Here is a 72,089-nt window from a genome sequence, read left to right as displayed (position 1 = left end):
AGCAGGTAGCTGTGCTCACACCTTCTGAAGTATGAGGGACACGTTTGCATAATTGACTGAAGGTGCTTTTCATGTGACTGACAGGTTGACAGCTATTAATTATCTTAATATTTGCTTGGGGTTCTGAGCCTGCACCAAGCGATTAAAGATACTTTTGGAAATTAGTGGTTTTGTTTGCACTCCTTCCTCTAATTGTTTGCTAAATAATTTACTATCATTGTGTTTCAAATCTCTGAGTGCTGCAAATAGTACATAAATAGTATGGTTTAATCAGAGGGAAGTCAATACAAATGTGTAAAGAATGCGTGGAAGAAGGGAGCAAGGGTAGATCTTAACAGGAACATGAGAGTCTTCCTCACCTAAATTTGACATGATCATTTAAAGGTGACTGGGGCCAAAGTGCTGTAATGTTTCAGGCAGACACACAGGGTCTATTTTTATTATGTGGATGTTAAGTGGACTGTTAGGAACTTGAGGACTGTAGCAAATTTTCCAACAGTTTGCTTTTCTGAGTGTCAAGTAGAATGCCAAATTAGGTCCCTCCAGAAACCAAACTCTCTACCCCTCCCTGCCTGAAACCTCTTTTGCTGCACCCATTGGTTCTCAGCATCCCTCACCTGAAACTCATTGTGCAACTTTCTATGTCCTCCTCTGTTTCTTTCAGGTCATAGTGGTGCCTGTGGTGTTCAGGCTGTTCTGTAAATTTGGTAGATATCCTTTCGGTATAAATTTCACCTCATCATGCCCTACCAAATGCATGGCTACAGTTTGTAAGCATCTCATGCATTGCTGCTGTATTTTGTATTGAGATGAAATGAAACAAATGATGCAGTAATGTTTTCAAGAAGAAATTGAAATTCTGGGAAAGAGGTAATGAAAAGCTCTGTCTTTTGTAATTTCTGATCTGAATTCAGAGTGATCTGAATTTGTAAGCAACAGGGAAGCTATGAGTCTTTTCCTTTTTGAATCTCATTATCTTGCTTAGATCACTCAAAATTCCACAACTTAGCAATCACAATGCAATCCAGAAGTCAATTAATGAATAATTACCAGAAGGTATTGGTCAGTCTTCGATGGTTTTCATTGTCACTGCTATGCCTCATCAACAACAGAAACTTTTAGTGTTAGGAAAGAATTCTGGCCAGCTCAGACAAGGTGTCCCATGTCAGTCTTGAGGCAACTACTTCCCTTGTGTGCGAGCCAGGATAAGCTGACATAAACTGATAAAATTGATTATGCTGATATGTGGTAAAACAATGGCTGAAAACATAGATTTCTGCAAAATATTGGCAAGCTTCTCTCCTTCTCTGTGACAATGCAGACCTTCAAATCATTAATATCCTTAGATTATCCCACTGCTACAGTCAGCTAAGGTCAGCCTTTACAGCAGCCCGGCATCAGTGGATGCTGAAAGGTTGTAATAGAAGGTTTTTGTTAGATTTAATTTAGGCAATGGTCATAATTTCTCCATTTCCATTATAAACATTGGAAGAAAAGATCAAGCAAAGTATTATGAAAGAAATGATGGGAATTCTATTTTATATTTATGAAAAAATGATATGCTTCTACCCTTTGGCATGTCTGGACTGTCCATACGATGTGCTAAACCATTGGTAGACTTAGCTTTATTCTGCAGAAATTTCTAGAAAAACAAAAAAAAAAGTATAAATATAAGTATAAAATATAATATAAAGTATAGAAAACTTCCATTGGGAAAAAGTAGAAAAATGCCATTTCCAGACCTCAGAGCAATCCTGAATAACTACATTAGTCATTCTTTGCTAGAAAAATAAATAAAAGGTAACAAGTGTGGACTGCATTGTGACTCATTTTCCCTCATGCCCCTGTTATGGAGATAGTCCTTCCCATTCCCAGTGGGTGTATTGGTATTGGTATTGTTAACCCAGCCAACCCACTGACTCTCTACAGTGGCTAATTCTGTACCTGTAGGTGTAGCTGTATTTGGTCTGTTCCTGTAGACCTCTGGCAGTGTATCAACCTGTGAAAGATTTTGATGTCCATATGAAAACATATGGACATCAAAGCATGGTATAAACCATGATATTCGAACTTGTTAAACAACCAAAACCATCACTGCTTTGTGCCAGATTAATTCAGGCAGATCCTTCCAGTTGTTACTTGGCTGTTCTGAGTGCTTGGCTATCATCTCTTCCCCTCTGCTGTTTGTAGCAGGGCTGACAGCTGGGGACAGGACTCACAGCTTCACTTACCCAAATTTGGAAGAAGACAGCAATCAGGTTCCAACCCCCAAAGGCTTTTTATTTCCTGGCTGTTAAAACAGAAAAAGCATTCACATATAGATAGCAGGGACAACCTTTGGAGAAAGAAAGGCAGGGCAAACTCTCCAACCTGGTTGAAAATCCAATAACTAACTATCATTCTGCCACACAAACACACAGAGCTCCTGCTGTGCTCTGCACAGACTGATGATTGCCAGCCATGCTCTTACCCCTGCTCTGGGCAGAGTACTCACACCCTTGCATGCAGCCTGATAATTGCCTCCCTTATGCACTGTATGTGTTCCTCTTGGCTCTGTATAGATTCATAATGGTCAGAATATTTTTGACAGACCTGAGGCACAATTCATTCTTTTCATGCACAGAATATAATTAAGTCCTATTTGGAAGAAAAAAAATGAGGTTTTTTTCTTTCATGGATATTTGTTTGTATACTAAATGCAATATTATGAGTTTGTTGAACTGAATTTGCTCGAGGAACTGCACTTATTTGCTTGCTTTCTTTGCTTTGCCTCTAGCTGTCTGTTCCAGAACAGGGACTCCCATTCTTCTCTGTCCACCTATTACAAAAGCACAGTCTACAGGAGAGTATTTATGCAGCAAATGGTACTGCTGCCATCTACTTGTTGAAGCAAGCATTACCATTTCCTTATTAATCAAGACCACAACTCAGTTTATGTCCCAAATCACCTTTGTTTTCCCTGAGTGTGTAAATATTTAATCAGAATTTTTATCTCACTTGCGCTATGCATCCACCAGACAATCCACCCACGTGTTTTCTTTTCCCTTAGCCACAGCAACACAAAACAAGCAGCTGCATGGACATTACAGTTTCCTATTTCTTGATGGGACTAGGAGTAACTAAAAAGATGCCAGCTTGGTCAGAAATGTTTCCTGCAGCTGTGCATTAACAATGCATCTCTCTCACATAGATTCTCTTGGCTTCTGTTGCTGCTGAGCTCTTACTACAGTGGAGATCTTCATTTGGCAGATGGTCCTTGCAAAATTTTTCTATATGATTTAATAATATATAATAATAATGATAATGATAATAATAATAATAGTAATAATAATAATAATAATATATTGTAAACCTAGCTCCTAATTAATTTTTGCATTTGTCTTTCATAGATCTCTGAGTTTCACTGAGATCCCTAACTGTGATTAAGAGAAAGTTTTGTTCCCATATGTCCAAATCACTGTGACTCAAAATTTAACTAAAATTGAAAGACTACATACAGGGCTATTGCTTGCTCAGCAGGACTCTCCAACATCTGTGCTCCCTTTGACATGAGCAGAGGGCTTTTTCTGCTGTCTGATGTGTCTTCATGGTTCTTCTGTGATTAACCTGCAATTATTAGCATTTTGCTATCTGTGTACTTGACAGAGGAATTCCAGAATGAAAAAGAATTACTTCAATTAAAAACACTCTTGATTTTCCAATTTTCTTTTTGCAATGATTTTTTATTTTGCTTCCTGTCTGATTCCTTTATGAAGTGAGTATTGAGGATGTGCCTAAAACATTTAAGGGGTGTTGTTTCCAAGTATCTCCTTACTAAGCCTTTCTCCGTCTGGGGATTTGCTACATATAAAAAATAATACTAAACTGCAATGGTATCTTGGAATTAGCCTGTGTGCAGACACTTTGGTTATGTCAATGCTTGTGCAATACATCAATAAAGATGACATTTTCTTATTTACAGATGTACTCCTCTTTAGAAAAATGCCTTGATTTCTCCTATTATACTCTTTTCAAATGGCATAGAATCTGGTCTGTGTTTTAAAACACTCTTGCTGAAAGTTTTATACATTGGTGCTTCCTGCTGGCCTCCAGAAATGCCATTACAGCACCCAAAGGAATATTGTGGTCTGGAAGCCCTTCTAAAAGCCTAACACCAGAAGGAATACGTTAAATCCTAAAGAAGTAGGAATTAATGAAAGCGTCCTACATTTTCTTTTTTCTCTGTCTTGTGTGTGAGCCCTTTACCACTGGGACACGAGTTCCAGCTGGTTTTTAAACCTGCTTGACTCATTCTTCCCTTGGGACAGTGTAAAGGGCTGCAAACAGAGCAACTCTGGCTTAGTCCATGGAAGCAATGTTGTGCTTTCCATGAGGCATCTAATTCTCTCAGGGGATTATCATCTGATTAAGCACTGGAGGGGATGGATGGTAGGAATTTAGATGGTCATGTTTCAGTAAATGCACCAATAGGCTGTATCTATTTGCTTATTAACTTGTTTGTCAAAGAAAAGAAACTGTGTAACACCAAGTGATGCTTCCAGTTGGCACTGGTCAGAGTCTCCACAGAACTACAGCTACCCTTTACTGTGAAATTCCCAGGCAGGAAAGGATAAAGAAACCCAAATTATCATTTCAGAGAAGACAACTTTTTATAATGGTTTGTTTCTAAATAACTCTGCCTCACTCGTGTAGTATTAAGTTAAAAACTTGCTTTCCTTTTAACCACTCACATGAGTAAATTTATGTTTAATTGGCAGATTTAGACATTTAATGCAACTTTCACATCTAAATTTACTGATTCAGGGTCCATTAATAGCAACTCTGGACCAGGTTTTTTTAACTGTAAATACTTTGGTATATACATTGCAGAAAGCTCCTATAATAAGATAATGATTTCATAACAGTAAGATTTATATTTGCCATATTTATATTTTTATATTTTATGTTTTATGATGCGCTATATTATTTGTAAATTCTAAAATTGAACTCAGTTGATTTGTAGGATGTGTGTTAGCAGTTAGTTTTGTCAATGCTTTTGAAAGAAAGAGTTGGAGATAGGCATATATAACCAAATTAATATGGAAATCAGGAATACAGAAGTGAACAGTTGAAAGAACTGGCACAATATTCCATGCTTCAGCCATCTTAGTGATTCAGGAGTCTTTTCTTCATGATGGAAAAGGCTGGTGTTTCTGCCCCGTTAACTGGCATGTGGCTGTTTTAACTGTGAGCCCCAGAGTTCCAGCAGGAAGAGGGAGGTGAGCAGGTGGGGTCTGGGCTGGGAGGAAAAACCCACCTCAGCCAGAGAGCTGCTGCTCGATGCAGCAGCTGCCCCAGCTGAGGAAACTCTTGGCTGATTCTGATGTTTTATTTTCATCATTGTCTTGAGGTTTTTGAATGACCTGTATGCATACCTCTGTCCAACCACAGGGAAGAGAAAAGAGGAACAGAGCTGAGAACAGGAAAGTTAATAGATCCAGTCAGTACTGAATACAGGTTATTTCATTAAATCCATTGGTGCCTATGGTGTGGCACTGTACAGGTCAGTCAAAGATAGCAGTTTCAAATATTTGTTTTGTAATATAAAAACATAAGGCAGAAAGGGCATTTCTGAAGGCATGGGAAGGACTTTTCTGAGAATTGAAGTTGGGAGGGCAGAAAGGACAAAAGATTCTTTTGTATTTCTCTGTTATTATATTTTATCTTCCTCAGACATTTGCTACTGGAGCCTCTGAGACAGACCACAAGGCTGGAAGGACCTCTGCAGTGACCCCACATGTCTGGGTTTGAATGCTCATTCCCAGGGTCAAGGACCAAAGAAGATGTGCAGGAACCATGGGAATTTCCAGCAGAGTAGCTACACACACTCAGAGCCACCGCTGAAGGTGGGCAGATGAGTACCAGGCTGCTTTTCTTTGCAAAATGTCTCCCAGTCATGTCAGATACATTCTCATATTCATTTCTGTTCCCAGACACGTGGCAAGAGCAGAGGCAGAGGGTGTACTACAGTGCTGCTGGAAAGCTGTGAAGCCTGTAGCCACATGCATTGTATTTGCAGGGTGCCCCGTGGCAGGAAGGAATGATGAATCTGACTCCATGTTCCCAGAAGGCTAATTTATTATTTATGATACTATATTATATTAAAGAGTACTAAACTATACTAAAGAATACAGAAAGGATACTAACAGAAGGCTAAAAAGACACTAATGAAAACTCGTGACTCTCTCCAGAGCCCCAACACAGCTTGACCCTGATTGGCCAATCAGTCAAATCAATTCACATGAAACCAATGAAACAATCACCTGTTGGACAAACAATCTCCAACCACATTCCAAAGAAGCAAAACGCAGGAGAAGCAAATGAAAATTATTTTCCATTTTCTCTGAGGCTTCTCAGCTTCCCAGGAGAAAAATCCTGGGTGAAGGGATTTTTCCAGAAAATATGACTGTGACACTCATTACAAAAGTCATCTTGGTTCTGTGCTTGGGGATGGAGGGAGAGAGCAAGGGAGGCAGGGAGGATGGATGCTGCTCGTATTTTTGCCCATTCTGGAAACACTGCTCCTGATGATTAAAAAAAAAAAGAAAGAAAAAAGGTTTTGGCTACTAAGTTAGGCTTTGGATGGTGATTTCTTAAATGGCAGGGACACCTGGTGGTGCTGAAGGAATTCTGCAGAGCATCCAGCTGATCTCAGGGTGCCCTCTGGGTGCAGTGGAGGGCAGGTGAGAGCCCGTGATGCAGGGCAGGAGGGAAGGGGCCAGAATGGCCAGAAGCAGTCATCAGCTCCTCAGGTACTCTTTGTTTGCAAAGAGGCATGATAACAATTTGTTATGGGAATTAATTTAAAATGTTAATTTCTATAATTTTTAATCATTAAGAAACTCATTATGTTTCCATAACTCAACTTAAGGCATGGACAAAATATAGACCTTAATCTTCCCCAGCTGCAGTGAGTGGTGCTATATGAAAAACACAATTAGTAGACAATTCTTCTGTGACCAGTCAGGAGAATAATGCTGGTGTTTCAATGTCAAATCAACATTCTTCATATTGTTTGTAATGATTTCACACATGAGGGGAAAACATGGAACAAGGTTGCTCAAGTAGCTGCAGACATTTCAAGAGGATGACTGCTGGCCACACGTTTAACCCTGAGTTTGCATCCCAGTGCTTCCATGCCCCATTACTTAATGCTCTTTACACAGCCTTCAGCAGTCCTTTAAATCTCCATCTTTCCAGAGGACTGGGGGTGATAAGGGATGCAATGTATGCACTCAATACCACGTTGCCCAAGAGTTTATAAGGTTATTTCTAAAATCAGCCCTCTTGTCTGAATTGATTGTCTCTTGGGTACCATGTCAGCACAAGATGTGTCTCTCGAGGCCTGAGCTGGTGTCTGGAGCAGTGGCAAGAGCTTACAGCCAGCCCATGCCTCTGCCGTGGTGGCTGGGTAGCTCTGGCAGTGTATCATGACACACTCTGTAGGAGACTTCCCTTGTCCCCCTCATACAGAAATCAAAACAACATAGAATAACCTTTCAACCATCACAATCCCATCCTAAACCTAGTAGCCAATCTCTTTATTCTCAGATGAATAGGCAGCCAAGTAGTAGAATGCCCATTCATTATCATCAGACAATCTGCCTCCCTCACTTCATAATCCTCTTAATCCTATGTCTGTTGTTGGAGCTTTAGAAAACAAATTACTTATATATTTATGTATAACTTATACCTATAAAACTATTCTAATGGTTCATAAAAACTTTGGTCTTGTAAACCAAACTCTTCTTGGAGTTCTTTCCCTTCAGAAAGAAAACCTTTATCTAAAACTTCCAAAGCTGCTATTTTAAATTAAACTACTTTTCGACTCCTCTCTACCCTAAACTGCACAAATCACTCCCCAAGATAGCCCCCATAAAAGTTGTAAGATGACATAAAATGTTAGCAACAACTCCAAGCCTGCAACCAAAAGCCACCCTGGTGCCCATGGGTGGAACACAGCTACCCCACTAAAACCCAATCCCACAGACAGGACACCCCACTATCAACAGTGTCTGCACCCAACCAACACCCAGTGCTACTCCCACAAACTTACAAAGCTTGCCACTTGCCACACCCAACAACTCTCCCATCCCCCCATATTTCTGGAAAGGGGTCCACTGCCAGAGACAGAGTAAACAAAGCCCACTAATATTCTGCCCAAGTACACTATAAACAGCACCAGCAACAAAAAGGAGGTATCTGGACTCATCAGCCACCCACACCCAGCAACAGATGCCAGTACTAAACCTACCACCCCATAATAATAAAAAGGATTGGACACAACTGCTAATTCTCCTAAAATAAAGCATGCACCCAAAAATATAACAAAATTTCCCATAATAATTTCTACTTGACGTTTCTCCAAGACTTACATTAAGTTAACAATTATCTTAATTTTTATAATGCAAAATCTCCATTTTGCAGCTGGAGAAAAACAAATGTATCAGAAACTTTTTTATGTGGTGTATTGGGGGTTTTCTTGGTTTGGTCCCCTCTCTTCCCTCTGTAAGTAAAATTACAGGGCCAAAGAGTTCTGCTTTCCCCTGGGCAGGGAGGCCAGGCACGGAGGTGGATCTCACCTGCTGGCACAGTGAGAGCGCTTTGAGAAGGGTCGAGGGTGAACAAGAATAAATGTGACGTATGACGCAGTAAAGAGCTACAGAAAGCATCTCCCAATAGTCACAAGAGGGCAGAAGCATCCCAAGATTAGGTCTGCAGCTCCTAGGTAGCTTTCCCTTCCCTGAATTTCTTTTACATTCAAATTCATAAAATCCTCTGAAAAAAAATGTAAGCACATGACTTAAATCAATTATGACCAGCTCTATTATTAGCTCAGTCCGAAAAAAAAAACCAACCAAACAAACAAACAAACAAAAAAAACCCAACAACTCTGAGATTATATTTGTTTATGGTCTGATGGAAAGATCAGTTTTCTTGGGATTGAGGGGCTTCAGGGATACCAGGGTCTTAATATCGTCCTTGCTTCCTCTCTCACATTTCTCTTAATATCCAGTTGCAAGTCAAGTTCTGTCACTTGAAAAAAGAGAAATTCAAGAAAATGAATGAAATATGCTAATTGTTTCAGGTACATTAGTCTTTAAAACACTATCTCCCCTTGCCACTCTTTGTTTATTCATCTTTTGGATCTGATACCAAGAGAATGTTTTTATGTATTCAACTTTAGTTATGCAAGCATCTTTGTTAATACCACCAGAATAGTAAAGCAAAGATACAAGAATTTTTGGGGATTATAGCTCTATGGCATAATCTTTTAATGCACTGATAACATCAGTCCTGCAAATCTATCTATGCACAGAAATTAGCTCCAAAATTGTTTCTAATTACTTCAAAGAAGCATGACAAAATTGTTCTCTTTCCATCAAATTATATAAATCTCTGATTTCAAAGCTTAAATCCAAATCTGAGTCTGCTCCTTCCTGCCAACAGCTCTGGATCTGACAGGCACACAACACAACCCCCTGTGCACTGACATGTTCTCAAGAGCCCTGCTCTGCTGGCAGATGGGTTCCAGCAGTGCACGAGCCCACGTGGGTAAGCAGAAACCCTGCAGGACTGGGCACAGAATCTGAGCCACTCCAAATGGTTCCAGAACATCTCAGGGAAAAAATAGGCCTTTATTTTAGAGGTTTGAATAGTGACTGATTTTTTTCCATAATACTCAATAACTAAGCTGAAATATATATTACAAACAAAACTTGTAATAACCATTTTTAGAAACAATTTCATTTGTCATGTAATGAAAAGTACAGACAGAAATCCCAAAGAACTTACCTGAATTCCTTCTTTAATGTAATGCATACCTACTGAATCAAATCTATCTTTTAATAGTAAAATTAATTTATTGGTGAATTGAATAATAGCAATACTAGTAATGTAGTAACATAATAATGTTAAAAAAGCCCCATAGACAATAACATGAAAAGTGAACAAAATCAGGAATAAACCCTTCTGTTTTGATGCCATTTGCATGTTCCCCTGGTGTTAAGAGGTAGACCTTTGTACAGGCTAGACCCCTGGGTAGCCTGAGACACCAGAAAATCTGGAGATAAGTAAATAACAAACTCTTTCATCAGTCTAAAGTGACTTTGAGTTCACATCTGTGTGACCTCTATTACAATTTAGAGGTGGCATGACATGAAATCTTAATTCTTTTCAAGGATTTCAAACTGGTTCATCTTGCAATGCACTAATGATGATGGTTTCTAGTAATTAATTCTTAAATTAAAATTGCAAATGCCACTAAAGCCAGAAATTCTTTTGATGACAAAAATAGAGTTCAAAAATGTTCCTGGCAAATTTGAACATGGAATTAAAAATAAGATTAAATTAAAAGGAAGCTAGAATTAAAATTATCCAAAGACATGCTATATGAGTGGGATGAATCATCCCTATTGGTACAGGATAGGGAGCAACTTTCTTGAGCAGTTTTGAAGAAAAAGCTCCGGACAAGTATGGACATTGGCCAACCATGTTATATTACAAAAATGAGAAATGTCATCCTAGGTTGCATTGCCAAGGGTAAAACTTGTAAAACATGTGAAATGATTTCTTCCAGTGTACTTCTCATTGGCAAAGATTCAGCTCAGGTACATTATTTACTTTTGAGAGTGGCCATGCAAGAAATAGACCAACGGGACCTACTTGGTTTAAAGAACTGAGGATAAAAAAGGACATTGACTCCTTGCTATGATGTGAGAAGGAGGAGAATTCAAGGAGACCCACCCTCAAAGCTGGGTTTTTATGCCTGTGAAATATAAAAAAACCCAGCAACCTTAAGATTCTGATAAGAAACTCCAACATAAAAGGGAAGAACAGTATGATACAATAAATAATAAAAAGAAGTGTATACATTAAGGTTATAGGAAGTAATTAAAAGAAAGGAGTGCATCTGTATTTTAAAAATCACAAAATTATGGTTAGTACTTTGGAGATTAAAATTTCACTAGCTTCCCTGATGCTCAAAACCTAAAGCTTCTGAGAAAACTCAATAATTTCTGTGGCCAGCCATCTGATTGTGAACTCAGCCCCAAAGGAGTGCTGTTTCAGAGAGAAGTTCTTCCTGCTTACCACACCAGTCACATAAAACAGTTCAAGCTTATGTAGGATAAGTGGGTCTAATAACATTGTTATTTGCAATTAAGCTCATTTTATGAGCTATGCTTCTAGAAAATTCCAGATCATATCTTATTTCTGAAGAGTTTTATCCTGCTCTTCTCTGACAAGCTTTACTAATGCTAAATAAGGCCAAGGAAAGGCTTAGGTGATCTATAATTCTCATTGCTCTTTGTTTTCTATATTCCTAAAGCTACCTTTAGTTAAAATTTAAGATTGAAGAGGATTGATACTGTACATGTGCTCTATAAAATGACATAATAATGTTCTCTAAGTGCTGAAGAGATGGCTGCTAGGAGGTGGTGGTTTGACCTTGCCTGGCTGCCAGATGCCACCAAGCACTCTCAGTGTCAGTGAGATGGAGGAGAAGCTGTATGATGAAAGGGCTGAGATAAAGACAGAGAGATTGCTTAGCAATAGCTGGCATGGGCAAAAGAGTCTTGATTGAGGGGGATTATATCAATTTACAGCCAATTAAAAGTAGGTTAAGATAGTGAGAAGAAAAGACAAAACTAAAGTCCCCTTCCTGTGCCCCCTCCCACTTGTTCTTCCCAGGCTCAAGCTCAGTGCTGGCTCTGCTGGCTCTCCCCTGAGCTGCGCAGGGGACAGGAATTGGGAAGTGATCAGTTCATAACCTCTCATCTCAGCTGCCCTGCAATCCTCAATTTGTTTCCCTGCTCCATTTCAGGGTTCTTCCCACAGGTACAGTCCTGGCTGGGTCCCTCCCAGTTCTTCAGGAACAGCCTGCTCCAGTGTGGGCTTTGGACAGCATGAGGAACATGAGATTAAACTGTCAGAAGGAAGCATTAGCCATCCATGCGGTGAGGCCAGTGAAACAGAAGGATTTCATGAGAAGGATACAGAATTTTAATTACAGAACAGGTTTAAAACAGTGAAAACCTCCTATAAAAATGATTGTATTGCAGAGTAGGGGTAGAAGAGAGAGTCTTTTGAAATCCCTCCTAATTCTGTGATCTTGTCAGGCTGAAAGAATTAGTTAATTGATGCCACATTAGGTAAATTTGCTCTAGGAGCAAACCCATGATCCTTGACTTTAGTTGACTGATATTTGCATATTTAGTATTTTGTTCTAATTTCTTTGGTTTTTGGGGGTGGTTTTTTTTTTTTTTTGCCCCTTCTTTCTTACTTTAAGCTAGGCTTTTGCCCTCGTGTAGTCTTTTACTTGTAAGCTATTACCTACTTCTCTCTCTGGAAGTTTGGAAGTTTTATAAAGCTGTCCATGTCTATTACCATTCCAGTTTAGTTTTTACTGCATGAAATTGATAGCAGTAGCTGTTTCCATCAGACTTCATAAAGTGTTTGGCTTTCTTTTGCTTTCTGGCTAAAAAAATCTGCTTTGGGGTCTGCCCTTTAAAATGCAGAACATATTCATTTATGTTCAGTTTGTGCCATCAGCATGGCTCTTTTTAACAAGCAGACTGCTTCTGAAAGTGGATATTTTCTGGCTATTGCATTTTTCCTCAGGTGCAGACATCATACAGTCAAATATTGGGTTCTGACCTCTTTCTTTAGTCTGTCTTCACAGGCAGTTAATGAGCTTGAATATTGCATTAAAGGCTTGATGACAACTCCCCAGAGAAGAGTAATCTGTGGATGGTGTAATGGCAAGTAAATATTTCACTCTGCTCCCAAGACACTCAGGCTGTCAGCTCTGTGAAGCAGGGAAGGCATTTTGCTCTCAGTGCAGAGCTGTGGTGTCAGCAGGGGATTGTTACTGCTGCCCATGTTCTGGGGTGCCTCTGTGGATCCCACACAAACCTCCAAGAGGGCACATACCCCACACCACTAGCCACTACCTCTTTCCTTACCCTAGCACCTCTGGGTGCACAGGAAAAAAAGTGGGAGAGAGAGCACAGCAGAGAGCCAGGAGTGCTGAATGTGATGTGGAAGTGCCAGCCTGGCAGCCCATGCACAGCCTGTGTGAGCCTTGGAGGGTGCAGCAGAGCCCCAGCCCATCCTAGGGTCTACAGGCACTCTGGTTATACAAGTGAACCAAATATTACAAGGTCTCTCCATAGCTATATTTATCTGAGCATTACATTCACATTAAAAAGAATATCCAAGGCAATTAATTCTGCTGCAGTGCTGAATTAGAGTCACTAAATTCCTCAAGGCCAGGAAATTTAGATAAACTATAAACTTTTCTGAAACACAGACAATTTTACCTCTCATTTCCTGCCCTTTTCATAAACACTCATAAAGGTTTCCCAATATGTGATGATGTAACCAAGATGATAATTTACTTTGGAAAAGGGTTTTAGAGAGCAAATATTATCATGCTGAAGTTGCACAGGGTAAAACCACAGCTGCTGTACTGGGGTAGAAGGTTAATTTGGAACATTTGTAATAAACTAATGACCCCCCTCAAGCCATGAAGAGAAGGTAGAGCACTTTCTATTTGTGTTAGTATTAGGGAATGAAACTACATTACTGGAGGGGAGGGAGGAAGATATTCTGGAAAACTGTCCTGGCTCTCTGGCTTTAGGCAGATTGACAACATCTTTCCTGTCTCAGTTTTAATAATGACCAAACTTTTGGTGCTTGAAAATCAAAAGGCATCTGCCACTTGCTTTTTTTGTTTTAGGGGAAGCAGAATGTAACAGAATTTGGCCTATAAAAGATGAGGTATTGCTAGTCTTTAGGCACACCTGCTAGTCCCAACCCCAAGCTTGCTAGGACTGGTGTGCAGAAGTACAAGAAAATCAGCATTAAAAATTTTTAGCATATTGCCAGTACCCAACACTGACTTTTGAAATACTGCCTAAGACACAAGAATCTGTAGCCATCTGAGAAACAGAGACAGCTGCTTTAAATCCTGCTACTAATAACCTGCTAGGGCATACTGAGCAGCCCCAAGCTGGATTAAAACCACTGGAGGAAGAAGAAGAGTTGAGTTTACGTGTTACTGGGCTGTTGTGGCTTCACTGGGAGCACTCAGAGCAAACACCAGCAATGAGGGCAAGAATGGTGCACGGTGTTGTGAGGCTGAGCTTCTGATGGTGCAGAAAACAACACTTTCTGTACAATTCTCATGCAAAAATAAGAAATTTAATCTGATCGCATACTGACTACACAGTGAATATTTAGTCATGCTATTATGACAAAAATATACACTCATGCCAATTTTCTTATGTTCACTGCTTTTTTTCTGGATGAAGTGATTCCACTTGGGATTCAGTAATGACAGTAACCACCATTTAAAATTGCAGTTTGTAGGATACTTGAGGGAATAGAGCATAAGATATACTGTCATCTGACACAGCATAAAAGTATTTTATTTGGATGCATAAATGCCTTTAATACTCAGACTTACAATGTTAGAAGATGTGACTATAGTCCCTTAATGAGCACTTTGAAGAAAGACAGCAAATGGAACAGGTTCTGACAACCAGTGTACACCTACACAGCTGCTCTACCACATGACATTTCTAAATGGGCTTCCCTACAACAGTATGTGACAAGTGATAAAAGCTGGTTTGTTAAATCTGACAGTATCTCAAGTCTGTATCTCCAGGACACTTTTCTTTAAAAGGCTCCCAGCTTTGGGTCTTCTTGAAAAGAACTACTTTAAAAATTGCACTGGCACATTGAAGTCCCCTTGTTTATCATGCTCTATTTTCTAAAAGAAATCAAGGATGTAAAGATATCTGCCTGAGGCACCCAAAACCAGACCTGAATTCTTCAAAGGTGGATGCACAAAATCATTTATCACCTTCCCAAGAAGCACATAAGCCAATAAATATATATATATATATGTGTAGCATATCATAGAAGAAGCACATAAGCCAATAAATATTATATATATATATATATATATGTGTGTGTAGCATATCATAATAATGTTTATTTTATATAATATACTATCTATGCGTACATATTCTTATTCTTACATTTTGAAAACCACGCATTTAATTTAATTTGATTTTTCCAGTGTAGCTGATTTGGGGGTCTGTATTTCAAAACTGTAATTTTTACATGTGTGACTTTACATGAAGTGCATATAATATCCATTGAATGAATGACTGCTCCCTCTACCTTTCAAAATAGCAACACACCAGTCACTTAAAAAAAAAATATTGGTGATAATCTGTTCTTCAAAGACTCTAAGAACAATAATATCCCAATTTCTGCCTGGAATAGGTGTCTGTGTGACCATCTACAGTAATACTTGGTCAAGCCATTTAAGGAATGCCTGAGACCCACTGCCCTGAGGCCCTGGTGTCTTGCTCTGAGAGGCTGTCCCATAAAATGTAGCAGCATTCAGTATGACAACAGAAATCGTGGCCTGCAAGGCTGTGTTCCTGCCATCTGAACATGGTCAAAGCACCCCATTGTGCTCTCCATCTCTCTGTGTTGAGTTCTTTTTACACAGAATTATGGCATGGTTTGGGTTGGAAGGGGTCTTAAAGTTTATCTATCTCCAACCCCCCTTCCATGGACAGGACACTTTCACTAGAATAGATTGCTCAAAGTCCCAGCTAACCTGGCCTTGAACACTCCCAGGGATGGGGCATCCACAACTTCTCTTGGCAACCTGTTCCAGTGCCTCACCACCTTCACAGTAAAGAATTTTTCATAGCAAACCTATATCTACACAATTTCATATATCATGTTCAAAAGGAAGAGCAGAGAATAACTATACGAAATAATCTAGCTTAGTATTTAGGAGACACTTTAAAAAGACAGGAAGGGATAGACTTGGATAAAGAATTATCTGATGCTATCCTATGTCCAACATTTACACCTTTAAAACCTGCATAATTTATACAAATGCTTCAATGTCTGCCTTTGCCGTGGGCAGATTTCCTGAATCTCTCATTCGGGAAGGTGAAGACCCACCTTCATTTTGACAGCACGTGCATGTCTGCCCAGTTGCTGTAGAAGCTCACAAGCCAGACATTTCTGTGGCCATCTCTTTCAGTGACAGAGCTTGAACTCATAATTTTCTCAGCCCATGCTGCCAGATAAAATACTGCATGAAACAGCAGTAAGCCTTTTCTTCCCTGAAAGCCACCTAAAATACTCATCCTTCCTCTGCTGTCCAAGTAGGCACGTATTATGCCTCTCCTCAGAGATCTTCCTGATCATCATGACTGGTTTACTGGGGATCTGACTGTTCCTTCTAGTTCTCATGCAGTTCCTGCACTGCCCTTTAGAGACCAAGTGATGAAGAGTGCATTCAGTATTTAGTAGCTATAACACCAGCTAAGGGGGGCAGAGATATATTTCCTAGTTTCTACATGAGTAAATAGTTAAATTTAGGTGCTTGACTATTCAGCATCACAGCCCCAAAATGTCACAATAAATACCTGCCAGACGCTGGGAAATGTGTCCAAAGTTACAGCAAGAAGAAGAATTGATCTACATCTTTTCTTTTCAATAAATAATCTGCAAACACTCTCTGAATTCTGCAAAAAATGTTTCCTGTATTTAAGGAAAATTACATGGGTAGTATGAATGAAGAGGCTGTGTCAAACCCTTGGATATAAATGAACATGCCTAAATATGTAAAATCTAAACAATTGTTGCAAAATGGTTTGTGAAAATAGGACAGGCTCACAGTTAAAACCCACCCTAGAAGAGGGTAATCCAGGTTCTTAATAGATGCATTGGGGTGGATTAGAGTGAAATAACACTCAATGACCATGTTTGTAAATATACATGTGTAGGGTTTATTGTAGTGGAGTACTGCACCCAGACTGGGGCTCCCCAGTGCAAGACAGATGTGAACACAATGGCACAGAGCAAGATCACTAGAGGGTTTGTAGGATAGCTGAGGGAATGGAGCACAAGATATATGAAAATAGACTGTGAGACCTGGAGTTGCTCAGCCTGGAGAAGGTGAAGGGATCTTACTGCTGTCTACAACTCCTCATGGAAAAACACTGTCTTTCTATTATAAACCACACCATCTTTCTATTATAAACCACACCATCTTATGGAAGACTTTTTCAAAAGGAATGAAAAGCATTTTTCATTGCACAAGAGATAAAAAATGGATTTTTTTTCACCAACTTGATCCTAACCTTGCTAACTTTTCAATAAAGCAAGGGAAGCTTTCCTTGATATTAGAACAAATAATAAACCTTGGAGTAAGACACTTGCCACAGCAAAATAATTTCTGTCCCTCTTGAAGGTATCTCTATGCTCATTCAGATTCTGACTTCCTTCATAGGTGATTTCTTTCATTATATAGTCATTGTATCTGGTTTGATTAGATCATAGTTTATTTGACTTGATCGGTATTACGTATGGGTCTACAAAAGATGGATCAGTTTGGACAGGTGACATGGCTTGGAGCTCATCCAAAACCATTGATACTTCTGTGAGATGTTCACTTTGAACAGGGATGTGCCATTCCCCTTACCAAGGGGCTGCATGCATTAATACATACAGGGTGTATTGCCAGTATGTAACCAAACATGCTTTTTCTCAAATTCTGAACTATGAAGGCTCAAAGTGTCTTCCTTTGGTTTAGGTTTACTGACAAGTAGAGTATGTAACATCTATTATCAATTATAGTACTGTGTTTCTCTTTTTGGTTATTAATTTTTTTTAATGTTGTTTCTTACCCATGTCACTGTGCCATGTTTGTTTGTGAGCTCTTTGGAGAAGCTTTCACTTACTTGATGCTGTATAAGGCTCAGAAAATCTGCTCTCATTTTCAATACAAACTTTTTTTCCATTATTTAGAAAGCTAAAGCAAAAAAGTTTTAGGGTGTCACTTGTAAGTCCATCCTTGATTTATAATATGCCATTCTAGACTTTGTTTTTAAGAGTGCAGGAAAATGAAAAGAGGTGAAGAAAAGCCTGTGAGGTCTAGAGAGTGTAAACTGTGTAGAGATACTGAAACATTTGTTGAGCTACAGGAAAGAGGAAAAATAAAGGAAAAATGATAGCAGTCTTTATATCTCTAAATATTTGCTATGAACAAAGGCAATAAATTATGCTTCATTTCAGTTGAGGATGAGAGCAAACCAATCACTTTAAAGAGAGAAAAGAAAAACTTAAATTTAGGTATTAGGAAAGGCTTTCTACCAATTAAAGTAGTTAGCACTGAAATATGTTCCTGGGGAGTTTGCAGATCTCCACCACGTCTTCATCACAGGACGTTTTAAAAATCCATCTCAGGAGAACATTGAATTCTGTCCAAGTGTGAGAAAATTAACAGAATGGTCTCTTCATGTCCTATTTAATCTTCTGTGTCTCTAACAGCTCCATCAGTACAGCTACAGGTACAACCTTTGTTCCCCACAAAATATGCTTCTGGGACAATTTGTGCACTGCAGTTTTTGCAGCCATCACAGATGGAGCAGGCTCAAATGCTTGCTAGGAGCTATAGCTGCTTTTCTTGTGAAGTGTAAAAACCTATTTAGTGATACCTGTGAATGTTTTGCATCTCAAACAAGGGAAGGATTTTAAGGCCAGTCTTTTCAAGTAGTCTCTTTAAATTGTATAACTAATAGACCAAGAGACCAAGCTGAATGTAGATTGTCAAAAATAAGATGGGAAATCAGACAAAAGCCTGAGGGAAAACTGCATCCTGCAGGCCAGCCCTCTATCTGTTAGGTCTGTGTTTTGTTTCTTCTTCATTATATGCTTGTTTGGGTCCAAGCTGTGTAATTCTAAGATAGAGCCTCTCCTTCTCCCAGAAAGCAGAAGAACCTGGGATACCTTAGGACTATCAAAGAGCAGTTCCCTTCTGAATACAAGAGCTCTGAGATGGGAGCATGTGAATGACATTGGATCACAGTCTCTCGAGCTGACTCCTCGCTCAGTGAACTCACTTTCCCTGTATACCTCAAATGTTACCTGCTGTAACAATGATTGACATTAATCTTGGTGGCAGCTCTGTGTTATTCCTGTTGCAACTAGAGCAGACAGCATTGTTTGTAGATATTTATCTAGACTGGGTTTATCACTGGACTTCTTAACTACTGGTGGGTACATACTCTTGACAGCAGCATGTGAACTAGGAAGAGCCAAGGCCTTTTCTGCTTTCTGTACTGCCACGCTGGCAAGGAAGTTGGGGTAGGATGTGAAGCAGGGAGGAGACAGAGCTGGGGTGAGTGACCCAAACTGACCAAAGGGATATTGCAGACCATGAAGCATCATGCACAGAATATAAAGTGGGGGGAGGAAGGAGAAAGGGGAAGACATTTAGGGTGATGGATTTCATCTTCACAAGTAACCATTACCTGAGATGAGGCTCTGCTCTCCTGGAGATGGCTGAACACCTGCCTGCCTGTGGGAAGCAGGGAAATAATTACCTGTTTTGCTTTTGCTTGTGTGTGTGGCTTTTGTTTTCCCTATTAAACTGTCTTTATCTCAGCCCACAACATTTCCAGCTTTTACCCTTCTGATTCTCTTCCTGGTCCTGCTGGTGGGGGAGTGAGCAAGCAGCTGCCTGGGGCTTAACCACCTCTAACAAAATATTTGCAATTAATCTGCTTCTGCCAAAACCAATCAAATAGTCAATTGGGACTTCTGCCAAAACCAGTCCAAGTCTAATTGTTTATGGCAAATTTGGTATATTAATAATGTAAAACACAATGACAACCAAGAAAAGCGAATAAAATAAGTTAATATTGTTACAAAGCAAAAAGCTGTGACATATGCCACCAGAAGAGTTTGCATCTCTTGAAGATGTTGCTCTCTATAGGATCATAGAACAGTTTGGGCTGGGTTGGAAGAGACCTTGAAGATCATTTACTTCCAACCCCTCTGCCGGCAGGGATGCCTTCCACTAGACCAGGTTGCTCAAAGCTCCATCCAACCTGGCCTTGAGCATTTTCTGGGATGGAACCTCTTAAACTTCTATGGGAACCTGTTCCAGTGCCTCAGCAGCTTATTTGTGAAGAATTTCTGTCTCACAAGATCTAATAATGACTGATGCATCACAGGGACTTCAAAGGTGCAAGAGTGCCATAGCTCTGGCAAGCGGAAGAAGGAAAAAGGAACCTATTTAAGGACCTTTGCTTTAGTGTTCCCAATGATACATCAATATATAATCTCAATATCTATACTTCCTCTGGCATTTGTGTTGCCTTTCTTCATCTGTCATTAATACAGTTGCAATGAATTCTTATTGGAATGACAAAAACATTACCTCAGAATCTATCTGAAAGAAGACAGAGCCTTTTCTACCAATTTTGCAATGCCAGCTTCTGAAGAAGGTGCAAACCAGGGAGGGTGAGCAGCAGTGTCTCTTTGTACCGACCAGATGGAGAGAGAAGGGATGTGCAACATTCACATGGATTCTGCAACTGGCAGCAACTGGAAAAGTGTGAACTTGGTCAGTTGTCTTTGGTCAGTGGCTTCATAAAAATTTGGCTTTTCCAGATTCATCCCTGTCCTATTTTAAGGAGGATTCTTTTTGCTCCACTCCAGGAAAGCATTATTTGTTTTGCTGTCTCTTCAGCATTCATTACTTTACTTCCAAGAGAAGGGAGGAAACAGCAAACCAATTTCTTCCATTCATTTTCCACTGATTTTAGCCCCAGGGTCAGCTTTGGCATTCAGGGAGCAATATGCTTTGTGACCTAAAATACTGGGGACAGCAAACAAAGTGTAATCCATGCTGATCATATTAGTAGTTTTCTTTTTCAACAAGGAAAAGACTATTAGCTTTGCTTGCATTATTGTGAATTCCATCATGGAATCCTGCACTTCTCTATCATCTCCCTTTAATGACTGCATGGTCTTTTAATTAAAGTGAATGAAGCTGGGCATGACAAGCATTGGCAAGAGGGAGGAAGGAAAAAAACCTGATGTCTTCTCTTGTAAGCAAGTTATTTTGTATTATTTACATGCAACACCACTGAAGTATCTCACTTGTAAAAAGCAGTGGGAGGCATTGATGTGTCAGGAACAGCAATAGGTTCTCCAATAAACTGAGGCATTTGTCACAGTGATATTTGCACATGAGATTGGCTCACTTCTGTTTGTATAATTTCATTTTTAAACAAAGACAGAAAAAGTTTCTGGTTGCTCCTGAAATTATTACAAAGCACAGACCATGGCACCCTCTCCACAGATGCATCACTAGCAGTGACAGAGAAAATTTCTCTTCCTGCCTCTCACTGGTGCCAAGCACCTTTTGTCTGCCAATGGAAGCCTCTGCACAGGGGTGCCTGGTTGTTATTTTCCTTTGTGTGGAATGTCTGAGGAAGGAAGGCTGAACAATACCTTAATCATGGCAAGTCAGAAGAGGATCAGCATCTGAAAATAGCTGCCACCCAACCCAGAACAATTATTGCTCCTAAATCAGACAGATTTTGCCTTCAGATGGGAAGAGCATACCAACCTATCTCTATCTGCAGATGTTAATCAGAGATGGATCTTTCTACTTCATTTGCCACTCAGTACCAGATGCACTGATGTTCTCTGTGATGTGGGAAATTCCCTGATGAGGACTGGACTGGGATCCCTACATTTGTCTCATAAAGCTCTAAAGTTTTCTGCTTTATCAAGGGTATATGGGGCTGCCTTACATTTTGTAAGGGGGAAAACTACTGGACAAGGTAGAGAAAAGGTAGATAATGCACAGGGGAAAAATATTCTTATGTATTTTCACAGACTCAAATTCAAGAAAAGCTTCTTGAAAATTATTAGCTTAAGGAATATTGTCTCAAATAAGTGTGATATACATAATAGCATGCTGGACATTGTCCTGCAGAGTGATTAGTGAGATGATCCTGTCTTCTAGCTTTCAGTGTTACTGCCTTTGTGAAATATTTCAAGATATGTAGAAGAAAAAACCTATGTAGATGCTCTAGAAGTGAAAATAATGTTTCACAATATTTAAAAGAAAAGTTATTTTAAGACACTTCATGAAAGACATCAGGAGTTAATTTGGCTCCCTAGGTATCTTCTTCTCACCATATTTTTAATTCTTGTTTGTATTATGCCATCTAAAGCTGAATCTTTGATGTAACATTTTTGTCCTTCAGTGTTTGAAGAACTGAAATCTCATTATTTTTTCCCAGTTGTATTTTCTAATGTGGAAGTCCCAGAACCTGTAAATAATTTACACTCCGTTTGAAGTTTCTTTAACAGCTTCACTTCAGCAATATTCAAACAGAGATCAGAAGCAAGATGAATCTTGTGATACCCTATGACTGTAAGGTAACATGCTGGAATGTTTGAAATGTGTTACAAATGTTTCAATGGCTCCAAACAAAGTTCAATGTCACAATATTCACATTTCATTCATTATGTTACCTCCTCGCATTTAAAAGCTCCTTGCATCTTTTAAAGAAGTGAACTCAATTTCACAAGTGCTGACACATTAAACACATATTACATTGCTCTGAAAGATGTCTTCATTAGCTTTTCATCACTGGTGAGCAAAATTAAATGCTGATGATGACCCAAATACAGCTCAGTTTGAATACCATGGAAAAACCCCACACCGTATCAGAAAACTGCCAGGTGACAGAAACATTGAAATTCAATTTGAGAGTTTCATGAGCATAGTGTTCCAGGAAAAGAGGGGGGGAAACTGCAGATCTTTATGCAATGAGCACAGAGCTTTTCCCTATCCTCTCACCCTTATTAAATTCTTATTGAAAAAAAAAAAAAAAAGAAAAAAAAAACCCACAACTAAACAACCAAACAAATAAACTGTCAGAAGGCAATCACACCTAATTTGGTAATTTTTAAGATTTCACTTCCTGATGCAATTACAACTCTGTACTATACCTTCTACCATTTATGATTGAAAGTGTCTGTTTGTATTTTTTTTTTTTTTTTGGAGGGGAGGTGAGGTACCAGGGATTTGAATGGCAACCCAGCTGTTCCAGGAGATACGCTTGAAGATTAAGGCCTCTTTAGCAAGAAGAAGGAACTGGCCAGGGCTGGTAAATAACAATCCAATCAAGGCAGAGGACTGATGTAAATAATTTCTTAAAGTTCTGTGCAGTGCTGTCTTCTTCTGGATATTTGATTATCCTAAAAAAGTCTACACATGTTTACAGTTTTGTAGGGGCATCCATTTTGCAAATTGTCTTGAGAACTCCAATGGGGACCATAAAATTCTCCTTCTAAAGGCCATATGTCCTTTTTCCTTAATTAGCATCTTGGTAATTATGTAATGGAATATGATTCTTAAATGTTTGTTGACATTTCTTACTCAGAACGGAATTCACATTATGGTTGATGAATATATTGTTTCAATGAGTCCAGAGTGTGTCAATGTCAAGAAATCAAATGTGCTGTGACAGGAAACACACTGCAGAGCTCATTGCTTGCCTTGAACAGACTGGATGATCTAAGGACAGGTGAAAACCTCTTTGAATAGAGAAAATAAGTAGTGTTTATTTTCACTAGGAATGTTTTACACTGTTAAAAGCTTTTTTATAGACATTTAACTCAATGTCAAACAAAACTGGTAGAGACAGATTTTCCGTCAGGGTTAGAGGAGGCTACTGCAGGCGAAATCTGCCCTGAACTGGGAATTCTAGCCTTGCTGGCAGCAATCTTTTATTCATTCCTTTGTACCATATTGTAAATTTGGGGTAGGAATGAATGTTTTCAAAAGCCAAGACATTTCTCAAGTTTTTAATAATGTATAAGTATGAAGCATTTTCTGTTTTGCCTTCATCTCAAAACAGTCACTCTTAAATTAGTGCCAATTTCCAGATCCATTATGAATCTTTCTGTCGTGTAACATGAAATAAACTGATTTGAAGCCATTACCTGAACATGCAATCTCTAAGACAAATGGTTCTGCAGCAAAATACCTAGAAGACTGTAATTGAGAAGGAAGGCTATAAAATACATCCCTTAGTCTTATCGACCCAAGACGCCATGAGGGGTCAGCCCCAGGGCTGCAAGAGATGCTTTGGTATCTGTCTGTAATAAATGTGAGTCTCCACTGAGGGGAGGTAACTTCCTACTGGTTACTCTCCCACCTCTCTGACACCTTTTCTCTCCCAACTTCTTTCTAGCTGGGAGTGCCTGGTGCAGGCCAGGCTGCAAACACACAGCAGCCCCAGCCTTCCCATGGAAGAGTCACCCCATGGGTGGGCTCAGGGCTGGGCCAGGAAGATTAATCTAGATTGAGGAGCCAGACCTTGCTTTTGCTGCCCCTTCTGTTGCATTTTCAGCTCTCATAAATGAGAAAAAACAATGACAATTTTTTCAAGACTTGGAGCAGCCAAGGAGCTGGCTGGGGCTCTCTGGATAGTGCTGACCCCCAACAGGGAGGAGTGCCCATCCTGCCCTTGGTGGAGACTGGGAGTGAAGTAGAAGGCAACGCTGTTCCCTGTATCTGGACTCAAGTATTTCTCTGTTTGTCCCCTGTACCACAGCAATTTGGATTGTCTGCTGTTAAAGCTGCAGTGCCAGCAGTACAATAAGTTTCTTGAACTTCAGAAGTTTTCTTGCCTGTTAGAATTAAATCCTACACGAAGTTAAAGGCCTGAGGTTTTAGGAATTTGAGCACTATTATGACTCATCTATGTGCTACTGCTTTTAGAAGAGTTTTAAGTCTAAATGTCTTTTGTGAGGAATATTTTGCCCATAAGTCTTTTGAAAGTAGTACCTGACTATTTCTATTGTTGTGCAAGCAGCTGTGGGGATTCAGGAGTCCCACAGAAAGTTACAAACTTAATTTGTCTCTGAATTCCTTGGCACTAACTAGTTTTACTATGTTATGTGTGAGTGAGCCCTCCAGTATGTAACAGCTTCTGATAGTGGAATTTTATAGCAATCAAAAGAGACGTAACCCACACCAAATTTGCAGGCAGTGCTCCCTCTTGTGATTACTGTGATATATCAGAAGGTCAGCAGGGATGTTGCAACCTTGACTTACAAAGATATTTTTGTTTGTCAAGCTGTAGAAATTGGTAGGTATAGATCTGACCTCCAGGCTCCCAGTGCTGATACAGCCAGACCCATTTCCAACCATGGAGTAAGAAAAATTAAAAGAAAAACCCAAGTCTCATCCTGACCATTTTGTGATGACTTAAATATGTTGACATGGAAGTTAACAAAGATTACAGTGTAAAAAATGAAACTTTGATATTGTAATCTCATTTACCACCATAAAGGAGGAGAAAGTATGAGCTCACATGCACTAGGGTGTGGATATCTGGATGGACAGATAGTATTGTAGTGCCTGTCATCTCCTGCAGCCATTTCTGTACTTCTTTGCCCAGCACTACCTAACATAAAAGCCAACTGTCCTGTCAATTCTTTATCAGACTGCTTTGCTTGCACTGAGGTGCCTGGGACACTGGGCACAGGCAGAGTTCTCCAAGTTCTTTTGCTCTTCTGCAGTGACTTACATGTCCTTCTACAGAGACACCTGCCTCCAGTGTGGTCTGAGGAGCAGATCTGCTTCCCAATGCCAGACTTTTGTAGAGGATATGCACTCAGGGAACCAGGACCTGCTTGGTTCATCTTGGCAGGTCATGGAACCAAAGTTTCTCTCTTCTGGGTTTATCCCTTTAAACAGCGAGCCCCTTCCAATACATTCTAAAGAGGAATCATACTTGTCCACCTCTGTGGAAGAAAAGCTGTGGCCATGCTCACGCAGGAGGGGATGCTGGACCTGGAGCTAGAGGAGGCATTAGTTTGCAATACACACTCAAGCACTTGTGCTTTGTAAAGGAGTGTGTAAGCACACATCTGATTTTACTTGTTATTAATAAGCAGTTGAAACCACCTCCATTCCCAGTTTAACAGTGACTCCCTGAGTAAATGTCCCAGTACTGCCCAGGGGACCCAGGAGGCAAGATGGAGCATTTGCATTCCATTAAGTGAAATTGGCTGCTTGAAATTTAAGGGCTGGACTGTGTTAATATACTGGTGTCAATGTTTTCTGTTGAAAGACCAAATACAAACAAAAATCAATGGGAAGGAAGGAAGGAAGGAAGGAAGGAAGGAAGGAAGGAAGGAAGGCTCTGAGTGAATTCCCTTTTTGTGATTCAGTCCAGCCAGACTTCATGTGCAAAATTCAGCATCCTTTGCCTCCTTTGTGATACACTGAGCAGCAAGAGTCCATCAGAGAGAATGAACTCTGTCTTAAGAATGGATACCACATGTCACTGTGGCTGATTCTTCATTAAGGGAATTAATTACCTTGTGTGATTGCAACCTGCTGCAATGAGGCAACAGTAGGTTTAAAATGGGACTCAGGAAATAGCTTAAAAGTATATTAAAATGCAGCAAGAAACCAATATTACCTTCTTTCCTTAAAATGGAAACTTAGTCTCCCTTTGCATAGATGAAAGATTTAAATGTGATATCAGGATGCAAAGCTAAAAATTGGTACTGCATTGCCTAGGGTATCTAAATACAACATATGGTAAGTGGGGCTGTAGAGATACAAACCCATTTAAAATGCTTTTTGGCAGCAAGACTCAATTGTCATATTTTGTTAGGTCTGTTTTGTGAAGCAAAGGCAGAGCTTCTGTGCACATGCAGTGCAAGAAAGGATTTCCTACTATGCCCCAGGAAAACTGACAAACCAAACTATTCTCTAATTGAGTTGTGTTCCACTGTACTGAAAAATGTGGTCTTTTTAGCAAACAGCTTTAAAGCTAATTAAAGAGCATCTTTGCTTGTTTTTAAGAATAATGTTATACAATCATGTCTGCATTTTTAGCTGGGTGCTACAATGTTTGTCCACAGAAATAGCAAATTGTGACATAATCTTTTTAAGTGGTCTAGATATTTTGATGATAAAACTGGACACAAGGTGGGCAGGACAGCTGGCAGATCTCATTCAAGCTCTGCTTATCATTACTGAAAGACAGAAGCACATCCAAAATATTTGTTTTACAGAAGAACTTACAGAGCTATGATAAAGCAATTTATATCCAAAATTTATATTAAAAAATTTATATCCACACAAATTTATATCCCCCAAAAATATATTTTGGGGGAAAATGAAGAAACAGACCTTTGTATTTTGTAGTATCATAGTTAAAGACTTGAAGAGTGGTGGCAAATGGAGTTACATCCAGCTGGTGGCTGGTCACCAGTGATGTTCCCCAGGGCTCAGTGTTGGGGCCAGTCCTGTTAACAATCTTTACTGATGATCTGATGAGGGGGTTGATGGTACCCTCAGACAGTTTTCAGATGACAACAAGCCGGCTGGGATCTACTGGAGGGTTGTTAAATTCTTCAGATGGGTCTGGGCAGGCTGGATTGATGGGCTGAGGCCAATTGTATGAGGTTCAGTACGACCAAGTGCTGGGTCCTGCCCCTGGGTCATAAACAACCTCCTACTACTCCTAAACATAAACAACTCCTGCTAGGCTGGGGACAGAGTGTCTGCGAAATGCACTGTGGAAAAAGGACCTGGGGGTGCTGGTCAAGCAGCTCAACACGAACCAGTGTGTATCCAGGTGGCCAAGAAGGCCAATGGCATCCTGGCCTGTGTCAGCAACGGTGTGGCCAGCAGGACCAGGGCAGGGATTGCCCCCTGTACCCAGCACTGGTGAGGACACCTCTCAAATCCTGTGTTCAGTGGAGGGAGTCTGGAAAATGGCAACAGAGCTGGAGAAGGGTCTGGAGCTCCTAATGAGGAGCAGCTGAAGGAGCTGGGCTTGTTTTCTTGAAGAAAAGGACGCTCAGGGAGGACCTCATTGTACTCTACAACTGCCTGAAAGGAGGTTTTAATGGGCTGGGGATCAGTCTCTTCTCCCAGGTAACAAGTAACAGGACAAGAGGAAACAGCCTCATGCTGCAACACAGAGGTTTTGATTGCATATTACGACATTTTTTTTCACTGGAAGGGTGAAAAAAAATTTGGTCAGGCAGTGGAACAGTCTGCCCAGGGAATTGGTGAAATCACCATCCCTGGAATCAAAAGGAATCTGGATGTGGCACCAGGAGATATGATTTAGTGGTGAACAGGGCAATGTCAGGTTAACAATTGGACTTGATGTTCTTAGAGGTCTGTTGAACCTTAATGGTTTATGATTCTACAAACACAAATAATTTGGTGTTCCTCAGAAATTATTTGCATCTTAAACAGTACAAACCATGCTATTTCACAAACAGGACAGTAAACCAGAGGAAAATCAAAAGTGAAAACTGAACAGTGAATTTTTTTTTCTTTTGTCAAGCTTAAGAACTATGAATTAGTGTTAATTTCTTAAACTTGCTGACTATCACAGTAAAATATTTGGAAACCTGACTGGCAAATCTTGGTACCATTAGAAATCCTCCTTGAGCACTTTGAGGGAAAGGCCAAAATACCATAAGATGGGTAAAAGAAAAAGACAAAGAGCAGTTCTCAAAAGACAAGTTGTTGTTCCAAAGAAAATAATTTCTTCTTCATGTCCCTGTCTGACACAGCCTTAGAGAATGCTCAGTGTAATAAACCTGTGCACTGCTTGGTAGGGAATAGAACGTTCCTCATTAGACATTTTAAAGAAGAGATTGGGTAAAGAGAAACACCCTGTTTGGAGGGTCACTGGTTGCATTTTAAGCAGATGCATCCACTAGATGATCTCCTGAAGTTCTTTACAGCTCTGTTGTTCTACAGTTCTCATCCTCTATAAAATTAAATAAGTGCAGAAGTCACTGTGATCGTGAAACTTTTACTGTGTTTTTATTCTCATGAACTATTTTATTATTCTCTGTTGCTGCAGATGCTGTGACTGACCAGGCCACGTTTGCTATGAGGAGATGTTTACCCAGCACATTTAAAATTTATCTGGATGATGAAAGATTAACACTGTTTTGAAGTTAATTTATGGCTTCTGACACACACATCAATATCCTTTCAAAACTTTGGAGAGACTCTACAAAGAGACAATTCCATTATTTACACAACTGAATTAAAAAATCTTAAAATTACATTGCCTCTTTGGGATTTTACTTGTTTACTTAATGGGCCTCTTGACATAAAAGCATTTTTGGCAGACACATTAATAGTCACTGAAGTAAAGGACTGATTTAAAACAGCTGATTTTCTTTCCATCACCTCCTGCTGCAGCAGTGCAGCAGTAGGCAAAATAGCACAGAGCTCACAGCACACATGGTGAAGCACGGTCTATTTTTTCCTCTAGACTTTAAAATCCCAGTGCAAAGCTGAATTTCCGTGGACTTCTGCTGGTGGCGTACTTTCGTATTCTCATCGGTCCTGATTCAGACCCTGGCAACAGGCTGAAGTTGTAAAAACATGGTCAAAGACTTGAGCCTAGGAGATGAAACTAACGTGTAAAGAGTAAAAAAAACCACACACAAAAAAGCTTTTAATGCATTAGGATGCACATTTTAATTATCCTACTTTTTATATTGGTGTCAAAGGTTTTTCAGAACCAACCTGTGAAGCAAAACACTAAACTTTTCATGCTAAAAGTGATTACAGTATCTGTGAGGAATGGGGAAAAACATAAGAAAAGGGACAAAATGTGTTTATTGTGTATGGCTGAACAGTAAATTCTGGGAACAAGGAGGAGAGAAGCTGAAAATAAAGTTCCAACAGCTCAGCCGTGAAAAGCTGTAACATTGAGCCGTCGGGAGCTCTTTTCAGCCATGGTGAGAGAAGGAACCGAGTATTTTAAAGCCAGGCTGATGGATCAGCACACTGGGCAGGATTAGCTGGATGGATTAGCAGTGCGGCCGCCAGGTGTGCATCTCCAGAGGCGCCGCGTGTGATGCAGAGGATCCGCACACGCCGCGGGAGCCGAGCCGAGCCGAGCCACATCTGCTTACAGCCGCTGCTTTAACCACCCATCGCTTCTCTTCGCAGCACTCGCCCGCCATCGGCTCCGACCTCAAGACCCAGCCCGAGGGCTCCGCGGTTCCCCCGCCGCGGCGCCCCGGCCGCGGAGCTGTTCGTGTGGGCAAGCAGCCCCCGAGGGCCGAGGGGCTCCTGCCGGCCCGGCTGGCCCCGCCGCGGGCGTCCCGGGCCGCCGTGCCCGCCGCAGGGGCTGCCGGCCGTGAGGGGGAGCGGTGCCGTGAGGGGGAGCGGCGCTGCTGGGGGAGGCGGTGCCCGCGCCGCGCCCCCGCGCCCCGCCCGCCCCCGGCAGCAGCAGCAGCGGCAGCGGCAGCCTCAGCACCTCCGCCAGCTCCGCCAGCAGCTCCAGCGGCAGCACCATGGACCTCTCCTTCATGGCCGCGCAGGTGGTGCGCGACGGTGGGACGGGACGGGACGGGACGGGACGGGAGCCCGGGCGGGGGCGGCGGGGCGCGCATCCCCTCCTCTGCTCTCCGCTCCGGTCCTCTACTCCAAAGTTGCGTCGGCGCGGGTGTAAACCTGAGCGGCCCCGCGCCTTGGGGAAGGGGCGAGGAGGAGGAAAAAAAAGGGAAAAAATGAGGCGGCTTGGCGCTGCTGAGGAGAAGTTGGCGGCGCAGCTCGGGGCGCAGCACCTGTTAGCGCCCGGAGCGGGCCCTGCGCTGCCAGCGGCCTCGGGCTGCGCCGGGCGAAGAATCATCTCCCCATCCTCCGAGACCGGCTGTAAATGGAAAGCGAAAATGCGATTTTTCGGTTCTTTTTCCCCCTTCCGTGCTGCGATTGTATGTGCAGCTCTAATTTTGGGGTTTTTTTAAGTTGTTGTCTACTCATACAGAATCCAGCTTGGCGTGTATAGAAATACTCCTCTGTTCACGTGAACAGTTTTTTTAATTGCAGCTTAGTTTTGATTCCAGCTCGAGGCATGGCTATGGGTGTTGGTGTTCAGTGTACTAATGCTTAATATACTGAGAAGTATGTTCTGGCTATAAGCCACCCAAAGCCACCCATCATCATGGTGAATCCAGGTGAATTGGATTTTTAACAGACAGAAAGTGCTGTGCGTGAGAAAAAGCCACACTCACCATCCATTACCTTTTCCAGGATATATTCTTCTATTCATGTGGGTACCTAAGTGTAATTGGACTTTTTCAAGGATAATTTGGATCCAAGTTTGTGATTTTGCCAAAAAACATCGCCCACCATTTAGAGATGGAGTAGGGGCCAGGAAAGCCTTTCTGTACTGTTGCTGCCTGAGTGCTGACTTCAGCTGAAGGTGTTTGTTGGAAGCCAAATCTGATCCCTGAGCTGTTTTTCTGTTTCATTAATTCAATGGCTGTTTTGTCTTGTTCTCTTCCTAAAGTCCACTTCTGAGGGGGTGTCAGGCTCTGCCTTTCTGAAGGTAGCAGTTGGCTGTCCAAGCATCTCTTCCCTTTGGATGTATTTCTAAGATTTTTTTTAAGGAAAACCACAGTGGGGAGGAAAGCATAATTTCTACTGATATGAGATCTTCCTGGTAACTGGAGCGTTTAAAAGAAACTTTGCAGGTGTCAGATAATTTTCCTATGGTCCCTCTCAGCACAATCAGTGAGCTCCCTGTGTCCATCTTTTGTTCCCTAAGCACTGAGCCCCCACAGCACAGAAGCAGAGTGTGCCGAAGCTGGGACTAGTACTGCCCATTTTCTTTTTGTACTCTCCCTCATTCTTGTTGTCTCATGTTCTACATAACTTCTTCGCCAATTCTGTGTGTTGGAAGAGTCACAAAGCACTGTTGCTTTGCTTTCTCAACAGTTCCCAGTGCAAATGTGTCTTACACTTAATAAGGTTATTAATGCAACAGTTTACAGTGAAAAGTGCTTTTCTCCCTGATCCTTTGGGGTTAATTTGTTGTTTTCCTTTGTCACAAGAAGTGTCAATTGAAAGTTTTTGTTTCAGTGTGAGGTGAAGGCAAGGCAATACACCTCAGGAAGAAAGGCTGGAATTCCTTGGAGCTGTGTGCCTCAAAGCCCTTGGGATGGTGAGGATGGTGGGAAGCAGTCTGGGCTGTCAGATCTCTCCCAGTGGGGCCACAGGGCTCACTGGGTCTGCACAGCACAGGGCATGTGGGGGATTCCTCCAGGGAGTATTTGTGTAATTAACCTTTGATGAGCTGTAGGAGAGGATTTCCTGGGCTCTTTTTCTACTGAAGGAAGTGAATCCAGGTCTTAGGTTCCTGTGTACAGCGGAGGCTGCACTTACCTCTCTTACTCGCCATCACGGGCCTGTTGCACCTTTCTGAACTGTCAGCCCTTTCCATTCCTGCCACCATAGTGACTCCTTTAATTTAGGCACTGCTTTTCTTCAGCTTTCTTTTTCACTGCTATATCTTTTTGGCTTTTTTGTTTGAATCATTTCTGTAGCATCTCTGGTGGTGTGGTCCAGTGAGATACCTTCAGAAACAAATGAGTGAGAACACAAGAGAATTATTGGCTTGTGCTTCCTGCTCATAATAATTTTTAAATATATTCTGCTATCACTCTCATTATCATCCACCTGCAGCAGGTATTACATTTTACCTGATGTATTTTACCAGACACGTTAATATTTTGTAGAAAAGTAGGGAATACCTAAACTGAGATGCTTAAAGGCATACAAGCAATGATTACCTCTCAAGTTAGTTTATTTTTACAGGATACTGAAGACTATTTATATTCCTGTAAGTTGCTTTTGTGTGTCTTCACACTTTGTACTGCTCACTGTGGACCCAAGCTGGCTTTGCTAGATGTCTTGTGAGACAGCATTACATGCCTTGTGTGTTAGAGCCCCTCTGATGTAAACACAGAAGCAGAGTGTGAGTTTGGTCACCACTTGCAGCCTTGGTGATTCTACAGTGTGCTATGCACAGTTAAAATCTGGCCTCCTCCTAAGTGCAGCTTGAGCAAGCACCTGAACACCTCAGCTGTCTTGTATTTATTAGCTGTGCCATGAAGAACAGCTTTTGACTGTAACTATTAAATCTTGTTAAAATGAGCCCTTTTGCATCAGTGTGTTCATCTCCACTCAGCAGCTGATTGAGCAGGCTTGGGTGTCCTCTGTTCTGCTGGTGCTCTAATTGGCTTTGGTTTAAGGTCCCTTGTGCTAATGAGCAGGACTCATATTAGCAGCTGGTCACTAGGTTTCCATTTTAAATCCCTGTTTGAGTTAAAGTAATGCTGTACATCTCAAGATGCTGTGGCAAAGATGTTCAGCCACTGCTAAGCTGTATGACAGCCTCATTTCTGTGTGTTGTTCAGTGATTTGAGAGTGCTCTTGTAGTCTAGGTAACCTCAGAAATAGCCACTTCTCATAGGTAGAGACTTTTGCTTGCAGCATAAAAGCCTGCTTTGGGGAGGTGCTGAGTGCTGCATCCAGGCTAAGAGCACTCCTTGCTTTTGTCAGGGGTTAGGAGGTTGCTTCCAGATGCCCAGGGGTGAGCTGCTCCCCTCCCTGCTTCTGACAGACTAAAATTAATACTGATTTAACAGCCAGCTGAGGAAAAAATGTTAATGGGAGCAGGGTTGAAATGCCTTCAACCTGAAAAAAATAGAAGCTTTTAGTGGGAAAAAAATGGAGACAGAGAAATAAAAAAAAATGATGTCATGGTCTTCAGTATGATCCAAATTGATATGAGCTGGGCAGCACCTGCAGTCATAATGTTACTGATACGGTTTTCAAGATTTATGTTTGCAATTTAATTTTCCTGAAGTGTTTCCTGTATTGTCTATTTCATATTGAAAATGAAGACTGGATTTCCTTAATTTGCAGTGTTTTTATGGTTGGGTATGTCTCCCTACAGTAAAAATAAAAATTTAATTGTCAGATAAATGGTCTTTTGTTCTTTTACGTTTAGAACAGGGAAAAGGTAACAAGAGCCTTGAGAATACGGCTATTTCTGTGGGTTTTTTTAATGAGTCATATATAGCTGATGATTCTCCATGTTCAAAACCTCTTTGTAAACAGGTTCTGAGGATTTGAAGTACAAGAAGTTGAATTCTTTGTGTATAGTTTAATAATTAAAAGTTGTATTTTTATAATTATTAATTTCAATTGGAGTAATAGGGGTTTGTTTTAAACATGAAAAGTGATACCATGCTTCAGGAGCTAGAGAAACAAATGAGCAAGTTTGATACAGAAAACAAAACCATTATAAAATAAAGATGATTTCATTGCCTTTTGTTCTTTATTCCTCTTCTAGGATTTCAGGTCTGGTCAGTGATCATTCAAGTGACTTGAAGCCTTTCATTGCATTGGCAGTAATCCAGGTCACCTTCCCCACAACAGGGAGGTGGTCATTGTTGCATCTTGAAGACACCATATAGTTCCCTATTACCATGTCAGAATAACAATCCCTGCTTCCACATGAAACATACATTATTAAGAGCTATATAACTTCTGAAAAGCCCTGGAATACACAGGATGAACTGAGTTCATTTAGGGTCAGTAATGTCATGCAAGGTATTTATGAGAAAATACTATAATAGCAGATTCCGCAAACTTTGATTTTAAATATCCTTTCATTTTGACTTGTGGAATCATAACATCATTGTCATTATGTCACTTAAAGATTGGAAAACACTTTTAAGATCTATTTCAGCCATTAATGTAGCACTGCTAAGTCCACCACTAAACCGTGTCCTTAACTGCCACATCTACACATGTATTAACTACCTTCAGGGGTGGTGACTCAACCACTTCCCTGTGTTCCAACATGTGGCAACACTATGCATGAAGAAATGTTTCATTCAATCTAAACCTCTCCTGGCCCAGCCTGAGGCTGTTTTAAATTTGCCATGTCACTTGTTGCTTGGAGGAAGAGACCAACCTTCACCTGGCTATAATCTTCGAGGTGGATGTAGAGACCAGTGAGGTTCCCCTGAGCCTCCTTTTTCTTGAGGCTCACCATCCCCAGCTCTCTCAGCCAGACTTGTGCTCCAGACCCTTCACCAGCTCACATTTTCCAATATACTCACATTTTCCAGCTGACATGGACAGCCCATGTGCGTGCTGCAAGGCCGGTGTGTGCACAGAGGGTGTGCTCAGCATTCTTGGACACCCAGCCACTGGAACAGAGCTGCTGCATTTCCAGAAATCCCAGACATAGGTCCAGTATCCTTTAATTCCTTTCTAATGAGATTTCTGGATGTTAGAGGATGCACAATTAGGATCTGCTGTACTCTGCTGTATCAGCACAGAGGAACCAGAGTGCAGGATAATAATTGCATTAGTTTTCCCACTATTTCTTTATCTATTCTCCCTTTCAGGGGTCAAGAGGGATTCAAAGCCTTTATTAGCTGTGTGCTCTTTCTTACAGCAAGGTAATTTGAAGGTATTAAAAAAGAGAGAGTTTAGATTTGTGGTTTGGGTAGGTTATTCCCACCAGCTCAAAACAGAATCCAGGCTGCTTGCTCAATGTGATCTGCATGTGTCTGTGTGTCCATTCTCTGCTGCCAAGAAAGATCCAGAGAAAGACAGACAGACCTTTCAGTCATGCTTGCACTTGGGGATTCTGTCTTTGACAATGCTAAATGGTGGCCATTTGGAAGCTTTGACATTACTGGTTTGGGACATTTGCCTAGAACTATTTTCTTCTGTAAAAAGTGGGATCACCAAAAAGCAAGCTCTTTGCCAAACAAACGGAGAGTTGGGATTAAAAGATGCATGAACAACTCCTTGTCAAAAGCTGCCCTGATTATAATCTAAGACCTCAAACAAAACCTCTTTGATCTATATCATTAAACATTAATAATGTTAGCTAGGAGCTTGTAGTCATTCTTTTATATAACCAGTTCAGTGCTCACTTATCTGCATAATAGGGCACTGACCGTTACTCTACCAGCTCCACTTTCTTCCAAAAGTTAAAGTCATTTTCTCTGGCATTCTTTGATTCCTCCAGAATGTCTTGACTATAAATAAATAGAATCAAAGCAGCAGATGTGAGTTTAACTAAGGAGTTCTCAGATGCTTTGGTTCAATCTTAAGTCCCGATGTCTTGTTGTGGTATAGCACAGCCAGAGGGTCCAGCTGTATGATCCAGATGTTGCCGAAATCCTGTTTTGTGTGCAGAAATCAGTGCCCTCATCCAGGGTGTTGCCAACAGTTGAAGTGAGAATCATTTTCCTTCTCCTGGCTGCTTGGCACAATTACATTAGATTTTTATTAGTGTGGGGAACAAGAGGGATCCCTTCACTTTTCTTATCACTGCAGTAACACTGCAGACTACATTTCCAAGTCTTGTATAGTAGAAATTTCTGTTCCAGCAAAGCTTTTGAAAATTCATTGGAGATTTGGGCGTACTGTTTTTATAAAGTGTTGATACTGCACTTTGGAGGAGGTTGTTGTTCCAGGATTGTGCTTGTAATTGCTGTCAAAAGATGTTAAAAGCAGTGATTCCAATCCAGCAAAACACTTAAGCATTTACTGCACTTGGAACACGTGTATATTGTTCCAGTAACATCAGCAGGACTGTCCACTTGCTTAAAATGAAGTATTTCAAAGCCTGGCACTGATGGAGAGAGAATGCTTTGCAATTCATAGAAAAATGTCCTAGGAGAGCAAGAGAAAACCTACTGTAGGTCATGTTATTAATTCGGGGAAGCCTAAGACTAAGTATTTTGGGAGTGACTGTGCTTTCATCAATTAATAGCATGATGAATTTCTCACAGGAGCTCTTACATGTTGGAAGAGGAGGATGTGGTAGGAGGTGGGTGGTGGGGAAGGGAAAGGAGGATGCGGCTCATGTGGCACACGTGTTTGTGCACCTTTGCACAACAAGAATTGTAAGAAACTGGAAATAATTTATTTATGTTTCATGTGCCCATTAACTGTGAGACTAATTCTGTGACACATTTAATATGTTTTGAAATAATTTACATGGTTTTCATCAGTTACATGCTGAAAACTTCACAAACAGAGCAGATGTCGCATATTTCCGTCTTTGTTGAGTGTGGAAAGGAGGGTTGTAATATAATAGCAAATAGACATTCACGTGTTTTACAGACATAAAGCATTTCACAACACAGTTGATTGCAGCAGTAGCTGGGGTCCTGTTGTACACAAAGAATAGCTAGAAATGGCAGGTAAGAGGAATGAAGACTGAAGCAGCACTATGTTCATCCAATTGCTTGTTGAGGTGCCTGTTTTTCCTTGAACAGTAAGAGCCCAACCCTGTTCTACACTGAGCAATGATTCTCTTGGCAGACTCAATGAGAATGGAGCTTCTTGGTAGCAGCTGAATAGCCCAGTTGGGTCCTCAGAATCCATAGACTGGAAAATCTTAACTGGTTATAGATTGGGGTGGTGGTGTTATCTTGATTTTGGCTAATTTCGAATTAATTTCTCAATTCATTGATGAGCTGCAAACACGAGGGTGGAGATCCTGGTTTAAATTTTGTTGAAAATAGAATGGATGCTGGCCATTAGAAGCTAGTTTCACCATCTTCCTAACTTCATTCCCATAACAAACAAAAGCAAAAATCTCCAAATGATTCAAAGGCTTATGTAGGATTAAGTAAAGCAATGTGATCCTTTGGTGACCATACACCGTCAAATTAAATCATTGATAAAAGATTAGACCATTAAACTGGAGTGCAGTGATATGGAAAGCAGAAAATTACATCAGAAACTCAAAAATTCAAAGTAAATAGCAATGTAAATTCAGCAGTTACCAGCTCTTTTAGTTTGCTGTGTCTCTCTGCTGAACTTTAGTTTCTTAGGAAGTGTTTTTGGTCATGAATTGCATTTTCTCCCTGAGCCAGTGAGGTGTTGTAGTCCTCTGTCTGTTGTTTCAGCAGACATCTGGTTTGATGAGTATGGTATCCTATACAGAATTACTGTTAACCCCATCCTCTGCTCAAAGGGATGATGATTTTTAAAGGTATCTTTTGAAAAACTGATGGTTCTCTGTGATTGTTATAAACAATTTTTTTCCACCAGATACATGCTGAAGTACGAAAGGAAGGTCCTTGAAAATTGGTTGTAAGCTGCTGATAGTTGTGTGGCTTGATCAGTGGCTTGATCTTGTGCTGGTTAACATGTTGGGATTGTTCCATTTCCATGGAACGGAAGCCTTTGCCAAACAGGATCCTGACATTTCATATGCAAGTTATGAGCGCTTTGGAACAAAAAAGGGTCAGAATGAAGTGTGTGAACTCCTTGACATCTTTTTTGAAGGTGCTGCATGGTCAGGGTGTGCAGTCCTGTCGGCTCTGGTGCTGCAGTGAGGAATGCCTGTCCTTACACTGGGCACTGAATAGGCACAGAAGACATGGCCAGCTGTGACACAAAGACCAGGAGCACTGAGCACTTACTGACTGTGTGCTCTGCAGTGCTGGCAGGAGTACAGGGAGCAGAGGCAGTACAGGCTGGAAATCTCTCCCTGGGAGTACAACCATGAGCACACAGCAGCCAGGACTGGAGCTGTGAGCAGTGCTCGCTGCCACCCGTTCCCCCGCTGGCTCACACACCCACACAGTGCTCTCAGTCTGTCTCACAGCACCAGCCTTTTGAAATGACACCTACTCTGACACTGAATCTTTAGTTAGACACTGAATTCCACACTCCTGGTAGCTGCCAGAGCCCAAACCTGCCAAGCAGCAGCTAATTAGAAATCATTACTATTACCGTCACTTCAGAAAAGCTCAGCACCTCTATGAAGCAAGATGCTGGATGCAGGGCCATTTCCTTTTGTTTTACAAAGTGACTGTCTCTAGTGTGGAAATATTTTTAAAAAAATAATATTGAAAGCTGTTAACCTCAGCTGGTTCTGTTTGTTGTAATTTTGTTTGTAAGCCTTTCAAATGTTACAAAAGGCGAAACACCCTAGGAATGAGCCTGCATAACTAAAACAAAACCAAACTTCCACTGTGTTGTTGGATTTTTGAGATATCAGCTGAACCTAAGGACATGGAGCAGCTGATCTCCTTTAAATATGTACACCCTAATTAAGTGTATGCCTGAAGTATGTAATTCTCTGAACTTCCCTTCTGCTTAAATGAAGTGTATAATTAAATTTCTTGATAATCTGCAATAAGTGCCAAAGCATTTTGAGGTGTTATAATAGATATTCTTTAAAAGTGAGCTCCACTTGAAAAATGTTGACTTTCTCCTTTTGTCTTTCTACCTCACCCTCCTTGATGTACCACATAAGATTTTATGGGTCTTTCTCAGGGGTTTCCTCACAACTTTTCTCTTGTTGGCCTGTGTAGAATGTCTTCCTTTGAACTCAGGCATGCTCTCCTCTTTGGATACCTTCTTTCTTCATCTCTCATATCTTCAATCCTTACCTTCTATAAATTATTTCAGATGCTACAGTTGCACCATGTCCAGTCCAAGTCCTACAGAAATCTGAGTTTAGTTCTGGAAGATGGGGATGAAAGAGTAAACAATTTTCCTACTCAGGGACAAGAGATCCAAATGCATCAGAAGAGCAAACTAAAGTGCTGCAATCAATGAAACTGTAAGCAACAGGGCAGAAACTTTCCCAGTTGACTTACTAAAGACAATCTGTTAGTATGTCTTTACTGGAGTGCAGGTTAGTCAGAATTGATGGTACTTGATATAGAATCTAAATATCAGGAATGGAAATGTCACCTCCTTTGCTCTGTTTTATATTTTGGTTGTTCTTCAGCTAGAGCAGAGTAGCTTACAATCTCAGTCTGAAAAGTTCTGAATTCTCCTCTACAGGCCGAGCCCAGCAGTCACTTGTGAGAAAGATACTGAAAATTCATTCACAAACACTCTTTTTTCTTTACCTATTATATCTTTCCCCTCACAGACCTAGGGGTCACCTTCATTAAATATGTGGTTATTAACATATTTTATTAATATCAAGGCATGCCAAATGGTTATTCTGTGATAGGATCCAGGCTGTGAAATGGTTCATTCTGTGTTGGTCTCTGAGACGTTGGCTTGAGCATGTGGTGAAACCATGCAGATGAGCAAGACGATGAAATTTGTTGTCAGGGTGGCAGATGTTTTATTCTCCTGGTGTGTTCTCTGGCATTTCTCAAGGACGTGAAACAGAAGCAGAAGAAATTGAATTGCTGTGCTTGCTCTCTCCCTTGTTCTCCAAGGTAGTTTTGCAACTCATTTCTCCTGTAATCTTATCAAGTGTGAGAAGAGACATGCACCTCCTTGACTTCTCTTACAACCATCCTCTACACTTTCACAGGTAACCTTCTTTACCCAGCCAGCTGTAGTTTTCAGCATGGGTGGTTTTCATGGTACATATCTTGCTGATCACTTTAGTGTACATAATACCCTTAACAGCACTTTAAAGATGGGTATTTGGATGACTAAATAAACATTGCTGCCTCTAAAACATTTTTCTCCCAACCTCTGCTCTGCACGGTGCATGTCTGGAGAAGGGCAGAAGACAATGTGCTGATGTAAGCTGCAGTCTGGGCTGTCATGATAATGATCCCTTGCCTTGCCTTAAAGCCCTCAGGTGCCAGTGTGTGCCATGGGTCATGCTGACAGGTGAGGGGAAATGGGAAGAGGAAGCAAAGGTAGGTTTGGCTAAACTCTGCTGTCTTCCTTGAGGACACAACATGGTCTGATTTGAACTGGTACAGAATGCTGGACAGCTCCCAGGAGCCACCTCATTATTTTTCTGTAACTGTTGCCTTTAGAAATGGCAAAGTCAACTGTTACTAAAGATCTTAAAACTCAGTTCTAGAGAACAATAAATAGGAGAGTCTCTTCTGTAATGATGGTTGGTCTTGTTTTGCCACCTGATCTTTGCTATTAGAAAACTAATCACATAGCTTTACACTCTAGCCTTGCCTAATCAAGGGTATAAGTTCATTAATACAAACAGATTCAATAATTTCTTAGTGTTAGATTTTTTAATTATTAAAAGTCAATACCTTGTATTGCCCATAGATTATGATGGTAATTCAACTGGACTCACATCCATGATATCTTTTTTACAGAAATATGTAACATTTAGGGTATGGATGCATCTCCACACTTACTCTAGAGATCTCAGGGGCACTATAATGTAAGCAGCCATCAGGCATATACTGTAAATTTGTGTGAGACATGATTGGGACCTTGCACCCCAACACTCTGATGATCTGTGGTGCCTCTGCTCTGTCCCACAGGAACGTGGCATGACCAGAGAGATGAGGGACCGTAGGCTGAGCCAGCATTGGCAAGCACACATAAGGTGGCAACCAGAGACAGACAATACAGCTGAGTCTATTGCTCAGTGTATTTCAGGGTTGTTGTCCAACTGCTGCATTCAGCAGTGACCTACAACTTAGGGAGTTCAACCTCTAATGTGATTTTCATTCTCATAAACATCAAAACTTTTCATGACGAGTGTAAAGTTTCACCTGAAACTAAAGGACACAGAGAGGAAGGCTGGACTGTCCCACGAGGCCACAGAGGAGATAACGATCTCAGTGAGCACTTATTCCCAGTTTGGTGCTCTTTAGTGTGGAAACTTAAACTGGCCATTGGCTGCAGAGGCAAAGCAGCAAATCCTTACTCCACATGTGCAGTCAGGTGGCCCAGCAGGTAATGTTGTTAATGAAGTTATGGCTAGAAGCCTATCGCCCTGTCTTTTGGTACTGGATTAATGACTATCAAGCTCTGATTTTTATGTTGTTTTGTCGTTTGGTTTTTTTAAACTATGGTGTCATTTCCTTTAAAATGAATTTGGCAGGTGATCCTTACAGAAGTTTAGAAAACTGGGACTTTCAGACTCTGCACCATTTTCTGCTTGGCCAACAAGCAGAACAGGGTGTGCTCTTCCCCAAAAATAAGCAGCATCTTTCTGCGTGCTGATTTTGACAGAAATCTGACATCAGTTTAGGAGTAATAGAGCTCATGTACAACTCTTTGCCTCAGGATCATACTATGCTCCTGTCAGTCCTCGTAGTCATCCTGTTCGCTGCCTGTCTCACAGGAGCAGCAGAGTGGTGACAACCGAGGAGATGCAGCAGCTGTCACACCTATTTACAGTTTCTCAGTCACTGATGTGAGAATAAACAAACATGATATTCCTGCAGTTGCATTGTTAGCAATTTATTTTTTAAATCAGTCACTTGAAAAATATTGAGACACAGGTAAAATAGCTCTGTGAGCACTTTCTGTGTGGTTTGCAACCTACTGCTTGACCTGAGAATTTCACTCTGTTTCTGTTATCTTAAAAGAAGAGCTAAGGTCAAGGCCACATACTTACCTGGTGAAAGCACACATTTCTCTTCTGAGTGAAGTTGTATCAAGAAGGGATGTGGCTCAACAAATGCAGGAACATGCTGATTCCTGGCTGCCGTTGCCATTGTATTCCCTGATTTTATTACCTGCTCAGCAGTGATGAGTAATTCTCACATGTAAGCAAGTGATATTTACTGTAAGAAAGGCCAAGTAAATTCATACTTGAGCAAACATTTAAAGAAATAACAATTAGAGATTGCTTTCCTATTTTGTTTGAGAATGTGGAGGGGGAAAGAATTTGAAAATATAAACATTTTCCTTTGTATATCCAAGAAACAAATGCAGAAGTTCATATTTTCCATCATTGCATCTCCAGAAATGTGGGCATGAAACTTGTTGTATTTGGTCAGTAAATCTTTATTAAAGTCAAACAGTGACTGACAATAAATATATAAAAAAGTTGATAGGATTAAAATCTGTGATCTGTTTTGGGGGCTGAAGTGGAACAATCGCAGATAAACAGAAGGAGGGTGAGTCCATAATATCCCATGAAGACACAGCATTTAGGCTCTGTTTTTCCTTTTGTCTCTGCTTTCCTCCTCCTCAAAGCTGTGGAGGGGACCACACAGAAAAAGCATCTCATGGCAGGATGTATGTTTACAGTGTGGCTGTGTGTGCTTAAAAGCTCAACATGGATGGTGCTTTCAGGGGAGTGACTTCAGAGCTGTGATGAAACATTTTACCCTTTGTTCCTTGTTCATGTCTCTTGCTGCCACCCTGCTTTAATGGGCTACTGCAGCCTTGCACCTAAGTCCTGAGTCACAGCAACACATGGCAGAGTTTGAGTATCTCTGCTGCCATCTGACCCTCCTTTGCCATGGTTCTGTGTGATGCTACTGCTCCTTTTCTGCCTAGTATAAAATAATTATCTCTGAGAACCACTAAGGGTGTATTTATTGTGTATTTATAACTTACATTCTCTGTAGGATCTCATACCTGGATATGTATGTCTGTGATGTTGGTCTCACTGCTTCATCATTAGGAGAACTCTGCCCTTCCCTGGAGGCACCTGATTGTAGCTTCCAAAGCGTAACAGTCAGCAGTCAGCATATTTGGCCTTTTTTTTTCCTCACACTTAATTTTTTTCCTTCTGTTTTTCTAATTAATCAGAAAGTAGACTTGCTTTTGTGATCCCTGGAATTACTGGAACCAGTGCTTCAAGCAGCACAATTCCGAGTCATCTTTCAAATGTGATGTGAACTGTTTTTGCTATAGGATTATTTATTTCATATACAGTCTGGGCTACATTTATTTTTGTAGGTCACATTTAACTGTGGCCTGTGCTGCCCAAACCAGGCACTGGATTTATGTTGTGGGAACCATCAGCAAAAACCTGAATCCTCCTGAACTGGATTTTTTTTCCTTTATTCTATTTTCTATTATTCTATTTTCTATTTATTCTATTTTTATTCTATTTATTCTAGAAGCCACTAGGTAGCATCCACATGTATTTTTTGAAAAATCTGATACATTCTCAAAGAGAGAGGCTGATGGGAACAATTGCTGTTAAAAAGCAGGAAGCAAAGCAGCAGTGAGGACATATGTGCATTCACGTCATAGAAACCTGATGCTGACCAGAGCGAGCCAGCCCTCACCTTCCTCCCTGCCCAGGAAAGCCTCACAGGGACAGGACACCACCTGACCCTGTTGCCACGTAAGGACAGGGTGAGCCCTGGCCATGTTTCCAGCATGCAGGAGCAGGTGGCCCCTGTTTGTGAGCCTTGGCAGAGCGGTGGTCCCTGCATCCCGAGGGGCACGTGGGCAAGCAGGAGTGGGGGGCTGGCACTGCTCTTCTGCTGCCCATCTGCCACTGCCCACCAGCGTGAATGCCCCTGTCTGCCAGAGCAGAAGTGCCTTTCACTGAAGAGCAAAAGGGGAATCCAGGAGAAGGGTGTTTGTGACACATTTGCTCCCAGGTCCATGACTCTGCACACTGAGTGCTCCATGCTGAGAGCAGCCATAAATCATCGGTGAGAATAAGCACAGGCTTTGCCTGCATGATGCAGGCATGATCCAGAGAAAGCAATGCTGAAAACATTGACTTAAAACTGTCACATGTAGGACACGTAGAGCAGAACTGAAAAAAACCACACCAGAGTCACAAGCAGATGTAAATCTGCTCACTAATATGTCTTGCAGGCAGTGTCGGGGTGTTTTGGTGATAGCTGCTTCTGCAGCAGAGCAGGCAGCGTGAATGCAGTGCCCACAAACTGCTCAGAATCCATAAGTAAAAGGCAAATTAGCTTTGCCAGACCTGTGGAAAGAAAAATATAAGTTGAGGAAATAACAAGTGAGTGATGTGCACTCTGCACTTCACTGAATGCAGAGTAAACTGGAAGTGCTCTGAAGATTTGGAAACTTGAAATTGTTAACCAAAAAAACCAAGCAATTGTTTTGTCAGGTTATGTTTGGCCTTTTCTTCATCTATCTCAAATGAGGAGCATTTATATAATAAATGAACACTTGTGTCAACCATCTCATCCATTCTTCTGTATTTCCCTTCAAAATCTCATCTAATTCAAGCTGCCATAATCTCATCCATTAATCACTTTTTATATTTCAGGGCTGCCTTTTCCCATATATGTCCTCAACCTTGTATTTAATTTCATGCAAATGGTAAAGCTGCTTTATGGTTTCTTTCCACAATATCTGCTGAAAAAACTGTCCTTTTTTAAAGTTGGTAAAATACTGGGCCATGGCTGGACTGCTGATGTGTGTAACCTTCCAGCTGGACTTCTGTCTCATTGCCGTCTTTGCCATTCCTTTATTCTTGGGTTTTTATCTAGACCTTTTTCTTTATTTTCACAGGTCCTATGAGATCCTTATATTTAACTAGAATTGTTACTACCTAGATAGAGTAAAAAATTTAATTTCAAATCACAGGTATTTGAATATTCAGCCCACTGAACACCATTTTGAAGGATTTTTGTCTTTTTCTCCACATCTGTGGAGAAAACAAGCATAATTATATTCCCATGCATGAATCCATATATGTCTGAAGGTGTCAGTCTGACAGTGATCCTCTCAGGAAATGCTCCATATCACTGGCTGTTTATCATCCAGCTACTGTATTCCAGGTAGCAGTGCCCTTTTCTTCCAAGCAATATACTGGGTTACAGAGGAGCCTAACAGCAGCCTGTGTGTATCTCATTTTGGCCAGCCTTCTTCAATGTCTTTCATATCAGGGGTTTAGCCAAACAAATAAAAGAACAATCAATTAAAATGGCAATCAGTAAAGAGACTGTCATTAGTTTATTAATTCATTTAAATAATGGAGATAACTAGAGAACAATTCTAAAAGCTGCTTACAGTGGTGGTAAATCCTGTTAGCCTTTCAGTTTTAATGCTCTCACCTGAGCAGCAATGCAATGAAGCTGACAGAAAGGAATCATTGCTTTGTGGATATCCTTATTTGTGCAAATTTCCTTTCTCTGAAGCAGTCTGAGTTCCCCTGCTTCTTCATTTGCTGGTGTCGGGCTGTCCTCCTGAGCACCCTGTGAGTGGGAAAGGGCAGCTTGTTCACATCTGTTTGCAGCTGTCTGCCACCATGCCCCTCCTCTTCCCTCAGTGCAGCATTTTTAGTAATTGAGGTAAAAACATTCTTGTGCCATCACATGTGCATCTGCTTTCAGATCTGGATTTCCAAAGCATGTGTTCAGATCCGGTTTTCATGCATCACTGCATTACAAGGACTCCATTTGCATAGTCCATTTCAGGTTAATCTGGTTAGATTTTTCACCCTGTCACTGAAATGATGTCTTTATAAGCATACGTCAAGGTGGACTAAAAATGTATTTTCCCCTTTCCAGGCCTTCCATGATCAAATGATAATTGGTTGTAGCTTTTCTGTGCCCCCTCACTCCATCTTTTTAACCAAGTCCTTTGAGCAACAAGTTCGAGTTACCCAGAAGGAGTTTGTAGCTGGCTGTGTAAAAGATGAGGTTGTCTTGTATTATTTCAAGAAATGCATGAGTCCTGAAGACAAGAATTTCATTCTATGCTGCCTCCATGTCTTTGGAGAGGGTAGAAGCAGCTCGTGTGTGGGGTATGAATGAGGATGTCTAGAAAGAGGGGGATATCACCTTGAACTGAAGGCAGCATCTCTGTGTTTTATGTCAGTAGGCTTGGAGTGGTTTAGCAGTTAGCAGTTGTCTGTTTTAGAATAATTTCTTTTCACTTTCAGTATATTTATGGGAAAATGAGGCAGATTCATCATGATTCAACCATTCATCATTTTGTGTCATGATATAATCATCTGAAATCATGATGTAAAACAGCAGTTCATTTTTTATTAAAAAATACATTTAGTCTCCCTGGTAGCTCCTTTTCCTTCATATCTTTTTCACTTGAAAGAACAAGATAGCCAGCAGATGTAAAGGCTATCACCTGGAAAAAGCTTTCTTACATGTGTCTTTTAATGCTTGATTTCTGAACTGTGAAGAATAGTGCATCAGTGTTGCTTAAATCAAGCATTTACATTTCTACTGTAATGCAAAGCAAAATCATTAAGGTTCCAGACTTTGTTCTTTGACATGAGAATTAACCTTTCCTTATGTTATCCAGCACTTTGTTTAAAAATATTTGATGTGTCACTGGGAGATGTTGTTAATAGCAACTGAAGTATTTATCTTAGTGACATCATGTCTCTTAATCAACAAAAGATCACAGTAACCTTTTGAGAAATCAGACTGCATCAATATCCTTCTAATTCACTCTGCTGATGTCAAACTTTTCATGTGCAAAATATCTAATGTCAAACTTACCACGTCAAACTTTTCATGTTTGCGTTTCTGCAAAGGAAAGAAACATGTCATCATCTAAATTTCCGGTTTAAACGAAGGCCTAAGATGAAAATAATATGGATCATATACATATTTTAAGGCTGTCAACTCATATTGGTTCATCTTGATCTGTCTGTGGATGGCCAAGTACAGTTGGCAGATGCCAATGCTGCATGTTTTGCTTTTCTGCTGTCATAACAGGAGATCAGCAGGGGTCAGCTGTGCACTTTTCAGCCCCAGAATGCCAAGCAGCCTTTGACCAAAGCCACTGTGTTTTCTGAAAAGAAGAATGAGCATGCCCCTGTATTTTAGCCTCTTGGTAAAAAGTGTTCTAACTCAGCCTTTGGCTTTACTTTTATTTTTCCAGCCGGAGAATTGCATGCTGTATTTTGAGTTTGTTCAGTGTTGTGAAGCCATTGGTTCATTAGGATTAGTGAAACAAGCTGTAGATGAGAATGATTAAAAATTCACATCAGACTATCACTAGTCCATTAAGGATTAGGGCAGTTTTGAAACTGGAAGTGAGATGAACCCTGGTAATGTTTTAAAGACTCATTAGCTGATCCTGTGGTGGACACTGCAAATGTGCAAAAAGCCCTGAAGAGCTTATAATCAAAGCAGACAAGATAAGGCAAGAAGGAACTTTAGATATGAATAAAAGGGGAAAATTAAAGTCCATAAAGAAAATTAGTTCCACTTTTCCTTTTTCTTTCTCCTTCATTGTGCAAATAATCAGATTTGTAACACAGATTTTGTTGTGACACAAATCCTGACTGGCTGTTTTTGCTGATGTTTCTCTGCTGTGAACAGATTCTGGCTCATAGCCCATCTTGTTTGGAGCCTTCATAGGCCACAATCAATTGGCAGCCAGGGCTTGGTTCCAAGTAATAGATAAGGGTTTTCTCAACACAATATGGGCTATACTTTTTACTGAAAGGGAATGGTTTATCAGAGTGACCCAATATATTTCCTCAGTAATGAGTTGTGTGCTCTAAAGCTTTCTAGAAATTTTATTTCTTCTTTTTCTCCATAGGATCACCAAGAATTGGATGAATTGTTAATTTTCCTTCTTGTTTTCTTTTCTTATGGTACAACTGTAAGAAGCTTGAAATAGAAAGGATGGGTATTGGTGAGATTTACAGGGAGTATAACTACATGGACAATGGGTACTTGTGGTGTTCTCAAAAGCTGTTTTTCTACATTCCTCAAAGAGCAAGCATCTTCCCTTTGGAGAAGCAGATGGTGCCTGCACTACAGGATTACAGAAGGAAATGGGTTATGATGGAAGTTAAGAGGTGGAAACTTACTCTTCTGCAAAATCCAGGCTCTGCTTTCACTTTGGAGATGGTGTCACTGGTTCTGTTAAATCAGTGCTGGAGTAATTTAGTACCTTGTGGGGGGAAAAGTGCTGCTGTGGGCAGAGCTGGGATACACAGGTGGAATCTGATCTCTACCTGGTATTTGAAGAGCGTGTTTAAACTCAATGGTGACCCTAATGTGTATGTAGGAATTGGTGTGTAGTCACATTAGGGCTCTGTCCACCCCCAGAACTGAAGGAGTGGGACAGAAATGTTTGTTTCTGTTTCCTCTTACTTCACTGTTTTAAGCTACAAGAAAAAGAAGATGATTTTAATAAAAATGAATTAAATCAGCTTCATGACAGCAGTGCTGCATAGCACCAGACTCAAACTCCACACTCAAACTCCACTTCAATGGGCTCTCATCTGAGCTGGTAACCCAAGCATGAGAGACACAGCCTCAGACTGGGAATGAGTGCTTCCATTTCCCATCACATTCTTTGTAGATCTTGCAACAAAAAGCTGAAGTTGACCAAGGCCTACTCTAAATCTTATGGGGGTCATATCTGAAGTAATCGGAAAAACAGATTTCTTGGGAGGGGTTTGCTCTGGGACAATGGGAAATACCCAAGGCATATATGACTTTGCAACAGCTTGCCTTCCCCTGTACATATTTGTGATGCACCTCTTCCTTCTGACCCCCTGCCTTTGTTTTTTCATGTCACTACTGTGTTATCCTTTCGCCAGTATGTGATGATCCAGGAGCCCAGACCAGAGGGTGAGCAGGAGCAGCACACTGCTGCCTCCCAAGCACAGTCAGGAGGGCCACTGCTCTTACAGGCAGAGGTTCTAAGAGACAACCCTTCCTGAAAAAGCATGGCACAGTCTGGTTCTCTTACCTCTGTTGTAGTGGCTGAATATCCCTGTTGGATGAAGCAGGGTGTTGGATTCTGTGGATATTCTTTCGCTGTGTCTTGTCGGTTTTGCCTGCAAGCGTGCAAACCCTGCAGCCCTCTGAAATCAGTGACATGATTGTGTATGACAGTCATTAGTGGGTGAAACAGAAATCTGTCTGGGAGCATCTGTTTTGAGGGAGCCAAATATAATTAAAGTTTAACCATGCTGCATTTGCTCTTTTATTTACTGGGACCCAGTCCTTCTTAGGGATCACAGGGACATTTCTTGAGGTCCTTCTGAGGGCTTTGACTTTGCTGCATTTTTTCATTGTGTGTGTGTTTCATATAAGTGTGTTTTGCGTTGCAGGCTGGATCAAACAGGTTTGTTCAGAGATTCCCTTCAGGATAATGAAACTCTACCTTCTTGAATATGTTCAAGTTCTTTCCAAGGCGAATACTTTCTGGTTTCAGGTTGTTCTGAATCTGGACATCTTGCACTGACGTATTGCATTTTATCAGTTATATTTCCATGATGCTCTTTGAGCAATGGATGGATTAAATGTGGTTTTATTCTGTAATTAATTCTATACACTTGACAATAAATATGTAATATCTTAACTTGGTAAGTGGTACTTGGTAGGATATAATGCAGGGATCAATGATGTAGCCTTCCTAGTCAGGAAATGTCTCACAGCAGGGTTTCCAGTTTATTTTCAAGGGACAATTGATCAGGTATTGAATTAAGCTAGGAGGAAAACACTCAAAGCAGCGTCCATGTTGCAAACATCTTACTCAGGCCTTGGAAAAGCTTTGTAAAAGCATGTCTTGAATTCAGCCCTAGCAGCTAATACGTAGAAAACTTTGGCTTTTTCAAATGTTTTGAACTTTCTAACTTGATTTCATTTGATCTTGAGTGAATGTGGTCATCTGTTTATTATGGTCACCTCTATGTTAAAAATAAATGCACCTAATATGTCTTTATCCATCTGACCATGCTTTCCAAGTACAGTCACTCATATTACACTCATGACTTGCAGGGCACTTCCAAAATGCAGAACTGTTTTAAAAAATTATAATTACTTTTGAAAAATACTTTCATTTTTCTCTTCTATTCCTTTTACTACTAGTTTATTGATTTAGTTACATTTAAAATGGGTCTGTGTAGCTAATTTTAGATGTATGTTTCAATTTTACCACAACTCTGAAAATTCGAATGAGTAGGAAATAAGTAATGAAATACCTTTAAATAGGAGTAGGTAATAAGTTCCTATTCCAGCACCTGATGAGATACATTTTTGAGGTTTTGTACAGATTTTCAAATAAGCACTGTGTTCAGTGCCTTAAGGATTAAGTACTTACCTTACCTTCTTCATATATTGCCAATGAAGAGCAATAGCTGTCTTCTCAAGGGATCTCTTCATTTCCAATTTAAATCCCTAAATTTACGTCCTTTTGACTGGATAGTGATTTTGAGAATATTTTTGAAGAGGCATCTCTGAGGAGGCAAACCAGGTGGAATTCAGCCTGCTCTGTGGGTTTTTTTGCTGATGGCTTTAATTATTTCCCGTGGCATCCATTGTAATAATTCTTCTTTGTGAATTTTCTTCCTGAGCTCTCAGTGCCTCATTGTGTTATGGATTTATTCATGCAAGACATAGAATGGTGGTGTGGGATGCACAAGTCTCTTGGAGATATTTTTGAAATTAAGATCTTCGATCCAGCATTTCAAAATAGGAATGATTAAAAATGAGAGGAATGCTTCCATTTTTGCAAGTACTACATATTTGCACTGTTTTACTGAATGGCTCCCATGCTGCTTTTTAATATTTCTGTGCTGGATTTTTGATGAGTGATGCTCAGCTTGAAAAAGGCTTGAGCTGCAATTCAGGTTTCCTGTGGCTGGGGAAGGTCCCTCTGTGGCAGATGAGTACCTGTCAGGCCACTGGGTGAGGGAGAGCCCTCTTTCTTCCCAGAATGCAGAAACCTTCAGAGTGTTACAGGGCTATGTCCAATGAAATTTCCTTTGCCTGTTACTTTTCTTTAAAAGATCCCCCTTATCAGGTGCTGCATTAAGCTCTAAGGCTGCCCTGAATGATGCAGGGATACCAAACTCTGTTGTTAACTGAGCTGCATCTGTCTCACAGCCAGTGGCTCCTTGGTGAAAATCTATGTGGATGCTCCAATTTTTGTCTCCTCCATCATTTAATCTTTTTATGCTATACTTATTGCTGCCTTGATAAAATGAGATGGTGATATTTTAATTAAGTTGAGTTCAGAGGGATCATAAATAAAACCTCAGCATGGGTAAGAGTATTATAGTCTAGATCAGTGAGTTCATTATCTGAATATATAAGATTGGACTGAAGAGCCCAGCCAAGGGCTGGGAACTGCACTGCCATGCATGTGCACATCTCCTGGGGCTGAGAGTGTGGTGATTCTGCCAGGCTTTATTTTTTTTTTCCCAACTGTGTTTGTAGGTCTTGTACTAAGGGTTTAAAAAAGCAAGAGTTTTGGATTTTGGTGCAGTTCACTTGGTTGATACTTCACCTTACTTTTTGTGTTCCCATAGCTGATAATTATTCTCAATCTTAGACTGCTTTTGGCCAGATGGGCTATTTTAAAATTGCATCTGCAGGTGCAAGATGCCATCACAAAATTGCTTGTGTAAATGTCTAAAGTTATGTGGGTGTATGTATCTTGCTTTAGTGTGAACCTGTCTCTTAAAGCACCACGGCATCCTGTAGCTGCTTTGCTGCTTTGACCATCTGAAGTTCAGAAGGCTCTGACCTTCAGCATGCAGAGGAGTCTGTGCATTTACTCTGGCTCTCAGGCTGTGGAGGAAGCCCACCTTGCAGCCAGCCCATTTCCTGATTACTTTTCAGAACCTTTTACCTGAAAGATTTTCAACTGGTGCACTCTTCTGGTGGGGGGATTTCTTCAGTACTTACACTGCAGCATACTCAGGAAGAGCTGTCAAGTTCAGGGACAGTAACATCTCTCTCCTGTTTATGTATTTTCAAAGCATTTCTCCAAACATCCTGAGATCCTAAGACACCAGGGGAGTGTGAACTTGCATCTTCCATCAGGCATGTGAGAATACCAAATCACTTCTCTCTCAACTGTTCCAGTTCTCCAAACCAGCAGTGATTCCATAATTCATATTCCACTGAGTGAAATGAGAAGAAAATGCAAATACAATACATTTTGACTTTATTTTCTTTGTTGCCTGCTCAGCCTTCCATAACAAAATAACAAGCTTTTACAGAAATCACTTTTGGGTAGGAAAACATTACTTCCTGAGGAAAACTGTCACATATCTAAGGCTTTAATTATCCTGAGCATCCCCAAGAGTTCAAAACACAAGTATTGAATTACAAATAGAAGTATAATAAATTAAACATTGATTTGTGCCCATCCTATGTATGTCAGGGACTAAGGAGTGCTATTTTGCCTATATATATATAGACAGGCTTATCTAGAGAGAATCAATGCATAATTTATTATATTTTTCTGTAATGTGCTCTGAACTGTTTGAACAATCTCAAACATAAGAGCACAAACACAGATGGCTTGGCTGTTCTGTGTTTGTTTGGCGTGATAAAGCTGTCATCAGCTGCTGTCTAGTTCAGCCACACTTAATCATCCCTTGATGGTCCTAGTGCACAAGCAAAACCTGGGTTGTGAGTATCTGGGTTTGTGAGAACATATGGAATATTTGGCTCTGATGCTGGCTGTTCTCACACTTTAATAAGGGTTTCTGCCCCCACAAAGAGACAGTGAAATGTCCCATATGCATGCTTCTCTTTTGCTTCAAAGCAAAGTGAGCCAGGCTTATTTTAAGTCGGTGTGAGTTCTGTTCATGTCATGCCTGCTGATCTTGCACTGAAGGGGAAGACAAATACATGTTGCTTCTCTCCCTCAGGCTCTGCTGTGGGAACAGTAAATCCTGGAAGATGATTGTAATACTTGCTTGGTGGCAGTAAGTTCCTAAGCACTCGAGACTGACATGTGATTGAGCTTTTATTTCTTCATGATATTCATCAAATAGTTAATATTGGATGGAACTTCTCTTAGCCCAGTGAATACTACTCTTCAAATACTAGAAATTAGGAAGTCATCAACATTATTTCACCTTCCAATTTTTATTATCTTGTGTAATGTGTGATTGGCTCACTCATGAGACAAAAATACAAGGGAATAGTATTAATTTTTAAGCAAATTGTTCCTCTTTAGTTATAAAATGCTACTTACAGAATGAGTTAAGAGGAATGTGTAGTCTGTAGGTTGCTCAAACCATATGCTGAGGCTGATATGCCTGATGGGATCATGATGGATGCCAGCCTGACACATGTTGGTGTTGCATCAAATGAAGTGTATGCAGCAGGGGCATTTGGCAGTCCTCCTTTCTTCCTGGAAGCAGCTCTCTATTTTGCTTGTTCTTTATGCTGGCTGCTACCCTTAGCATCTCCGGACATGAAGAGGACTAGCATTGTGTCAGATTTTTCTCCATTTTTTATCCATCTCAACTGGAATACCTTGTTTTTGTTGCCTCTCAGGCTTGTTGTGTGTCCTGAACTAGGTGCCAAGTACGCAAGCAAAAATGTTTACAAAAATAGCCTTACATAAGGCATAAGAAATATACCTCAAGTGTTCCCTCAGCATACCTCAGCCCTCCCCACTCTTTTGTTTGTGAAGATGTAATGCAACATAAGAATGAAAGGGAAAGAAAAAGATAAATAGGAAAAAATGTTGAATAGAAATGCTGTATTGCCAAAATAATACTGCACACATAATTTCCAGTTTTCTCTCCCTGCTGTTTTTTCAGAGACTCTGATAGAATATATAGGCTTAAGGGAAATAATATTTATGGAATAAGTTGAATCTCTTAAAATGTATTAATTTCCATTCTGAGGCTTTTTATTGGATGCCTGCAAATATTTCCCATGAGAGAATTAATCTCTGGAAGTCGTCATAAAATAATATTCTTCCCAGTGTGTTTGCATTATTACAGTGACCTAACTCTTATCATATTTGAAGATAGGTTCAAGGTGTCTATCCCAAAGATGCTGAAAATGAGGCATTTATATCACATCATTAGGTACAGCAGAGCTGCAGTGGTAGTAATTACTTCTCTCAATAGATAAATGTATCCCAACTTGTCTTTGCAGTACAGCCATCACCATGTGACATAAGATACATGAGATTTATAGTTTGGAAGGTTTGAAAGCTTTTGAGTCTACATGGAATAGTAAGTAATTTCTCTGATGAAACAGAGCTAAGCCTGTTAGTATGGCTTAGTTAAATCTCAGCCAATTAATTTTTCATGGGCTGTGTAGCAGGGATTGGAGGAACATGCAAGATTTTTTTATTGCTCCTGGGGTTTGGTTTGAGCAGTGGTCAGCATATGCAACATACAGGAATTACTGTGCAGTTATTTTTCTCCTCTAGAGGAATGAGATGATGTCCAAAATGCTACATCCTCCTAGTTCCAGCTCCTAACACCTGCCCCTTAAAATTATTTTTAGTGTTTATGAAAAGCATCCTGATTATGAAATACTGAAGGATACAGCAAATTAAAAAATTGTTACCTTTGCCCATGCCTGAAGTCTAATAGTTTCAACAATTTTTCATCTCAAAGTAGTTCTACTTTTGAAATTGTTGAAATTGTCATTGCTTCCCTTTTTGTGAATGGCTGCCAATTCCCATCTCTCCACACATCCCCCCACACCCCCCTGGAGGATAGCCTGAGCATCTTATTAGGCTAAGGGTGAGGGAGCAGAAGGAAGATCAAAATAATATGAAGGTCAGTCTCTTTCTTTACTTCAGAATCTTGGCCACATCACCAAATTGATAATGAGGCATCACCATTTTCTCAGAGATGAATAGGGCTGCAAAGATTACAGTCGAGGAGGGATCTAAGCAGCCCTTTTTCACTTTGAGAAAAGGGATTAGGATTTGTTCAGTTATTTTCCAATACATTTTTTCTTGAGTTCTGCTCTTTGGCTTTCCACTTACACCCCATAATGTGGTTTTCTGTTTATGGTGGGAATGCCTTTTTCTCAGCAGATACAAAGTGCCATTACAATCAGCTTGTGTTACTCTTATTTTCCTCTTTACCCTCTGGCACATGGAAAGCCACTTCCTGTCAATGATACAGCCTTCTGTCTTTAGAGAAAAGCTGTCCCTTGGCACATCAAAACATTATGCAAAGGTACTGTTCCTTTTCTCCCCCCAAGATTTTTTTTCTTGGTTGCTTGCTTGCTTGCTTGTTTACTTAATTCAGGGTGGTTTTTGTAATAGAGAAACTTGACACCAGAAAGAAATTGCCAGCCTGGATCAAAACAGGAGACAATTAAGTCCAGTTAAATCCTGTAGCTTGGGTTTGAAGTCACCAATGCCAAAAATTTTAGAAGCGGTGAGATAATCAGTACCTCTTTCTTTTCACGTATTAGTAGAATTTAAACTCAGAGGCTTGTTGTTTGAAGCTCTTCCAAAATGATGTTCTGTATTAAACTGTTCCAGCTCTGCAAACTGCTCTTATCTCTAAAAGAATTCCTGTTCTCCCTGAGTTTCCCAGTATGACTACACATGGTGTGAAGTGTCCTCTGTTTTTCCATTTTGGGAAATTGTAAACAGATTTTAATAGCTCCTACTGATGATAGCACTGATGGTCAGTTTTATACCTTCCCACTGATGTTTTCCATTTTGATAAATACTTGCCTTTCTGGATCCCTCTGTTTATATTTTTCTTTTATGTTCATGTTCTCCTGGAAGGATGAAAGTTGTAACTGTACATGGGGGCCAGACATCTCCCCCCACTGTGGTGTCCACAACAGGACATTGACATCAGTTGGATTAGATATGGAAGGTCAGCTAGTGCTGCTTTTTTTAGTTGTTCCACAGACATTCAGATAGTTTAAAGCAGTCTTCTTGGCTGCCCTGCACTCCTTCATTACATTCACCATTCCTTCCAATTTAATGTATACAGATTCACAATAGAAATTATGTGTGACTTAGAGTTGTGGTTTCTTCATAGAAATTTGAATTTCTGTTCAATTCTGACAAAACTTGCTCTTTTCCTTGATGCATCATTGCTGGCATTGGCTGGAAAGAGAGGAGGAACTTTTGGGACCCGGAGTGGTATGAGAAACTTCTCTGTATCCTTTTGAGACTTGTAAGCTACTGTCAGCCTTATTATTAAAAAGGCTTTTGGGTTTTTTCAGTCTTATGCACTTGGAAGATGAAATCCAACAGCAGTTGGTCAAGAATAGTAGTTTAAAAGCAGTAGGGTTCTTTGACATAAAAAAGCTATTTCAACAAAGCACAAGGCAGATATCAATTACAGGAGTGGACTCACAGCATGTTTATCATTAGGATATCTTGGATGCTACCTATGCAGAAATACGAGAGTGAAAATTTCACTTATCTTCACACCAGTTGTCTCCACTGCTTTTTGCAGCTGATTCAGCAGGGGAACTTTCCAGAGAGGTGCTGCAGCCTGCACAGGACCTGTGCTCATAAAAGCAGTAGCTTAGGGCTAGCTGATCTAGCTGAGCTCAGTTCCTCGTGGGAATACCTCAGTTAAGGGAAACCAGTTTCTACAGCCAAAAGCAAACTCAGAGTTAAGTGTCTGCTGCAGCATCTTGGAACACCTTGGGTGTTCCTTCCTAAACATCTAGACATGTGTTGTCAAGGCAGCTCTTAGTGCGTGTGATTCAACAGCAAGGCTCAAACCTCTGGCAACTGAGATACTGCTGTGCTTGTATGGAGCAATTTTGAACAGTGCTATCATCTAAAAGGACAAAGACTTTGTAACTAGCCTAGCGTGGATCAGAAAGCAGTGGAGGAAGTAATGCACAGGCCCTAGGAACAGAATGGATTGGAAGAAAAGCAGATGAAAATGGAAAGTTTTTAACAAGATTACAATAACAGGTGAAATCCTGATGCCTCATGTCAGAGTGAAAACTTTCCATTGCCACTGGTAGGGTGAACATTTTGACAACTATATTTTGAAAATAAGCAGCTGTTTCTTCTAAGCGTGTCAACCTAAGACTGTGATTTCAGCGTGGAGCAGGAATCTGAATAAATTAAAATGAGAATTTGAAGCTAACTGCATAAAACATTTTCATGGATCTTCCTCTTCAGAATTAGACATATTTAATTAAATTAAAGAGGATTGCCTTAGGTGGTGGTTAATTTTTTGTGTGGGTTTAATGTGTTCAAAATAATCCATTTGCAGTGAACATAGAACAAGTCCTGATTGTCACTGTGCACCCAGTCTGCATTCTAAACAGTAGGGTGATATTCTGGCAAACAGTGAACAGAAGAAGATGATTCTCCAGATATTACCTGTAAATCATTAATAGCCAATAGGACATCTTCATTTACAGTGTGTGCTTTAGATAAGAAGACTATATGTGCATTTTTCTGTGAGATACAAGAGAATTACTGTGGGCAGAATACTGGTCATGTGCGTATCTCCTTAGTAAAAAAACATTCATTTAAAAAGAGCTTAAGAATTAAGATGTTGTTCTGGTGAATTTGTGAACCCATACATTGCTACTGCCTTTGGCAACTGTGTTAGATTAATTTATGACTGCAGGTGGAATGTTTTCAGACACAAATATGCACTGCTGTGATCACATGCTACCAGGGCTGAAGGAAATAATAATTTCACTTCATGCATTCAAATCATACTGTCTTGTAAAAATATGATATCTAAAATTTAACAAAAAAGAAACACTGGAAAGTTAGATACTCTGAAGTAGCAACATTGATTTTACAAAACACCTGAGCTGTGGTGATATTTCACCTCTTAGCATCCTATTCCTGGAGTGATGCTTGGGGAGACCAGAGCAAGGATACAGCAGAGCTGTTAAAGCTGCTGCTCAGGTTTCTTAGTTTCTCATTAGAAGATGAGCTATGCTTTCAAATATCTATGCCAAACCTGGTAGCAGCAGCCAAGTGTCACAATTCTCTAGCTGACTAAGAAAAAATGTCAGACACCTGATTCTCAAAGAAATGGAGCAATTTTATTGCTAAGGGGTGGATTTTATATGATGCCACTTAAGAATGCTATCATACTTACAGTATCAGTGACTGGTACCTGACATGCTGGTTTTCATTCCTGTGAATCCCTTTGGTTATAAAATAGGATTTTTCTGCTAACTAGAAAGTGCATCACAGAACTGTTCAAGGGCCTGCTCTCCTCGTGACCCCAAAGCATGCCAGTGGGAGGTATTCGGCACAGTGGGTGTTCTCATTACCACTTGACATTTTGCTGTTTGGTTTTCTTCCTGTTGCTATTTAATGATTTCAATTCTTTCTTTGCCAGTCCCAGAAGCCATTTAGCAAGCGATGTACTATTGGTGCTACTTAACAATGTTAACAGAGTCTCTAGGAAAGGAGTTTCATTTCCAAACAGTGTTTCATTTCCAAACAGCCTTACCCCTCACCATCTGCTCCTGTCCTGTCCCTCCCTGTCTGTTTCCCAGTTAACCCTTTTCCCTGGCCTCCTCATCCAGTGCTCTTGGGGAGGGTGGCAGCCTTGCCTGAACTATAAATACCCTCTTAGGCTAAACAGACTGCAGGTCACTGTAATGGCTGTGACATGGGTGAAGGTTTTGGATGATGTAAACTGGCATATTTGCTTTGCAGAGGCACAGGCAGAAAAATAGAGCAGTCACAGAGAGCATTGCAGGTTTCTGTCCTTAGTCTACTGTTAATCACAAGCACTTCACAACTCCCATTAGTGTCAGGTCTGGAGGTCTCAAATAAGTAAAATCTCCAATAAGACTGCAGAGGGAAGATACTGTATCTTATGGGAGAATGAAGACATCAAGACTGGGGATGAGATTCATTTCACTGAATTTAATCTACCAAAAAGACAGATTGCCATTGATACTAATTATCCCTCTCTCCCGTGGAGAGATGGCATATCTCCCAAGGATGATTTACATGACTCTAATCACTGAGCAACCCTGACTGTTAAGTGGCACCAAGAGGCCAGATTGAGACGGATGCTCAGCTTCAGATGAGCTCAGATAGACTCTGGACAAGTTCGTGGTAGCAAAATTCTTTGCAAGTTATTGAATCCGTAGCAATAGTGTCTGGCTTATGAACTTCCTAAGCTGAAAACAGTCAAAGGCTGTGAGTTATTAAGGGGTAGTATCAGACATGTTTCTCCTGTTGTGCAGTTACTCTCCTAAGCATCTATTTATGGCCACTGTTGGAGCTAACACCCCAGGGAGATGGACTTTCTCTCGGACACCATATGGCCATTCTTCATGTGAGGCTGCTGGAGCAGTGAGAAGGGGGAATGCACATTTAGCAAGAGATGATTTTTGCAAATGGGAAATTGGCAGGAAGGTTTATTTCCAGATCTGTGGTGAAGTGCTACTGACCTACAAACAAAAAAACTGGAAGTCAGTCTTACAGAAAGAGCCTGTGCCAGGTGCTGAATGTCAGTGCTTTGCACCAGGTCACCTTAAGCCTTTCAGAGATTCAGATGAGCTGTTTCACCATGTGCTCCCTTCAGATGGTGCAGACAGCTTGTTTGAGCCTTAGACAGTACAAGGAGATTCAGATTTGACATAATTTACAGCGTGCTGGGTAGCTGTGCTGCTACACGGATGCTCCCTGCCTTTGTGACAGCAGCAGGGGAACTAACAGGGTGGAAGCTTGTCATTTCAAATAACTCATTGAGAGCACAGAATGTGTGGCCCAAAACCCAGGTATCAATCAGATAGCACCAGAACAGTGCTTATGTCCTCCCACCGTACTGGGCACACACACATGTGCATATACCTCTATACTTGGGATTATTCAGGTGAAAGACTCTGCAGAACTGACTCTCCTAAATGCTGATAGCCTTAAAATTATTTGCTAAGGAGGCAAGCACCTCTGCTTGAGCATTTTGCTGCCAGTATGGTAAATGTATTCTTGTCACTTGGAGCAGAGATCTTTAATTGGAGTCTCTGTAGCTGTTTCATGGCATCATCACTGTATAAATATACTTCTGTTTGAAGTCAGAGCTGCCTTTTAAGGCAATCTTTACATAAAAAGAAATTTTGATAAAACTGAGAAATGCTTTCCTTATCAAATCCCAAGACATAAAAAAAGGCTGGTGGAATTGGATTCAAAAGATCAAGCTGGACTTTTGAAATGGAAGCTTTTGCTCTCTTTTAAACCACACTGTGTTGAAATTACCAGCAAAAATCTTTGATACAGGGAGAACGTAACAGACTTTGCTTTTGCAATTTCCTGCTTGGTTTCTTGTAAGCTGCTTTTGTCTAATCATATCTGATATCAAAGATAATTTCATTTAATGTGGATTAGGTAGCATGACATATCCACTGTGGTCTTTCATCATTCTCTGTTTAATTTTGAATGTGACATGATATTTTCTAGTACAGATGAAATTTGTTCAGCAGTCAGCTTTGAAAAGGAGCCTGTCTTTTATGTCTCTCTAAAATGTTACGCATGGCAAGCAAAAAAAATTACTTCATTCTCAGACTTCTCAAAGTCTTTGGTGTTACCTATAGATTATAGCCAGTGTAGAGAGGAGAGCTGGTTTATCCTCACATGCTGTCCATTTCAGCACCTCCATGGCACAGCTGCACACAGCCAGAATGGGTGTAGTTTGGTTCCAAAGGGAGAGGTTACTGAGAGAATCAAAATGTGATGCAGGAGATGAAGGACAGGGTGCTAAAAGAGATTATTTTTCAGCCCAGTGAGTATTTGACAGGGCAGTTTAGGGCTTCTGTGGTATGCCTGAATGAAGGCAAGGCTTGTTCCTGTGTTATTCACAGGCTGTGGTGACTTCAGCAGTAGAGCTGAAGTTATAGAAGAGAGCCCTGTTGAGAAAGGTGAAAAATAATACCAAAAACCCAAAGGCATTTACTAATAGGGTATAAAACAGGAGATTGTGTCTAAATGTTGGAGGATGGCAGCATCAGTGTAGAAACCACTGTGAGGGAGGAAAGGTTGGCTGCTGTTGCAGTGAGGGTGTTTCTTAAGGATAAAATTCACAGAATTTTTCAGCTTTCACTGAAGCCCTGGACTCCTACCAGATCCGAAAGGGGAATGTAGGTGGGATGCACTGATGTCTAGGTTTGCTCTCATTGCTTAAGATCAAACCAATCATCGATGGAATTTTGGCAGAGAAATTTAGACATATGACTCTGGGGTTTTTTACCCCATAAATCTGTGGGTTTGGTCTACCTATGTACTAGAGTCCCCACAGAGTTTGGTTAGAGAGTACTGCAGAGACTTGGGCTTTACTATACCCCCACTGCTCATGGTTTTTTACAGGAGATTCAGAAACGTGTGTCCTGAGCATTTATAGATGTGTGAAAGAGATGTTCTGCAGCTTTTTCTGAAACATTGTCCCATACTTACATGAAACTAGGAGCCTGCACTGAGTGAGTCAGGGGAGACTGTTACAGCTCTGCATTCTGAAGCATACACAGGACAAGGATGGAATCAAAAAGCTTTTGTGTGAACCTTTTTGAGTTGTAAATGGTCTTTGTACTGCAGTAGGTATCATTCTCTTGTCTGAATGAGAATCCATTCATTTGCAGAAGGATATTTTATACCACTATATAGAGGTCAAATAGTTCTCAAACCCTGAAGAATAGCTTTTGTGATCTAGAGTGAAGTTGAGAAGACAATTGTAACATGTAAAAGGACATAGTTAAACAGTTTCTTCTTCCTTTGTCTTCTGCATAGTGTATCGAGTAACTGTTATCTTACCCAGAACATTTTCTGGTGCTGCTGGGAAATCCACTAAGAGCACCAAAGAAACTTTTGTCCTTCCCAGTAGGAGAAGTCTGGTGTGGGAAGCTTTTAGAAATCTGCCATCTACTGCATTGTGATGGAGCCTTACAAAATCCATTTTGAAGTTTTCCCTTGCATTGATTTATAAATCTTGGCTTGTTGCACTGATGTGTTTTGCAAGTGAAGTTAGTGCACAGATACACTCCATCTCTTTTACAGTAAGAACTTTTTACATGATCTCTACATAAACCAAGAGTTTTTTTCTGAGTGATACATAAGAGAACAAATTCTCTGCATCAGATCCTCGCTGTGCTTGTGCAATGTCTTGCAGTGACACCATACCTTTGCTGGTAGTCACAAAACAATCCTGTTCCTATCAGCTCAAATTCTGGTATGTGAGTGCTTTGTGTATACAGGTATCTCTGCTAAATGCATATGATTACTTAGGCTGACTTGAAGCCTGCATGCTAGCTCTTCTGTATATTGCACGTATTATATGCAGGTTTTCTTCAGTAATATTGATTCCAAGAGAAATGGGAGAAATATTATAGTCTGTGCTATAATAGCACCATGTACATGAAATCTCAGTAATTTTGCAAGGTAGCTAATAGTTATTCTTTAATAATGACTTACAGACAATGCAAAAGCAGATACTAGCTTTCAGTCTGATTCTGCCATGTTTTTCTTCACAGCTTCCTGTTATGGGAGGAGCCTTTATGGACTCACCCAACGAGGACTTTAGTACGGAGTACTCCCTGTTTAACTCATCAGCCAACGTCCATGCAGCTTCTTCCATGCAGAATCCACCAGAAGAGACATCCCGTTCTTCAAATGATGCCATATTGTTATGGATTGCAATAATAGCAACAATTGGAAATATTGTGGTTGTGGGAGTGGTGTATGCCTTCACCTTCTAGGATGACTGTCACTACAAACACTGGGAGAAAGGAAATCTTCAACAGTATTTGTCATGTGTATGTATGTATGTATGTGTGTATATATACATGTATATCTATATAAATACACATAACTAGAGACTTTGTTGATTAAGTGCTGCCACAGTCATGGAAATGAAATGCAAGTTAATCATCTTAAGTCTTGATGGCAGAAAGTTTGGATGCAAATTGCGTGGAGGTGAGAGCTTTATTTGAGAACTGAGCCAATACCAGTTTTGTATAGAAATGTAATAAAAGAGAGATCAACTTGGTAGTAAATACAGAGAGATATTTATACAGAAAGTGCTTATTTTTCACTGTAGATTTTTCTAGCAGCTCTTCTGCAGTTTGTCAGCTTTTTATTTATTTTTTTTTTGGTGCATTTTTTACTGTGGTATAACATTATATAGAATTGTTCCAGGTCATGTTTTCTAGACATCTTAATTTCCTTGGTGGACCAAGTGGTTGGCATTGGCTCGGTTCTGATGAAGTCCAAGTTCATCGTGTGTGGGTCTTCAGCATGGCTGTAGACTCCTGGGCTGTATTCAAAATCATCAGTCTCACAGCCATGACAGGCAGATGCAGGCTGTCTATTACTTGCCTTCCAGTTTCAGCAACTGGACCTGGTAATCAATAAATTTATGCTGAGCCTGCCTACTGCTCAGGAGGAGGCACAGCTATTGCTGCTCTGCAGACCCTCTGAATTTCAGAGGAGAAAATGATAAACAGAGTAGCAGCACAAGTTCCCATTTCTGTCTAGAGGTACTGGATTGCAGTGGTTTATATATGCATTCCTTCCAGGAAACAAAATCCTAATACCACACTTCTCATCTCATCAGACTGCAATCCAGATTTCTTACAAGGTACTGGATTGCAGTGTTTATATATGCATTCCTTCCAGGAAACAAAATCCTAATACCACACTTCTCATCTCATTGATCCAGATTTCTTACGGCAACTGTGTGCTTTCATAAGGTTATTAATGTACTGAATGATGGAAAAATTGTATAGCCTAAGTAATAGTGAATATGTCTATGAGAAAGATTAATTTGAAATAAAGGTTGGTCACTTCTGTGCTTATGCAGGGGTGAATTCAAGAGTCAGGTATGTCCTGGGGTAGAAACAACACAAGAAAAGTAATAAGTGTCAGATGTGCAAGTGCTTGTATCTCAGTATTAATATATCTCTGGGTTCTAGTGAAGGTCTTGGAAGAGATTTTTTTTTATAGCTGGCTTTAGGAAATTACTCTGATTATCCTTCGGATTTGTTCCACTGCAAGGCAACATTTTTACTGCATTTTTTCCACAGGCAGTGCATTTTCAGGAGCTGTATCTTTTCAAGACAAGCTGTAGCCTTCCTTGCTTGAGAGATTGTAAAATCTTGAGAGAAGAAAAAAGAAATCACTGCTGTTGGAAATCTTCTTTCACTCCCATAAAAATTAAGCAACAGTACATAAAATGTATGCACTTTGAGAGGAGCAGACAAATTCTTCTTCTATGTCTGCATGTACTGTCTAGGTTTTCTGTCTCATATAGCTAACACCCAATTCCAGAAAGCCTTGTCTGCAGGAACAGAGACTATTTTTGACACTTGCCTGCTACTGAGCTTGAGGCTGGGCTATGAGCTGCTGAATGTATAGAGAGGTTTGGATTTTCCACTTTTCTCTTTAAACGCATTTTCCTGCAGGGCTGGTGGACAGTTACTTGAATCAAAGCAGCATGCCCCAAATCAGTATTTATAACCACTCAGCAGTCACTGTGTATATTTTTTCCCTCTCTGTGAACTGTCCTTTAAAGCTAGGAAAGATGCAAACAGAGCTAGCAGTGGGGAGAAAATAAATTAGGTTATTTTGAGGCTGAGAAAAACAATTATGAGCTTCTGTGTATGTTGTTATTTCCCTATTTGGAGGCAGGATTTTGTGAAGATGGTTGAGGACAGACAGGACCTATACTGGGAAAAAGTTTGAGAAATCCAGTTCTGGAAGATCAGAGGGAAAGAAAACAAATACTGTCCAATAAAATAACTGTAGTCTTAAGGATGGTAGAAAAATGATGATTTGCATTTCCTAAAATAGCTATTAATTCCTTCATAGCCACAGGACAACAAAAAAGCAGAGGAGCTGCATAAATTATCTACCTTGTTTGTTTTTGCATCCCTCCTTATTCTTGCTGAGCAGAAAGGAAGCTGTTGGAAAGCTGCAGAGAAATTTCCAATGAAGAATTGAGCAGGACAAGGTCTGGTGTGTAAACATGTAGGATCTGTGAAAATGTTGCTTAATGTAATGTACTGTCCCCAACCATTTTCTGATATTCTGTTGCCTTTGTAATTGTATCAGTTACTCATGGACTTGTCTCCATTGTTCCTGCAGGCTGTCTAGTTAGGTCAGATCCTGCAAGCATTTTGGCATAAAGAGCAAAACATTTCCACCATGACTAAAACCAGTTTGACACGATGGTACTTGCCCAGTGGGATTATTCTGCTGCCTAATGAATTTGCCAGTGGAGTGCTTTGCTTAAATTTCTTAGAATATTAATCTTAGTGCAATTAGCAATGTTTGCATCTCTCTCCCAGAGCACTGGACTAAACTCTTCAACCATGAAGAAAAGCATTAGAGTGGGAACAGCAAAAAGACCCACTATTCTTCTAGTGAAACCAAGTGACACTTTTGTGTTGCTTTTCCCAAAGAAAATGCCCTACTTTCATGTGAAACTGATAGTAATAGCAGGAGTGTTGGAAAACAATGAGTTCCGCCTCCTGCATCCGGATCATCATCATACATATTTTCATTGTTAGAGGCTGTGTTGTCAAGAAGGGCCAGACAAAACTTTAATTTAAGTAATTGGCTTGACAGGGTGACATGGCAAGCTGGGTGTAAACAGCAAGTGCAGGCATTTCCTGCCTCATAGTTAACTGCGCAATAACTGTACAGCTTCTCTGTTGGGAGAAAAAGTTAGTTCTAGGATGCAGGTACAAGGATACTGCACGTGAGTGTCAGTCTGGAATATTGTCAGGTGTATTAAAGATCCCTAAATTGCAGTGGCCAGAGCTGGTTCAAGCTCTGCTCTACTTAGATAGTGACAATATGCACACTTTATTTCTGGATGTTGTGTTCTGGCTTCATCCACTACAACCTCTTCTCTCTTCTGGGAGGTTGGTGAAGGTTTAAATTAAACCATTGAGAAAGGGGACTAATTCGTCATTAAGTTCAGAGAAGGTGCAGAGGGGAATGGAGCAGTGGCTGAGTGGGGGATGTTTCACAGGTATGGTCCTGTGAAATATGTTGCCTCTTGAACTCTCAGCACAGCTTGACTTGGAGCACTCTTAGTTTCTCTGTTCCTTGGAGCCAGGCAGCTGGATAATTGATGTCACTCACTGAGGAGTGATGAGAAAGCCAAGCCCAAACACATTCCCCAGAGCTGTTTTCTGAAGCCTTTCTTTAAAGAACATGGTTCTGTTTTTTGCTGAGCACTTTGTGTATGAGCCTGAGAAAAGGATTTCACTTGATCAGTGCTTCAATTAAAAATGTCTAGCACAGATAGCAGTTAGAAAATCCTGACTGCAGTTCATTCTGTGAGAGATGAAGCAAACCACTTTCTATATGCTCTACCTATAGAGGTGTTTTAACTTCAGCTCTGTTGTGCAACCTCATCATACAAACACATGAAACAACTTTGCCCTGCAAAGTTACCAATGACCCAAGAGAGACAAACTAGGGTGCCCTAATAATTCCCTTTTACCCATGGCCTCGAGGGATCTATGGCAACATACCAAATCATCAAACTCCCTATAAAGAATTTTTTTTATCAAAGCAGCCAGCTGCTCGACACAGCAGCTGTGCAGGCACCACAGCAAGAGACTAAAGGCTGAACAATTATTCAGGTGGGTACAATGGCACATTAGAAAGGAAAACTGAGTGGGCAAACCCACTAGAGCTATTCCTGTCATATTTTATCTGCAAGTAGGAGTCTGTATTTGCCCACAGCATGAACAACCTGTCTTTCTGTGTCAACACACTTGCAAAACTGAAAACCCGATTTTGAAATGGATGCAACAATAGTAGCAGGGAGACTCATCTGCTAAATAATGTATTTAGCCTTTTCAGTGGGCAGATGAGGTCATAGATATCTCAGAAGTAATGAAATCCCTGCTCCAAAACCCTCACTTGCAATAGGACTTGAGGGCAGTCAGCATCCCACCCAGCTGCTGAGCAGACTGTAATAATCAGCCCCAAATCAAGAGTGAACAGAAGCATCCAGCTATTATTGTCTTGCCATGTACACCTATTTGAACATTAAAAGAAAATACACCTTTGTGTCTGGGACCAAATGAAAACAGGAGCCTCTAGTCTATGGGTTGTTATGTATTTTGTCTATTATTAAAAGCTTTCATTTTGCTATACTCAAGCAATTCCAGTTGTTAATATCCTTTTCACATTTCTCTGCAGGCTGCTGAGAGTTATTAATTTCGTGTAGCACTGTCCATTTATCCAAGGTAATTTGACTGAGTTTCCTGTGGCTAATCACAGAGTAGAATCTGGAAATTTGCTCTTTCTACGGGTGATTTCCATTTGAGGTAAATGGACTAAAGATCAGAATCCCAGATCAAAATACATCTGTGCCTTTGGAACATTTGGAGCTCTGGAGAATTGGATTTCATGAGATTAATGTGCAGGAAGGAAGGGACAGTGAGGTCCCTGGTGATAATGTCAGCCATGAGGGTTCTGAGGCAGAGCTGAGTGGTTTATTAACTGCTGCTGTGTCCTCTGAGCCCTGCTGGCTCCCTGGACACACAGCCAGGGCTGAGTGGAAGCTAAACCACCAGGTACAGCACATCCCTCCTCCCCTCACAGCCTGCTAATCCTCAGGGAAACAAGCACATTGGTTCTATTCACAGAAGAGCCAGAGATCAATATTCTGTTAGCTGTGTTGTTCCTGGTACATTGTCAGTCACCATAAGGCCAAGATAGGGGTGGTTTAACATGCATTTAGCCCTTTACCCCTTGTCTGAGAATGTCCTAAAGCAGTGAAGGCATCCTGAGCCTTAGTCTCGTACTGCCCTTAACTCACACTAACTTTTTGTGTTTCCTCATACAAGCCATCTTTGCCTTTACCTCATCTTCTCAGCCCAAAACAGGGAAAATGAAGTCACCACTATGCTCTTCTCTGGACATGTAGGGAACTCCTAAATGCTGTGGACCAGCCATATCCCATTTTAGTTTGTGGTTCTTCAGGCACAAAGTGTACAATTACCTACATAAGCAGTTCCAGGTAAATACTTGCCTTTGCAGAACAAAAATGCATGACAATTTTAGCTCGTTCTGGCCTGTCCTAGAACATTTACACTGAAACAACATGGCCAGAGCTACTTTTGCTGTTTTGGAAATTACACCAACACAACCATGAAGTGGAAAAGAAAACCTTGATAAGACAAACATGTCACAATCATCTCAAGCACATGTCTCTGAAGGCAGATTTTCCTGAGTGACGTAGGCAGACTTGAGCTATTGGTAGCAAGGCAAGTGCCGTTTAGTGTGACACAAATAGTCTCCCCCTCTTTGGCAATTCTTGGGAGCATTGTGCCACCCATTCTGTCTTTCCCAGGCTACTATTTTCAGTTGTAGAAAATACTCTAAAACATTCCTGTGTTGGTAGAATACCTATAGGATTTACCTCCCAAAGCTCTGCTTCATCTTCTTGCAAAAGCAAAAACAGCCCTATTTTCTTAAGCATGGAACATTAATGAGTCAATGCATCTGTACAGTAGCATTGTCTCATTTTAATCCTCATTTTTTTGCCAGTAAGTCTCAAAGGAGATCTTACTATTATCCAGACTTTAAAGATGCTGAGAAAAGAAACAAGCAAGAGAATCACAGGATGTCTCCAACTTCATTGCCCAGCATCACTCCTTTAGGGTCTATCATTCCTCATTCCTCCCCATATTATCCTTGAACTCACAACCATCTCTTTAAACTCACTGTCACCATCACATAGTCTCTATGCCTTCATTCTATTTCTCCCCTTGTCTTTGTTGTATTCTTTTCATTCCTTGCTATCAGAGCATATGAGCATTTGGAAGCCAGCAGTGTTCTTCAGCCCTTTTTAGCCAGCTCTTTGGCTGACCTCTGAGAGTAAGGTTAGTGATCAGAAAGGCCATTGCACAGTGAGGGCAAAGAACACTGACACAAGGCCTCTTCTCAGGAGAAAATCTTAATCATTGTCTGCCTTAGTGAACCACAAAGTGTTTCCCCTAAGCAGAAGAGCAAGAAGCTTAGTAACTGTGTTGTCAGTATCCATACAATGCAAAGTTACCTTTCAAAAATTCAGACTTTATAGACATACTGCACTGTTCTGCAGCCAGCACTTACTGAGCTTTTCCCAACCCAAAGACCTTTGTTTTTTTAGCAGATCAGAATCAGTGGTAATGTTCTTGGGGTAAGGTGAGGGCAGTGGGAGTGGGCCCTAGGAGAACAGAAAAGCTCCATGTGATTTACTGTAGGGTCAGGGCCATTAAAGAGCAGCCTATTCAGTAAAGAAAAACAGCCACAATGTGCTAAGCTATTTCAAATCTAATCACACCTGCAGGTCTCAGACACACAGCCAAGCTGCTACAGCCAGATTGAGCATTTAGAAATGCCATTGTACCCAAAGGAAAGCACATTCTCCTGCCAGAACTGAGGGAGCCATCCAGCCTTGTGTTCTGGGAGCTTCCTGAGCTGCAGCCATTACGGTGATATCGCATTTCCTGAGGAGTTCACTCCCACCAATGAACAAACAAGATTGAACTCTTTCAAGTCTAGGCCTAAAACCTGTCTCAGCTGCTGCCTTCATAAGGATGATTGAAGTTCCTGAGCCTGCACACTGCTCCATACAGAGGGACCTTTGCCTCCACCTGGAGTCAACTGCATTAATAACACTTCTTCTGTACTTCTGACATCTGCTTCACTGGATCAGTTTGCAGGACTAGCCGTGTGTTGCTGCATTTTAAATGTAAAGATGTCTGTAGTTTCCTAATCAAAAGCAAGAAAGAAAGCGGAATGCTGTATTTTTTTAAATGAGAAGGTAATAAATCGAGTCTGAATATTTTGATAAATATACTGGAAGGGTATATAATGTAGCAAACAGTTGCACTATTTTTTCCTAGTATGAGTACCCAACCTGAGAAATATTTGTTCTTTCTCTAACTAAATCCTCTTCCAGTTCTGAAGTTTGGAAGTTTAGAAGGAGTGGAGTACAAAGTCTCAGTGAAATGTGAAGCTTGTGTAAATAAATCTGGTAGTTAGCTTTGTGAGGTAGCCTATTATGTTTCTTTTTCAGTTATCTCAAATACTGCCTAATTATTTGGGGCTTTTTTCTCCCAAAAAAAGCTAAATAGTGACACTTCTGACAGCATCTGTGCTTCACACAAAATCACAGTCAAATGGAAATTATATTCTTCAGTTCATGTAAAGCAGCTTTACAGGAGCCCTTTAGTATGCACTGTTACTTTTTCTTAATAATCCTGAACAATTTAATCTCTTGTGCTTTCTCTCTGCTACCCTGTTTTGTACACTATCAGGTTTGCAGGGATTCTCTGTATTGTTTTTGTAATACATGGGTTGGTTTCTAGAAAAATCTTTACTGTTGTAATCATTGTTCTTGGATCGTGGAGCTCTATCTGTAAAGGCAAAACCAACTTTTAAGATGCCCTCTGCTTTCTCCAAGTTTACTGTAATTAGCAAGTTTAGTTAAGAGAAATGTATTCTTTTAAGCTCCTGTTATGTTCTTTTCCAGTTATTGACTGCTTTCACTGTATGTGTACTTAGTACTGGTTCAATCCTTTACTATGGTGAAAATGACAAGTTTTGTTAATATCAGATGGAAATTGTGGTTTTGGATAAAGTTCTTCAAATTTATAATGGTGTGTGATTTTTCATTTTGTTCTCAGTTCACTTAAGAGTAGTTAGAAGTCTGGAATTACAGTTATTTAATTATTACCTCCAGTGATACTCATACTCGTTATTTCTTGCAATTTGCAAATCTGCATAGTTTGGTAGCCTTGGGAAACTACCTCTATTGAATGTGTGGCAGGGAGTAGCATTGTGGCTATTTCCACAGAAATGCATTTACCATCTCTCAAAGTCCAAGAAGTGCCTCAGCACACCTGGGAGCCCAGAAGAAGTCTCATTTCTTCAAGCATTAGCTCAGAAGCCCTTGCACCAGGAGCCCTCGTGTCGCTGCTCTCTGCCAGTTCTCTCCCAGCTGAGCTTGGCCGTCCTGGCCCCCAGAGCTGTGCAGGTGCCTCTGTGTCTGAGGCCCCAAAATCCTGAGCAAAGGCTTCTGGGGAATTAAAGGGGGGTCAGACCTTGCTGCAGGATGTCCAGCAAGCCTCGCCAAGGCAGATAGTGGCAAGAGGAGGAAAGGAAAACATTTAGCTTTGCTAATGCAATACAGCATACAGATTATTATGGGCCTTGCCTTATGATTCTCCTAAAGGGATTCAGTGAGGCAAGTTGAGTTTAGATCTGCTGAAAGAATGGCAAAAGGACAGGCTAAGGGACCTCTTAAGCACAATTTAAAATAAAAAAATTGATTTACCTTTGAATGTAGCAAACTCGGTTCATGAAGATGCATGAACCAATCCTGACAGCAAGTCTGACAATAATTAATTTAAAAAATAAAAAATAAAAAATAAAAATAAAAAGCATGTTTTATCTAGTGCCAGTCTTTATCAGTCTAGCAACATTACATATTACAGAATTTACCCATCAGAATGTAAGGCAGTGCAATTGCTACACTACAGCAATATCTAATTATAATTCATTTTTCCATTGCAACTATGGAATCATGCAGATCACATTCCTGTTCATTTCCAAATTCTGCACAATATTAAGGAATGAGTATAATCTAGAAATGGAAGAGAATGTTCTGTTCAAGAGTAATTTTAAAATTTAGTTATGTGTGTTCAGATTGATAAAACCAATTGAAATTGTCAGCACTGTTATTTGCACAGCATTTTCAATATAAACAAGCTGTCTGCTAATGTAAATTGCTCTGTACTGAGACTAACAGAGAACATCATTCATTTAGCCCAAGACAGCCTGTCCACTATAGCATTTCACCTGACATGTTTTGCTGTGTCTAATACTACCTTACAGTTTTCTTTAGGATAAAAATAATTAATTCAAATATAACCAAATTACTTCACTGCTTTAACTGCAGTAGGCACGTATCTTACATGGGTAGAGGTGAAGCTCTTCTGTAAACAACCTGCTATTTATTTCACTGCCTTCT

The 72,089-nt window shown here is 40.6% G+C and overlaps 1 protein-coding gene across 2 annotated transcripts; it reads left to right on the top strand.

Annotated features, from left to right (window-relative positions):
* The first annotated feature begins 30,164 nt into the window (after positions 1 to 30,164).
* CUNH14orf132 (chromosome unknown C14orf132 homolog) lies at positions 30,165 to 63,675 on the top strand. 2 transcript variants are annotated; one of them, XM_039712755.1, is made up of 2 exons: positions 30,165 to 30,285; positions 62,578 to 63,675. In XM_039712755.1, the coding sequence occupies exons 1-2, from the start codon at positions 30,259 to 30,261 to the stop codon at positions 62,800 to 62,802; spliced, it is 252 nt and encodes an 83-aa protein (XP_039568689.1). In that variant the 5' UTR covers positions 30,165 to 30,258; the 3' UTR covers positions 62,803 to 63,675. The 2 variants fall into 2 exon arrangements, with proteins under 2 accessions (XP_039568689.1, XP_039568687.1); XM_039712753.1 differs by having other exon boundaries at positions 30,169 to 30,288.
* The last annotated feature ends 8,414 nt before the right edge of the window (positions 63,676 to 72,089 follow it).

The sequence above is a fragment of the Passer montanus genome, unplaced genomic scaffold, assembly GCF_014805655.1.
Source record: "Passer montanus isolate IOZ18808 unplaced genomic scaffold, ASM1480565v1 scaffold27, whole genome shotgun sequence".
In the NCBI taxonomy this organism is placed as follows: domain Eukaryota; kingdom Metazoa; phylum Chordata; class Aves; order Passeriformes; family Passeridae; genus Passer; species Passer montanus.
The sequence above is the reverse complement of the archived record's forward strand: the minus strand, read 5'-3'. Positions and strand labels throughout refer to the sequence as shown.

Excerpts from the sequence above, each read along its gene's own strand:
- CUNH14orf132 (XM_039712753.1), top strand. The coding sequence starts at position 30,259 with ATGGACCTCTCCTTCATGGCCGCGCAGGTG. Across the intron at positions 30,289-62,577 it reads CCTTCATGGCCGCGCAGGTG|CTTCCTGTTATGGGAGGAGC; the intron begins GTGCGCGACGGT and ends TTTTCTTCACAG.